Genomic DNA, 72,089 nt, shown 5'->3' with positions numbered 1-72,089 from the left:
AGATTATCAACACTCAACCATAAGTTACTTGTAATATCTTAAATTCTGTATAGCTATATGAGTGCATTTTGTTGTTATCAAAATGAATCGGGTGAGGTTTTACATTTAGTATATCCCAGTTATGTTTTGCTCTGGCTATAAAATGAGTATGTGACATGTACGTGTTTGGGTTATTAAAATTTTTTTGGTAAACATTTCATTTACTCAAGTGAAGGGACCAAGGGTAGAGAACAAATCTCTCTCAACCAAAGAGTGGAATTTGGCCATACAGTTGTATCCACCATCAACCGGGAGTTGAAAACCCGCAATGTAAGTTGTGTTTCTAGTAACAAATTGAAAGGTACATTGGGAGAAGTAAGTAGAGATGTGAAGGATGATACTGCACTGAATTTACAATTTTTTTTTTTTTTGGGGGGGGGGGGGGGCGCGTCAACCTCTCCACAAAAAATGTCTGATCTTAGGTAAGACTAGGGGTGCAAGTTTGGCCCTGGCGGCCCTGACCCGCCCTAAGCCCGCCCTGAGCCCGAATAGGGCGTGGGCTAAAGATTTTGGCCCTAAGGGCGGGTTATGGCCAAAATATTCTGGCCCTGAACTAGGGCCAAGGGCGGGCCTGGGATTACTCTCTGGCCCGCCCAGCCTATCCCGACCGGTCCATGATTTTTGGTCCTGACCCAGGCCCTGATTTTGACCCTGATTTTGGCCCTGATCTTGGCCCTGATTTTGGCCTTGATCCTAGCCCTGATTTTGGCCCTGATTCTGGCCCTGATCTTGGCCCTGATCCTGGCCCTGATCTTGGCCCTGATATTAGCCATGATCCTGACCCTGATTCTGACCTTGATTTGAGTCTAAAGACTCTGGACCCTCCACCCACATGGAGAGGAATTAATTGTAATACATATAGGTGGATACTTGACACGTGTCAAATTTTAGAAACATGATCATGTTTTGTAGAAAATTAATAAAAATAAATTATAACCTCGTTACCAATGTAATAAGCATCTATTTGATTTTGGCCCTGATCCTGACCCTAATTTTGGCTCTAATCTTAATATTAATTTGACGATGATCATGTACTACAGTACTAGAACTTTACCCTGATCTTCATACTAACATTGATATGAGTCTTGATTTTGACATTTAGTCACTTTGATCATACTAGACTATAAATTCACTTTTTATATTATTTTTAAGGTGATTTTTATTTTTCCAACAACGTCATTTTTAGTTCAATAAAATATGGATTTTGTTTTTTGACTAAGGCGAGATAATATATTATAAATAATAAAAGCTATTACATAAAGAATTAATATCTAACAAATCTATACCCCAACTTCTCATCATGAATATCTAACAAATCTACTGTGATATTTCAAAAAAAATTATTAAAAACATATAGCTATGTTTGTAACTAAAACATCATTTTCTTTAACTATGAAAAAAATACTTTTTTTTTTTGTTGAATACTAAATTATCGTCGATTTACTTGTTAATAAGGTTTTGAATATGATTTTTTTTGAATTGAATAAACATATCAATTTATTGAACAGTTGTGAATGAAAATATACTTACCTAAGGTTTAAGTTCTTGACTTTGAAGATAAAATTTTCATTTATCAGATTCCTTTTGAATTCTGAATCTCTGATGTTTCTAAGTTTACAAAAAGAGTTTGTATGACATTCTCTATAATTGACTTGACTTTCAAATATGCCTAAATTTAATTACAATTCTTCTCTCTACTTATTCTATTTCATGAATAATTTTAACTCTTTGCTGCCGGAGAAAAACCAAAGGAAAAAACAGAATAAAAGAGAGAGAGAGAGAGAGAGAGAGAGAGAGAGAGAGAGAGAGAGAGAGAGAGAGAGAGAGAGAGAGAGAGAAACTTAGGGGAAAGATAAATTGGAAATTTGGAATGAAGTTTGACCATTGTCTTAGAAGCTAGAAATTAATTGAGAATTGAGATAAATCTTTTTCTTTTTCCCTTCGAGTTTACATATGATAACCATAATTTTCATCGAATAGCAAATTAAAAAACCCTAGAAATTTGGATTTATCTATTTCTCTAAAATCTAAATGGGTATAAATAGTTAAATACATATTGAATATAAGTTTTGGATTATTTGTTGACATCTTTACTATTTTATTTTCTAGAACTGAGTTTGGAATTTAAGTATTTAATTATTTTAATATGTATTTTAATTACTACCTGTCTTACATTTGATATTTACGACCAAAGATATGGCCAATTAAAGCTAGGGACAAGGCCAATTAGGGCCAGGGCCAGGGATAGGGCCAATCAGGGTCAGGGCCAATCAGGGCTAATCAGGGCCAATCAGGGCCAACCCATCCCAATCCACTTGGCGCCTGTGGGGGCTTAGGGCCGGGAACAATAATCATTGGCCCTGAACTAGGGCCAGGGTGGGAATGGGCTCAAATTATACCATATAGGGCTGGGCTTGGGATTACAAAAGCCCGGCCCAGCCCGGCCCAATTGCAGCCGTAGGTAAGACTGGACTCTTTTAAATAAAAGACCATACTGCCGATGGTACCAATCTCCATTGATGCAGATAAGAGCTAGATGTCGCTCTTTCATTATACTCAATAGCTTCTTGTGGAATTGTAGGAATACCATTGCGAGCAACTCTCCATGGTATTCAATGCCCACCTAGCAAACAGTTTGAGTACTGTTATATATTCGGCAAATTGCCAAGGTGTCTTCCCATTGAAAGAGGTGGAAGATTAGATCCATGCACCTTCCAAGTTCGAGATTGTTGATCGATAAGTTCGCCAAACTTTAGTAATTGAAGTGCGAGAACTATGGGGTTTCATACCTTATGGTTAGGCCATGAAATTGCCCAGCTATATATCGCCAAGAAGATCGATGGATGTATCTAATTCAACCCTACACACTAGCTTTGGCTTTAGGGTATTCCTCCATTAAATTTGATTTCCAATCTGGGCATCCCAAAAAAGATGAAGTGGGAAAATAAATCGCGTTTAGGACTCGAGCTCATAAAGAGGTCAGTTCCTTGTATAGTCTAAATTCCATTTCACCAGCATAGCCCAAATTTGAGTTTCAGAATCTTTGAAGCTAAACCCACCCAAATGCTTTGGGTAACAAAGACTATTCCATGCAACCCAATGTGGCGTTGACCTTCCTTTAACCTCTCCCCAATAAAACCTGGCTTGCTTCTTTAATTGGGCATGGAAAGTCTGGCAATTTAAAATGACTAATGGTATATTGTGGCAAGGAGAAAGCAACCGATTTCAACATAACTTCTTTTCCTGCATGGGATAGAAATCACACTTTCCAACCCTCCAATCTTTGAATGACTTTGTGGAAATGTAATGGAAAGTGCCTATCTTGGAAGCACCAATTAGTAGGAAGCCCGAGACATTTAGTGTGGGTTTTGGTGTATGAGATCTTCAAGACCCTAGAAAATCATCTCCAAATTTTATTGGCATATTCGGGCTAAGATACAAACTAGACTTTTTATAATTCATAGTCTGCCTACTTGCTCTACAATATAACTCGAGGCATGATTTGAGATTACATACCTTATTGAGAGACAATTGCGAAGAGCAAGTGAGACATGGAGGGAGCTTGGAGCTTCACTTAAATCCCGCTGACTAGGTGTTGAGAATCAGCTAGATGAATAAGAGAAGTAAGACCTTGTGAGCACAAAATGAAGATCGCAAGGGATAATGGATCACCTTCGCGGATCCCCCTTGTAGGAGTGATAGCATTACCAATGGCCCCATTTATAAGCAATTTATAGGACACAATAGTGATACCTTGCTAAACTAAGCTGATGTAGCCCAAGCTAGGGTCCACTATTGAAAGACAACACAAATGATGATCTTCACTATTGATTTTGAATGATGACACAAGGAAATGATAAACTTGGAGACTCATTCAACCCAAGGTGGGGACTCTCTCAATTCAAAAGGATTAACTCAACTCTTCAACACAAGTGTGCACAAGTAGAAATAATCTTCCATTACCTCCTTCCAAAAAAGTAATTACATATATATAGAAGAAAGAATAGAAGTAGAAGTAGAAGTACAGAAGAAAGAGACATGAGAGAGAGAGAGAGAGAGAGAGAGAGAGAGAGAGAGAGATGTTAGAAAGAGGAGCGAGAAATAAGTTAGAAAGAGTAAAGAGGAGCGAGAAATAAGTTAGAAAGAGTTAATTGCTCTTGTTTCTTTTCACTTCATTTTTTTAATTATTTGTAGCCCAAAATGGGATGGTTGGTTTCAACTTGGGCTTCATGTTGGGCTTCATCATCCTCCCCTGCTTGAGAAAAACTTATCCTCAAGTTTGAATAGATCGACATTTCAAACTATTGCAGGCAAACTCCACTTGTGGTAGAATCAAGTTACAAACAAAGCAAATCACCAAGTGATTTATTCACAACCTTGGTTTGTAGATGATAATCACTTAAAAATTGTAGTTTAGTGCCCATGAGTTTTCACAAGGCAATCCAAAAGTGACTCACAGACCAAGTGTCATAATCGAGGTAATTGTCCTAAGAATACTATGTAGCCTAGGGCTTCAACATACCTGGGTTGGGTTAGGCTTTTTAAATCCCAACCCAACCCTCTATGTTTTTTGCTAAGCTCATTCCTGCCCTGACCCTAATTTAGGGTTTTGAATTCTTGTCCTTGAACCTAAGCCCTACATTGTCAAGCCAAGTCCATTCCCGCCCTAGTTGTCCCTAATTAGTCTAGGTTGGGATTAGTTGGCCCTATCCCTGTCCTTAATTGGCCCTAGTCCTGGTAAATTTTGAATATAATTATGTTGTTCAATTTGAACCATCTAATATATAAAAATATTGATATATCATAAACGTATTGTATAGTAAGTGACTAACAAATATAATTTGATTTTAACTTTAGAGTTTTAAGCTATTATTCTGATTTTAAGATAGGCCTAATCAATATATAATATATATATATTAAAAAAAATCTTAAAAGAGTGGAAAAAGAGAGTTTGCACTATTAGTAGTTCCAATCAACATAATACATTTTAAAAGAGAAAGACCAATCCAATGACGTAAAGTATCTATTATACCTTGTTAATTAAAATCCAACTGTAGAAATGTTTGTAGAAATGTAAATAACATTCACCTTAGAACATATGTTAGTATACTTTCATTCTTCTAAATTAATTTTTTTCAAATAATACCAATAATTTTGGTCAATTCCAGATTAAATAATAACATTCTTATAAAAGAAAACTATGAATTACGTTATCGCAATGATTTATTTGTCAATCTCTTTGCAGTTGATTTCATGTTCATTTGATTGATTCATGAATAGAAAAAGACATAATAGATATTAGATACTTTACATCATTAAAGGCCGAGGTGTCATCTTTTATCAACAATTAATATAGTTAAAAATATTTTTTAATACATTATGTCATATAAAAAAATTAATTCATAGATCATGTAATTCAAAATTTCTCTTAAGAACCTTAAATTTTGAAAATTTATTTAGGGCCTGTTTGGTTACATGAATCCAGAGATTTCAAATCTATGGATTCATGAATCTGAGAATTATACCCGTTTGGTTGTAAAAATCTCTAGATTCATGAAATCTAGATATTCACATTTTTACACTAAAAATGTGAATCTGTAGATTTATGGGTAAAAGATGAAATCCAGAGATTTTAAAAAAAGCTATACATTTGCACATTCACAAAAATCACGTCGATCAAATAGTTTTTTAGGATGAATCCACAGATTTCATTCTACAACCAAACATTTAATTTTATAAATTATGACTCCATAGATTTGAAATCTATAAATTTGAAATCTCTAGATATTTGAAATCTCCAGACTCATGTAACCAAACAGGCCCTGAGATAATCCAAATTAAGATTATCAATAAGAGTTACTCTTAGGTGCAAGAATGACTTGAATTGGTTTTCAATTATTATTTATAGTATGAGGCTAGTACATATATTTACACTCAGTTAAACTTGTTTGTATAATGATGAATAAAAAAACACTTAGAATAGTAATTGAAATTTTGATCATAAAATGCCCTAGGTTAATTGGAATTTTGATCAACTTGGATTTATGGCCTTTAAAATGTGCTCTATTTTAATTAGAATTTTGATTCTAAAACACTCTAATTAAATTGGTTTAGAATTTTGATTCTTAATAAGTCAACAATTACTTACAAAAATATATTTGATAAGAATGTAGGATGTAGTGAATGGCTTAGTCTGTTTTTATTGTAACATATTAAAGATGAAAAAAAAATCATTTACTTTTACCAAATGACAACAACAAGATAAATAAAAAATATTAGTCGACTATTTATATCGCAACATATTAAAATGAATATTATTTATTTTACTAAATGACAATAGCAAAAGAAATATTTATAAGTTGACTCATTGGATCATAATGACTTAAGATCAAACTTAGGGCTTGGATCAAAGTTAGTATGAAGCTTAATATTAGGATGAAAGTTAATAGCCAAAATCAGAGTCAGAATGGAGGACAAAATCAAGGCCAAAATTTGACTAATAGTAATCCCAGGCTTGCCCTCGGTCTTGATTTAGGGCCAGAATATTTTGGCTCTGACTCGGTCTCAAGGCCAAAATCTTGAGCCTGGTGGATCAGGGCCAAACTTGCAACCCTATTGTAGCCTCACAATTTCTTTGAATAAGAGTGTCATCGCATTTGAGGCATCAGTGATAATCTTGCAAGGAATAAAATTAGACATTTTTGAAAATCTAACTATTATCACAAAAATATAATCAAACCTCTTTGAATTATTGGGAGTCCTACAATAAAGTCCATGATCAAGTCCTCCCAAGAGTGATTTGGTATGGTTAATGGTTTATAAGTCCATGATTTTGAGCATTCCCTTTGGCAAACCGAATGTTACTTAACATATCTTTCCATATCATGTTTTAGTTTGAGCAAAAAATAATGGTCTCTAACCAATGCTATGGTTTTGTCTCTCCCAAAATGTCCTCCTAAACCACTAGCATATAGTTCGGAGATGACATAAAGTCTTAGAAACTCATTTAGTAGACAAAGTTGATTTTCCTTAAACAATCAATCATCAAGAATGTTAAAATTATTATTCATATTATTTTCACATTTTTGCCAATTTTTTTTCAAATATTGATCATTTTTGTAACTTTGCAGTAAAATATTAAATCCAATAATTTCATAAGACAATGTCTTGATTAGTCAATGCTTATAACTACGAGCCTCGACAACTTTATTATTTGTATCGCATTTATGATGAATTACAAAACCAAAATTCTTGAATGTAAGAAACTCATTTTGCATGTTTTGAATTTAATTTCTTTTGAAGTTTCTAGAATTTTAGAGCCTAATAGTCGGTATACAGAACAGAGTCTTTGTAAATCAAATAATAACGCCAAAATTGCAAACTTACACGACGGCATAAAATTCAAGATTATAAGTAGAGTAGCGTTTTTTTTTTTTTTTTTTTTGCATTACAAAGTTTTTCACCAAAGTAAGCTATGGGGTGACCCTTTGGCTTAAAACGGCTTCAATGCCTATATGTGAAGCATCACATTTAACATTAGTCGCTTCATCAAAGTTAGGCAAAGTAAAAATTGGAGCCTCGTTTAATTTTTATTTAATTTATTCAAAACTTTTATTGGAATCTTGGGTCCAAGTAAAAGATTTAGATTTAAGACAATCGATTACTAAAACAATAATAGTATCAAAAATTCTCACAAACCGTCAGTATAATGTAGTCAAACCATGGAAACTCCTTACTTTGATTAAAGATCAAGGGATGGGTCAATCCACAATTGCCTTGACCTTTGTTTCATTCACTTTAACCCCTTATAAAATGAAAATAAAACCTAAAAATAAAATACTTTCGGCTACAAAAGGACATTTCTTGAGATTTAAAAAAACCTAAAAAACTTGACAGACATGAGTAATATGTTCATTACAAGAAGAACTAAATATGAGAATATCATCCAAATAAACAACTAAAATTTTATAGTAAAATGTCTAAGCACTTGGGTCATCAATCTCATAAAAGTACTTGGACATTGGATAAGCCAAATGGCATCATAAGCCATTCATAAATACCTTCTTGTGTCTTGAAATTGTTTTTTATTTGTCACTCGATTGGATGCAAATTGATGATAATCATTTTTAAGATCAAGTTTATAAAATATTTTTGCACCATGTAACATATCAAGCATATCGTCTAATTGGGGGATGAAAAACCTATGCTTAATCCTAATTTTATTAATTGTTCTATTATCAACACACATTTTTCAAGATCCATCTTTATTTAGAGTAAGAAGACCCATAACGACACATGGGCTCAAACTTCTTGAATAAACCCAATTTTCAATAATTCTTCAACTTGTCATTATAGCTGGACATGCTTGGTTGGAATCATCCTATAATGTGGTAAATTTGGTAAGATAGCACCTGACACCAAATCAATTCGAAGTTAGATGTCACGCATTGGTGGCAAGCTCTCTTAAGTCCTTTCGGTGCTACATTGGAGAACTCATTCAAGAGCCTTTTTATACACTTAGGAATGTCTATTTTCTTCTCTATTTCACATATTTCATGTACAATAGGAACATATGAATAAAACTATTTTCTTTGCAAGCTTGTCCAAAAAGTTTCAAAGATAAAAAAGAAAATTTGTTTTTCATCTCTAGAGGTACCACAAGGAGGAACATTTTAATATGGAGTCGACAAATATTTCTTCCCATTCAAGATAATATGTATTCTTTTCTTTATTATAATTAACTTTCCTATTGTAAAACATGACAAACATTTATATATATTACACCAAATTTTCTCAAAATAAGAATCAATAGAGAATTTAATTAAACAGTATCAATAGAGAATTTAATCAAACACACTTCTCTAAGGGAAACTTTAACTCCCCTTTTAAACCAAAAGATGCGATAAGGGGCATTTGTCACTAGCCAAATTTAATCTCTCAATCATTTCTTTAGAAACTATACCTTTACAACTTTGGGAATTAATTAATATTAGTCATTCTTTTCATAAGTTGTGCAATAACTGTAGAAAATATTGTCTATTAACAGTTAGTCATCTTTTGAACACTTAGATGTGGTCAAAACTCTACCAATGACAAGGCTTTTGGCATTACTATCAGGTTCACAATATTACTGAGGTATAACATCTTCTTGATCACTTTCATAAGAAATTCCATTACCATCATTCTCAACCAAATTAATTAGATATTTTTTCTTTTTAGTAGGACAAGAGAATGACAAATGACCCACATCCCATCCCCACACTAATAACACACTAGACTTTTCTTTATCCTTATTTTGGTCTTTGGCTATGGATTTTGGCCTTTCATCACTTTTAGGCTTTGAATGGTACTTTGTAGCAATTTTATCCCTCTTAGGAATATTGGAAGCCCTCTCAAACCGCTTAGAAGAAATCATCTTCAATTTTTCTTTGGCTTTAATGGCTAATTGGTAGCTTGATCAAAGGTGTTTAAATGATGTAAAACAATCTCATTTTAAATAAAAAGTTTTAGAGAACTAATTAACATTGATGATCTCTTGTCATCACTTGGTTATCATTTTCTTGTAAATCAAGACGACATAAATATTTGAAATTTTCTTTGGTGTGATCATTTCCTTGTCAAATATGGTAAAAAAAAAAATTATATAAAGTTTGAGGGAAATCAAGAGGGAGAAATTTTTTATCTAATATTTCTTTCATATCCTCTCAATTGTTAATTGGATGAAGTCCTCTCCTATATCGACTTCGTTGAAATTGTCACCACCAAATCAAGGCATGACCATTAAGTTTTGTGGCTACAAAATCAACCTCTCTCTTCCAATAGGTCTTTTGATATAGATAAGTTCCATTCAAGCATGTGAATAAAGACCGACCAGGTTAAATTCAGTTTGATCAGGTCCTAATTGGATCTATAAGGGACCAATGCTTAACTTAGGCAAAGAATCCCAGTAGGGTTCGACTAAATCCCTAAATCTTCGGGGAGGTTCATGGACAAACATGGAATATTTAGGTCTCATGATCAAGCTATTAAGGAATCTAGCAAGATAAGGAATCTGAATTAAGTAGAGTCCAGCTCGGACTCAATGACCTAAAGGAGGGCAACAGTTACAGCGGATTGTACTCTACTGAGAAGCAAAGAGCACTCATAAAGTTCGAATTGAACTCCATCACCACACAGTCAAGGTAACCTCCTAAATTATAAATATCCATACCTTCACCATTATGAGGTAAGCATTCTGGAGTTACTAGCATTGAGATCTACAACTAGCTTTCTTATTTCAAAGCTCTGTGCTTCACTAACTTGATTATCGAAGGCATTACTCGACCAGCCCAATCGAGCATGTTTTTGCAAGTTAGTTCACTTGCACTGCCGAGTAGGATTTTGGAACAATAAATTGGTGCCAGCTGTGGGAAACTGATCAAAAAGCTGTCATGCACACTAGATCAAGAATGTTAGTTGGGGATGACTCAAACGAGGATGGATTGTAGGTCAATAAAGAAGAAGCACCACAAGGAAGGGTAAAAACCCTTCATAATGATGCCATAGCATGTTCATCCAACTAATTTGCAAGCGTCAATCAATTTAACGAATTACAACGACAGTTGTTGGAGATGAACGAGCTGATTAGGGCTAACATCCGTTAGCAAGTAATTTCGCTAGGAGTTGGCTAGTAGGCTAATCCTATAAACCTTGATGAAGGGCAGGGTAATAGAGCATCAAAACATCGAGATGGATGAGCACCTTCGCTCGATCAATCTCCACGGCCCTCTTAGAGAGATCGAGAAAAGGGAAAAGGAAAAGTCGGTGAAAAATCCCGACAAACACATGGGGCAACGTCCAAGGACCCTCCCCCTAGAGATGATGATTACTAAAATCAAGAAAGTAGCTCCCCTCCAATTGACCACCGCAAAGCAGGGGAAAACAATGAAGTTACAGCCAAAAGAGGAGATTATGTTAATAGACGATTCGAGGAACTTGATGAAATAATAAAAAAGCAGAAGGGTTCAGGTAAGGATGCTCTATGTTCTGTACTGTAAGAAGATCCCTTTGTTCATGCTATCTTAGAAGTAGATATGCTCAAGAACTTCAAGTGCTTGACCTTCACTATGTTCGACGGGACAAAATGCCAAGGCACCATATTTTCCATTTTAAGTTAGTAATGTCCTCGTATAGGCACAACTAAGTTGTCATGTGCCGAAACTTCCTACCTCACTGACCGGAGCAGCATCCGAATGGTTTCTAGGACTCAAGAATGAGTCAATTTTGGATTTCAACCAACTTAGTCGAGTCTTTCTATCGCACTTCCAAAGCTGTGTAAATACAAAGAAAAGAGAGGACACCCTGTTCTCGATCAGACAAGGTCATTCGGAATCAATCAAATACTTTCTCCGAAAATTCAATAATCTAACTATTTAGATAGAAAATGTGGACAAAAAAATAGCCTTCCATACCCTATATCAAGGACTTAACCATGATCGTTTGCTCGAGAATCTCATGTTAGACATAACAGAGAACTATGTAGACTTGCTACAAATGCCATAGGTAGGCCAAGGTATTAGAAACAATCAAGTCTAAAAAGAAGGATCCTACCACAGAGATGAAAGCAAACAAAGACAAGCTCCAACAAAAATAGGAGTTCGAACGTGGCTCCAAGTAGAGGCGGTCGGCCAAAGCCCAAGAAACAGTCAAAGGGAACATACACTCCTCTAAATACTAGGCAGTTAGAGATCCTAATGCAAATCCAAAGCCAAGGCTTGCTAAAGTGGTTGAACAAGCTTCAATCCTGACCACAAAAGCGTGACAAAAGTAAGCATTGTGAATTTCATAAAGATCATGGTCATTGGAGTAAAAATTGAAGGTAGTTAAAAGCAGAGATTTAAAAATTAATCTCCTAATGGCATTTGGAAAAATATCTTCAAACAAAACAAGAAGCTTCTCAATCACTTGTTAGACAAAAAAAGGGTAAGGTTGACTAGTGGAGAAAGGCGCAGAAGCCGAGTAGAGGTTGACCAAGGGATGGAGGCAATAATCAGAAGATAAGATGATCCCCAATCTCTATGGTGCTCAATGACCCAACTGAAGAGTCAGGCAAGCAGGCAAAGAGAAAATCACGGCATGTAGGCAATGCTGAATTGGAAAAGCCAAACACTAGGGTTACCTCGAACCCATTACTTTCTCTTCAAAAGACATGCAAGATATCAAGACTCCCCACGACGATGCTTTGGTGATTAAAGTAATTCTAGCTGGCATTGAAGTACACAGAGTTTTGGTCGATACTGGTTACTCTCCCTGGAAGCTTTCGAAAAACTTAAATTAGACGAAAAGATGCTCGTTCCATGTGGTTCTCAATTATATGGATTCACATGATCCTCTACTCGTGCAGAGGGAACCATCAGGATAAACCTAAGGGTTGGCAAACACCCACGAGACAAGATAGTCCAATCAACCTTCATGGTTGTTAGGGACTTGTTGGCCTATAAAGTCATCTTAGGTCGACCAACCCTTTGTGCTCTAGAAGCTGTAATGTCAACATTACACATGAAGATGAAGTTTTCAACCATGAATGGCATGGGGAATGTAGTGCCAACTAGAAATCAAGTTGGAAATGTTATGTCAACTACATGAAGAAAAGAGCAACAACAAGTAGCTTAACCATGACAGTGGAGGCAAGAGATGATTGGGATGAAGAAGCAATGCAAAGAGCCGAACCAGTTGAAAGCTAGAAAAGATTCGACTTAGTGCAAAAGAGTTAGTTCGGGGAACAATGATTGGGGTCAAGCAAGATGCATATTTTGATAGTAGATTAACCCATATTCTTGAAGAAAACTCGGATGCCTTTGCCTGGTCGGCAGACGATGTGCTCGACATTGACAGAAGAGTGGCCGAGCACAAATTGTGTATTGATCTTCAAGCAATTCCGGTTGTCCCTAAAGAAAAAGAAACTTCTCTGTTGAGAAACATGAGGCAATTTGAACAGAGATTCAAAAGTTGAAGCAATGAGGATTTATAAAACCAATCGACCATCCTACCTGGTTAGCTAATGTAGCGATGGTCAAGAAGGCAAACAACAAGTGGTGAATGTGTATAGACAAATACACTGACCTCAATAAAGCATGTCCAAAGATTGGTATCCACTCTTAAGGATCGACCTCCTTATAAATGCAACTGCTGGCTATGAGATGCTCAGTTTCATGGATGCCTATTTTGAGTATAACCAAATTCTGATGCACCCAAATGATGAAAAGTACACTTCCTTCATGACTGACAGGCAGGGGTGCAACCAAGATTCAACATTTGGGGGGCCGAATAAAAAGTTCAAACACTAATTTTTTTTTTTTTTTTGCCACACATTGTGTGGGCCCTTATAAGACCCATTGGGGGTCCCGCCTCTGTATTATTTTATTATATTAAGGCATATGCTCACATATATCTTATGGGACCCACACATATTTGAAAAATAAAGGTAAATTATTGATAATGATTTTTTTTTCTGACAAAATACAAGTAAATTAAAGCAACAATTCAAAAAAAATGACACATGACTTCAACCCTAAAGAGTTAGATGCAAACCAAAATTTCTTTGGTAGGAGATGCAAACCAATTTTCTTTTTCGTTTGGGTAGGAGATGCAAACCAATGGTAGTTAGTTACCTTATTAACTTAGACATTTTATTCACAAAATAATCAAATAACAAAAATTGTATAAGAAATAAATAAACAGAGAATATAAAATCAAATAAAAAGAATAACAAAAAAAATGAGAAAAAGATAAAAGATAAATAAATTGAGAAAGAGAAAGAGTACCTAATAGTGGAGAAGTTTTTTTTCCAAATTGTCCTGAACCCACGCTTATAGAAAGGGAAGAGAATAAATAGGAAGAAAATAGGAGAGAGGAGAGAATAAATAGGGACGGAGGAGTTAGTTTCTAATTAGGAATGACTTTTTGAATAACTAATAAGATTTTTTTTCAAAAATTTCCTTAACCCACATTTATAGAAAGAGAAGAGAATAAATAGGAAGAAAAGATGAGAGAGAAGAGAGGGGAGAATAAATAGGGGGGGGTAAATAGTGATATTTCACATGTGGGAAAAGAAAAAACTTACAAAATCAAAGAAATTAATCAAAATTTTCAAAAAATGGAGGGAGGGGCCATGGCTCCAGGCTCCTTCGGCCCCAATGTAGGTCTGCCTTTGCTGACAGGGAAAATTATTATTACAAGGTAATGCCTTTCATATTAAAGAAAGCTAGAGCAATCTACCAGTGGACAATGAACAAAATTTTTGCCTACCAGATTGGTCAAAATATGAAGGTTTATGTAGATGATATGTTGGTGAAAAGTACTTCGAAGACCGACCACATTGTCAACCTAGCTGAAATGTTCAATGTACTCCGAACATACATAATGAAACTCAATTCTAGAAAAGTGTGCATTTGGGGTCTCATCTGGAAATTCCTCGGATTCTTGGTGTTTCAAAGAGGAATTGAAGCCAATCCAAAAAAGATTAAGGAAATTCAAGATATGAGGCCTCCCAGGAACATCATAGAAAATCAATGTCTAACTGGTCGGGTAGCATCATTGAGCAAATTCATTGCTCAGTTAGAGGGAAATGTCTGCTACTCTTCAAAGCACTGAAAAGTATGTCCAACTAGATTACAACAGTTTGGAACAAGGAATGTCAAAAGGCCTTTAACGAGTTGAAGGCAACGCTATCACATCCTCCACTACTCGTCCGACCGACACATATAAAAGAATTGCTTCTCTACTTAGCAACATCATCCACTGCCGTCAATGTTGTGCTCGTCCAAGAGGAAGGTACCATCCAAAAACCAATACATTATGTAAGTCATATATTGATTGATGCTGAGACCAAGTATCCAGAAGTGGACAAACAAACTCTAGCTTGGTAACAGCTGTTTGAAAACTCCAACCATATTTTCAATCCCATCCCATGGCAGTTCTAGCAAAATTTTCCCTAAAGAAGATATAACATTAACCAAACTTGGTTGGTCGACTTGTCACTTGAGCTATTAAGCTCAGCAAGCATCAAATTGAGTTCCGACCCTAGCTGGCCATTAAAGGTCAAGCCCTGACGAACTTTATTAGTGAGACTCAACATCCACAAGACAAGATGGAGGAAGATGAATTGGTTCTTGAGCAAGTAAAAAGCTGGGTTCTATTTGTAGATGGATTCAACAATGCACAAGAAAGTGGAACAAGGTTACTTTTACAAAGCCCAAACATGCACTCCGATTCAAGTTTGGGGCTTCTATAATGAAGCCGAATATGAAGCATTACTAGTAAGCCTCAGATTAGCTACAACACTTGGAATCCAGAATTTAGAGATTAAAGGTGACTCACAGTTGATTGTGAACCAAGTGAATGGAGTATACGAGACGAAAGAAAAGAGAACGAGTAAGTACTGTAGTCTAGTTGACCAACATAGGCAACACTTTCACAGACTTGCTAATCAGGCAAGTGTCTAGAGCAGAGAACAACCAAGTAGACGCATTATCTTGCCTGGCCACAGACAAATTAGATATTATAAAGCCAGTGGTCTATCTAAAAGAGTTTTAAAGTTCGAGCATATATGTAGCCGACCAGCTGTATATTGTCACACCCCACCCAGCCGGATCTAGTCATACCCGAATACCCGTGGGGGTGATACACTGCAGGACCTAGGTTCACTGAGAATTCCATACAAATATATGATAAAGCATAATCAAAAGGACAGAATAAATCAAGTTCAACTATCCAATTCCAAAATTTGAAATATCTATTACAATCATCCAAGTTTCAAATCCAAAAGTTATAACATCAGAGTTCAAAGAAAGAAAGAGTGTTTGTAGTGGAAAAAAGTTCATGGATCTTGGTAAAAGATACTCTTGCCTCTCTCAAATGAAATCAAAGTATAGATATAGAAAAGTGCCATAAATGACACAAGATATTTCCTAAGTATGGCGAGGTCTCTACTACTAAAGGCAGACTCTGTAGGAGCCATCAAAGAACGAGCACGAAGCCTCATGCTCTTCCACTTCTTCTTCAATTACTCCTTCCAAATAGCCTCCTTGCAACAAATCCTTCATTTGAGAGGAGTCCTCATAACCTCTAGAGAAATCTAAAGAACACATACATATAAAGGAATGAGTTCCACAAAACTCAGTGAGGACAACTATACATTCATGTCATGCATCCAATCACAATTTCCACATCATATTCATAAATGACGATATAAGTAATGACATAAATATATAAATGCAAGATTATGATGAATGCCCCTAATTCTATCATGAAGTTTCTATGGTAGACATGCATTAAGTTTAGACATCAATCTCCTTTGGGTGGTCTCAATCACTCTCCTTCAACAAGAGACGTCTATTGGGTTCTCCGTAGTTATTGGGTAAAGTTCGTCAAACCATGGTTGGGGGTTATAAGTCAACACTCCCTCACATCACCGTTTGGTATGAGATTTGGCTCATGTCATGGATAATCCTAGGCTCAATGCGAAGTCATATAGTCTCGTACTACATATGGTCCGGATATCTCCCCTCATGCCTAGTGCTCTTTTGGTTCGATACCTTCCCACCTATGGAAGGTATCCTCAACTGAAGGCATCTTTTGGATCCCATTCCTTAACCCAGTGGTCATCCACATATAATGGACATGATGCTCTTCATGTCCTCTCACGGATTGTTTACCGATCTTGAGTGCCCAGGAGCCCTTATCTAATATATGTAACCCTACCAATCTATGATAACAGTGGGCCTGCTTGACACATAGGACCCAACCACTTACATCAGGGGTTAAACGGCTTCAATACCCCTATCAGAAGGGTAGTAGTACTCATGGTGTTATCTATCCCAACACTTATAGATACCTAGCATTTATGTACTTAGGTCTAGATGCATCCATATAAGGTCACTAGGGTAATGGGTGAACCCACAACCCTAGTCAGTAAAAATAGAATGGGAGGAATAATCTCATTCAATGTCATTCATTCTCATATCATTATCTTATCGATAATATAAGATTCAAAAGAGGTAGTCATATAAGAGAAACAATAGATGTCAATTAGAACTTAATTGGGTTTCAAAAGGTATCCCAAAATCATCCCCCAAAACCCAATGTGTCATAAGGTTTCAAACCTGTCATTCCCAACCTAGTTTTGGCGAAAAACCATTATTTCACTACCAACTCGGAGTCGAATCGAAATGAAACTTTAGGAATGTCTAATTGGCAGTAATAGGGTCATAAAGGTATCATCAATTTGACCCAATTTGATCTCAATCAAAAAGCCCCAAATTTTGGCTCTCGCGAGTGTCTGCAGGCGTCTCTGAGAGTAAAAACATGAAATTGTTTGCAACGATTTGCCAAACCACTCACAAACTAATGGTAAACATAAATAAAACTATTTACAAGAATTCATTACACCTATCATGCTTCAACTACCGAAATCCAACATTTAACGTGAAGAAACCCCACAAACCTATGTTTAAAGAAGAGGGTTTGAAGGATTCTCACCTTTCCCAATGATTCCTCTAGGATTCAGGTCTCGAGGCGCCTCTGTGTGGTTGAGAATCAAACTTCACCTTGGTTTCTCCTCCTCTCCAAGCTTCATCCTTGCACTAGCATTATAAAATGTATGTAAGAGTGAATATGAGTTTAAAATAGGGTTTTAAACACAAATTCTTGATTTTGCCCCGATACCCGGGGGGGTAGTCAACTGGTCTAGTCAACTGGCCCTTGGTTGACCCCTCAACTAAGGTCCCAATTCGGTGCTAAATGGCTTGAAAGAAAGGTCTTTCGATTATCTTCGTTTGGGTATATTTACCTCGTCGGTCTATAGACATGCCAAAATCACCTTTTAATGCCTTGTGATTGACCTCTCTCCTCTTAAATTCCAAGAGAGATGTTGAATCATCACTAGGGTCTACTTTCAAAACTTTAGTCTTGACTTGAATGTCCCACAGTTGTTGCCGACTCGAGGTCTAGGTTAGCTGTCCTGAAACCAAGAGTTAAAGGGTTAGAAATCTAGGGGATTTCACACATATCCAGGTCAGATGAAACCAATCATTCGCTACCTAAAGTATGATCAACTTCTAGATGATAAAAAAAAGCTAGGACGGTCCAGCAACGAGCTGCTCTGTATACTATCAAGGAAGGCCTATTGTACAGAAAGTTTGAGACTCAACCACTACTTCGATGTTTAGGTTCTCCAAAAGCCAGTAAGGTCTTAAGGGAGATACAAAAAGGAATATGTGGAGCACACATATGTGCTCGAGCATTAGCAGGTAAAGCTCTAAGATAAGGATATTCTTGGCTAACCATGCAAGAAGACGCTAAAAGCTATGTTCAAAGATGTGACAAGTGCCAAGCCCATGCCAATGTACCCCCACAACCTCATTGTGTCCTTACCATCAGTCTTATCACCCATTCCTTTTGCAAGATGGGGGATAAAGTTGGTAGGAAAATTACCAAAAGCTTCAAGAGGTAGATAATACCTAGTGGTGGCAATGGATTCTTTCACAAAATGGGTGGAAGCAAAACCTTTGGCATCAATAAACATTGACCAGATGAAGCACTTCATCACACACAACATCATATACAAGTATGGAGTCCCGAAGATAATTGTGTCCAACCATTGGAAGCAATTCGAGAATGGAGCTTTTGAAAAATTCTGCAAAGACTAGGGTATTGCACTGTTTGTCTTCAGTAGTTTACCCTCAGAGCAATAAACAAGTAGAAGTCACAAATCGAACTATGCTCGACGAATTAAAAAAGAAGCTCAACTAGCTAAAAAGAGGATGGATCGATGACCTTCCAAGTATTCTCTAGTCATACCAAACAACAAAAAGGACGACTACTAGAGAATCCTTGTTCAGGCTGGCCTAGGGAGTAGAGGCTCGAATAGCAGTCGAAGTACAGGTCATGTCTCTCAAAGAAGAAGAATTTGAGGAAGAAGCTAACATTGACGAAATGAAAGCAAACATCAACCTAATCGATGAAAACAAAGATAAAGTACAATATTGCCTAGAAAAGTACCAGAGGCGGATTGCCACTTATTACAATGTGAAAGAAAAAAAATAAGGCAATATCTTCCTAGAGACTTAGTCCTTCACCGAACAGCAACTTTAGATCCGAACAATCAAGGGAAGCTAGCTCCAAACTGGGAAGGACCGTACATTGTCATCCAAAAGGTTGCACCTGGACAAAATCACTTACGTGATCCAGAAACTAGACTAGAGATTCCTCAATCATGGAACTCGAACAATCTCAAAAAATATTATCAATAGTATGTCTCAATTTTTGTTCCTTCTTTAAGAGATATTGATTCATTAGTTGTAAGGGTTTTTAAAGCCCCCCCCCCCCCCATTTTGTTTCGTTGATTAACAAGATGAACAATAATAAGGATTTTTCACTTTTCGAGCAATAAAAACTTTCACTACTTAAGTAAGTTATACTTTCAGTTTCTAATCAAATTCTTTCAAGTAACCATGCTCAAGGAGAAGCAGATAGTAAAACTCTTCTTGACCATAGGAACATGGTAACTTCGAAGCGTGAAGCATAATAAGACTTCTCGACCAGATCCTTAGACTAATGACCAAGCAAACCATAAAAGGATAAAAGGACCATACAAACAACATATTCATTCAACCAAAGATAAATATTGATAAACAATGAAATTTCCAAAAAGTCAACCAAATAAAGATGAAAGAGTTTCATCATTACATCCAAGATAAACAAAATTAGGTACAAAAGAAAAAATTGGTTGCTCAGAGAATCATTCTTCACCTGCAGCCTGCTCATCCTCCCCAACATCAGTCGAACCCTCCTCCTCCAACATACTTTCCTTGGTTTCCTTGATCTCGCCCTGCTCAGAAGAAGCTTCCTTTTGAGCAACTTGGGAGCTACTCGACACATCGGCCTCAGGGATTGGCTCCTAGTCAGAGTCCAAAAAATCTTCTACATCTACAGATCTACTCCCTGAGGCTTGGGAAAACGTGGCTGACCTTCACACCATTTGGGACGAGGAACCTTCATATCATCGAAGATTCCTAGATCAATTAGACTCTTGAACTTCTCTAAGTTTAAGTCCCTTAACTCGCCGATGATGCTCGAGAAGGTATGCCTTCGAGCATATTGGTAGCTAGACACAACTACCTTCGTCATGAACTGTCTACATTTCTCCGTTCTAACCCACCTTTTAATAACTTCATGGCGCATCAGAGAGGTCTTCAAAAGAAGAGGGGACTTGAGACTCGACTAGTTATGTTAGTAGGGCAACCTCCTGGTCGGACATTTGAAGTTTCTCCAACAATTCGGAGATTTCCCTCTCTTTGTCGGAAAGCACCTGCTTATTTTTTACCAAAGAACCTCATACTTCCTCCAACTGCTTCTGAAGAGAGTTTTGGCTTGCTCGACAGCTTCATTCTAGCCTTTCAAGACTGCAATCTCCTCGAGCAGTTCAGCTTCCCAAGCAACCCACGTGTCTTTGTTCGAAAGCAAAATAGATACCTCCTTCTCCTGATCCTTTGTTCACTGCTCCAATTGTCGAATAGAGAAATGATCTTCCCGATAAGCATATATACTTTTGCCCAAGGATTGGATAAGGGCAAATGCCATCATGTGACAAAAAAAGGACCATTAGAAGATCAATAAAACACATGAAACCAAATCAAAGCACAAAAAATTACCTCATGGTGACATTATGAGCCGGAAGATGACCCATGCCACGCAAGTATGAAGATTGGGAGGGAGTAAAATTCCTTGTAGCTGATCATTAGCTACTGATGACCCTTCATGGCCAATTAAAACCAAAGATGCCGAATTAAGCGACCAATCTGGTCAAAGAATGTCCCCATCAGAAGGAAGACCGGAGCCACAAGTAGAAGGATCGGTCGGAATAGAGGATGTGGTCGGTATCACTACGCCCACACTAGTTGTGTTGCTAGGGGGCTCCCGAATCAATTATTCCTCCTCAGGATCCCTGCTCGCTGTTGCTTGTATCTCAAGATATTACGCAAGTGTACTTATCGCAATCAAGTAATAAATGATAAGTAAAGTATCGATCCCACGGAGAATTATATCCTTAACTTTCAATGTAAAAGTAAAATTGATTTAAATGAGATTAACAAGGTTGATTTGTGATTGACTAACTAAATGACCAAATGACAGTTAATTAAACTAACGAACTAAATTGGAGATTGAGCAATAGAAGAAACTTAGTGAGTGAAAAGTGTGTTAGGAATCAAGTTTCCCTTCCCCTGAATTTTATAATGCAAATACTAAAGCAATATTACAACCCCAAGATAAATCAATAACTTGGAATGAATGGCAATATGGTATTTTCCAATACACATAAGCTAGCATCCTAAATCAACATCTGCATATTCCTATGAAGAATTGAATTAAGAATGCAATTTAAACCCGATCCAATCAATGGTAATGTGAGGTAATTGGGTATTCCTACCCAACCTACTAATTAACATAACCTAATTAAAGATTATGCTAACTCACACAATTCAACAAACACCTAGACTCCATTAATTTTCCAATTAATGAAATCATAACATTCATTCAAGAAAGATCATTCAAGAACTGAAATTAGTCAATATAATATGCTGAATTCATTAACAATAAAGTGGATTGCAATAAAACTAAAGAACACATGATTAGTTACATATCAAAATTTAGGTTTAAGTACTACTATCATCCCAACACAGCAAAGATTTAGCCCATAACAGAATTCAAATGCATAAAACCAAGTATAGTTGACATGAGACTAGAAAGTAAGAAGATAGAGTTATAAAAACAAGAAGAAACTAAAGCTTCAATGCTTCCACATGAGCTCCAGTTTTCTTCTCCAGCAAATCAGCAACTCCAGCAGCTTCTTGCTTCCACAAGAGCTCCAGCATTCGTTCTCTCTTCTCTCCTTGCCTTAGCCGAGTACTCTCTTGCCTCCCTTAGCCCAATGTGTCTCATTCCTCTCTCCTTTGCCTCTCTTCTCTTTCTTCCATAATTGCCTTCAATCATTAGGTTAGATTCTAGCCATAGGATTAGAACATTCCTCCTAAGATCAAGGGCTAAGAACAATCATATATTTACAAGAATCATGTCCTCTTAAGTTAGCTCCTTCTGGTCATTTCCACCTGCATTGGATCTAAGAATATTCTGTTCCGTTTGCTTTTGCTGCAGCAACTTCACAGCAAAGTTAGAGGAAAACTTCTTCTCCTATTATGGCTATTTACCTACATTTTTCAAAAGAAAGAGAAACAGTCAAATTTATCCACAAATTTGAAGAGAAATTCATGTAAGGGTGACAATAATGAACTAAACAAGATGCAACATGTTAAGACTAAATAAGACAACATTTAATGAACACTATCACTAAAACAAAGACAAACTACTCTTAAATCAAGCCATCTCAAGTATAAAGTTACCAATCTTAACTCTATTTCATAGAGTTATCACTCGCAACTCAAGCTTCCTTGCCTTTTACTAGACCAAGGGGGGATATCAGACGAGGTTCTCCCTCTCTTCACCTATTGGGGGCCCTGTCTTCCCCTAGAAGAATTAGCATGAGGGCCTCGACCTTTTTTAGGTTTAGTAGGATGTTGTGCTTCGACCTACTAGAAATCGTGCTAAATGGTCGCAACCTCGATTTCTTCTTCTTTGAGCAACACTACATCACAACAATCGGACAAGAGAGGTTAGAAAAATTCACAGTAAAAAAAAAAAAAAAACCGCTCGCTATTATAAGAAAATGATAGGAGCTCACTAGTTAGAAGACTCCAAAAATGAAAGATGCTTGGGTACTTTGAATAGTATCCATTTATTGCTCGAAAATTTCGATCTTTGGTGGGGATCTACAGGATTCGGTTCTTGGCTACCTACTCAGACTCACTCATATCTGGAAAGTTATTCGACCCCTTTAAATGACCTCTAGACCATGTGGTCAAGAATATAGGAAGGGAAGGAGGTCAAACAAAAACATACATATGCCTCCACCCTTTGGTGTTGGTTGGTAGGGTCCCTTTTCCAATGAAAGTACCATACCAACCTGGTTGGGAGGAGCCCCCAAACACCCACACACCACCCACCCCCTTCCCCTTCTCTAATCACAAACCAAATAAACAAGTAAGGGGTGTCGTCCCCCCCCCCCCCCCCCCCCCCCCCCCCCCCCCCCTCGCCTGCCCCCCCCCCCCCCCCCCCCCCCCCCCCCCCCCCCCCCCCCCCCCACCAGGTCCTCACTCATCCACAACCCCCCCCCACAAGTCCCTCCCCCCCCCACCCCCCCCCCCCACAACTCCCCCCACCCCAACTTCGTGGGGGGGCCCCCCCCCCCCCCCCTCACCCCCCCCCACACCACGAAACCAACCTAACCCCCCCCCCCCCCCCCCCCCCCCCCCCCCCACCCCCACCCAAAACCTCCATTTTCTCCCCGATATTTCGCCCCCATATAGAAATTTCGCCCCCAAATTTTTTTTGAATATTTTAACCAATAATTTTGGTAAATTTGATACTTATCCTAATCGATGTAAATATGTGGTAAATTTGAATTATTTCTAAAAATTATTCCATTTAAATTCTCTTACCTAGTCACATTTAATATATTACCTTATGAGGCCTACATCATTAGGACATAATTGGAACGATTATCAAATCACTCTGAAGATTCTTTTATAAGATTCATTAATAATTTAAATTGTTTCCATAAATTATTTCATGTATACACTCTTCCCTAATCACATTTGGCATGTTGACTTTGATAATTTAAATTATTTCTTAATAAATATTTCCATTTAAATCTCCTGCCTAGCCACATTTAATGTGTTACCTTCTCAGGCCTAAATCATTCAGACATTGTTGGAAAGATTAACTGACGATTCTATTACAAAATATCTTCATAATGTAAATTGTTTCCATAAATTATTTCATGTATATATTCTTCCCTAACCACATTTGGCATGTTGACTTTTGAGAACTAGATCACTAGAATATAGTTGGTAAGATTCCTCATTAATCTTGATGATTTTACTATAAAAAGTTTTTCTATTTATAAGTTATTCTATATAGATTTTCTTCCAAATTACATTTAATACATTAACTATTGAGTCTTGAATCATTGTGATAAAATTGGTAAGATTGTGATACAATCGCGAGAAAATTGCCTAAAAAGTGCAAGAAATAGTATAAAAATCACACACAAAAAATAAAAAAAATAAAATTTTCCGAAATATCGCGAAATATCGTCAGACTCGGCGATATCTGGTAAATATCGTTTCGCCCCTGGTTTCGTTTCGCCAATTTCGCCGAAATTTCTTTCCATGCCCCACAAAAAAAAAAAAAAAAAAAAAAAAAAAAAAAAAAAAAAAAAAAAAACAACCCCCTCACCCCCCCCACCAACACAAAAAAAACACCACCAGCACCAGAGAAAAAAAATATGGATGGGGGCACATGCTTGCCCCCTCCCCCCCCCCCGCCCCCCCCGCCCCCCCCACTAAACCCCTTTTCCCCCCCCCCCCCCCACCCCCCCGCGCCCCCCCGCGAATTTCTTTTCACCATCATTAACCACATGTGGTCAAGAACCTTGGGTTTGGACAGACTCTCCAAGAATATTGGCACTAGAATCTCAACCAGGAGTAAACGAGAAAGACTAGATATTTTGAGCACCCTCACTAAAATGAGTAGGGCATCACTCTGTTCGCTCACTCTATCACTGGCAGTAACCGAATTAGAGGGCTCTACATGTCTAGAGGACCTAGGAGGTTTCGAGTCTACAAATTTCACCCTCATTTCTTTATCTATTGAGGACATTTAAGGGTCGAGAATGTTTTCGAAGAAAATGAAGAACACCCAACACTACACGCAAAAAAAAAAAAAAAAAAAAAAAAAACAACATCGAAGTCCATCACAAAATGCATTTCGGAAGGACAGAAATAGAGAAAGGAGGAACTTACTGTTTTCTTTGTAGGATGGAGAGGAGAAAGTTTGAAGATGAGTTGCAATGGGAAAGGCAGAACTTCGAATCGTCACTGCTTCAAAGTTCGAAGAAATGAAAGAAGAAGAAAGAGGCAAAAAGGCATTTATATCAACTATTCAAATTCTAATCCAAGGGACTAGAAAGAAAGTAATCTGACGGCCCAGGTGACATCTTTTCAAATTCCAAATAGATCCCCATCTAACGACAACAGCAAGGGTACCATTTGAGGGTTCAGGAACCATGATAGTTGGACTTTAATAAGATTATGAATCCAAGTCAGAAACATTCCATCTGGACGGTGGAAATCCAAAGCCTTTTAGGATTCAAACTGTCTTAGGGCCTGTTTGGTTACTTGAATCCAAAGATTTCAAATCTCTGGATTCATGAATCTGAGAATTATACCCGTTTGGTTATAAAAATCTCCAGATTCATGAAATCTAGAGATTCATCTTTTTACACTAAAAACATGAATCTGTAGATTTATGGGTAAGGGGTGAAATCCAGAGATTTAAAAAAAGCTATACATTTGCACATTCACAAAAATCACGTCGATCAAATAGTTTTTTAGGATGAATCCACAAATTTCATTCCACAACCAAACATTTAATTTTAAAAATTATGACTCCATAGATTTGAAATCTATAGATTTCAAATCTCTAGATATTTGAAATCTCCAGACTCATGTAACCAAACAGACCCTTACGTCACCTCAAGAGGCATGTTGGAGAATGAAAGGCTTGAAGAACATGCGTAGCCTTTCCGTCTGTGCAACGGGTCATTCCTAATTAATGTTCCAGCAGGGTCATTTCGAGCATTGATTGAGAAACGTCTAAACCAAGTAGGGAATGAAATTTCGCTCGGTTCGCCAGGGCGAACTGGCGAAATATCGCGGACATCTCAGCAATATTTAGCCCCTCCATATAGAAAATTTCGCCCCCAACTTTTTTAGTATTTTTATTCAATAATTTTGGTATATTTGATTTTTATCCTAATCAGTATGTGGTAATTTTGAATTATTTCCTAAAAATTATTCCATTTAAATTCTCCTACATATCTACATTTAATATGTTACCTTGTGAGGCTTACATCATTCGGACATCATTGGAATGATTATCCATTCACTCTGAAGATTCTATTACAAAATTCATTAATAATTTAAATTGTTTTCATAAATTATTTCATGTATACATTCTTCCCTAATCACATGGCATGTTGACTTTCAGTAATTTTCGCCCACCAGTTTCAGGGGTATTTTTGGTCATTTTAAACCCAAATTTGATGCCTATCCTAATTTGATGCAAATATGTGGTAAATTTAAAATTATTTCCTATAAATATTTCCATTTAAATCTCCTGCCTAGCCACATTTAACGTGTTACTTTCTAAGGCCTAAATCATTCAAACATAGTTGGAATGATTAACCGACGATTCTATTACAAAATCCCTTCATAATTTAAATTGTTTCCATAAATTATTTAATGTATATACTCTTCCCTAATCACATTTGGCATGTTGACTTTTGAGAACTAGATCACTAGAATATAGTTGGTAAGATTGCTCATTAATCATGAAAATTTTGCTATAAAATGTCTTTCTATTTATAAATTATTATATGTAGATTTCCTCCTAATTACATTTAGCACACTAACTTTGAGTCTTGAATCATTGGGATAGAATTGGTAAGATTGTGATAGAATCGTGAGAGAAATTGCCTAAAAAGTGCAAGAAATAGCATAAAAATCACACCAAAAAATGAAAATTTTTTATTTTTCCGATATATCGCAATATATCACGAGATATCACCGATTTCTTGGCGATATCTGCGGAATATTGTTTCGTCCCCTGGTTTCGGTTCGCCAGGGGGCGAAATCACCGAAATTCGGCGAAAATAAGTTCCATGAAACCAAGACCTTGCTCGACTTAATCAATATTTTTTGAGAAAAAAGTTAGTTCCTAGGCCAAGCATCAAGATGCTTCGACCAAGTGACTAGGGGGCTTATAATAAGGATAGGTTCCATGGAACCGAGTGAATAAAGATTGACCATGTTCAATTCAGTTTGATCAATGTCCTAGTCATATCAATAATGAACCAAGGCTTAACTTAGGCAAGGAATCCCAGTAGCGTTTAACTAACTACCTAATTCTTCTAGGAGGTCCAAGGACAAACATGGAATATTTAGGTCTCATGATCAAGCTATTAAGCAATCTAGCAAGATAAGGAATCTGTATTAAGTAGAGTCATGCTCGGACTCAACAACCTAAACGAGGGCAACACTTGCAGCGGATTGTACTCTATTGAGGAGCAAAGAGCACTCAAAGAGTTTGAATTGAACTCCATCACCACACAAACAAGGTAACCTCCTAAATTACAAACACCCATACCTTCACCATTATGAGGTAAGCATTATGGAGTTACTCCCCCTAGCATTGAGATATGCAACTAGCTTTCTTATTTCAAAGCTTTGTTTTTCACTGACTTGATCGTCGAAGGTGTTACTTGACTAGCCCGGTCGAGCACGTTTTTGCAGGTTAGTTCATTTGCACTGCCAAACAGGATTTTGGAGCAACACTTTCCATTTAAAAAAGGTTTGAACTGAAATCATCCAATTAACATAAAGTTTGGGATCGAGTTTACCATCAAAGTCATTTACATCTATCTATATGCCTTTATTGGATTGCTCAAAAGCTCGTGCTAACCGTTCAATTGCCTAAGGTGTTTGTGGATGCCCTTGTTCAGATTGAATGGATGTAGAACTTGAAGAACCATCACGATCCTCACTTGGACGCCCCTCTGGGATGTGAAAGTCGGGTCCACATCTGTTGTAGAAATTGTTTGAGTGTAGAAGTCAATGCAAACCTCTTGCATAATTTGTTGGAGGTTTTGATTTGATTCCTTCAATTGATTCACATCATTTTATAATGCAATTTCTTGCATTGTTGGCATACGAACATTCATCCTTCTTGGCATGATGCTCTCAAATCGAATATTGCTCTGATGCCAATTGATGTAGCCAAATGGTCCACTATTGAAAGACAACACAAATGATGATCTTCACTATTGATATTGAATAATTATATGAAGGAAATGGTAAACTTGGGGACTCACTCGACTCTTCAACACAAGTGTGCACAAGTAGAAACAATCTTCCATGACCTCTTTCTGAAGAAATGATTACATATATATATATATATAGAAGGAAGAATAGAATAGAAGTAGAAGTAGAAGTAGGAGTAGAGAAGAAAGACACATTAGAAAGAGGGCAAGAGAGAGAGAGACTTTCGAAAGAGGGTGAGTGTTGTGAGTCTTGTGACAAGAGCTTTAATTGCACTTGTTTCTTTTAATTTCAATTTCCTTTTATTTGTGGCCCAAAATGGGATGGGCTTGGCTTTCATCTTGGGCTTTATGTTGGGCTTCATCATCACCCACCTCTATGAAAATCCCAAACCTCAACAGCATAGCTTCATTGAAGGGCCACTATAATCTGTCATACGCCTTCCGCATATCTAGCTTCAACACCACACAAAAAATTTCCCTGTTCTTCTTTTTCGTCACATAGTGGAAAATTTCATGCGCCATGTAAATGTTATAAGAAATCATACAGTTTGGATTACTAACATTTATAATGTAGTTAGACTTCCAAACTCTTGAACTTTGGAGATGGAACCAAAAAGAGACAGATGGTATGTTTATTGGAGACCTATTGAGGACTAGCTTTATGAATTTCATGTATGTTGTGCACAATACAGATTTGATGGACATACATACAATAATTTGGTCACCTACCTTGGCTTTGGTGTTGTGACGCTCTAAATTCGGATAAAGATATGGTATTGGCCTTCACAAACCACTATTAAAGAATAAAGAATAGTTCATACATACTTGGTTGTATTATCTAACTGTTACATCTTTCTTTTCATTCATAATTTATCAAAAAAAGTATATTGAAAACCTCAAAATGTCTCTGCATTTGCTCGTCTACACTGATATGCTTCTAACATATTGTTCAATTTGTCATACTACATCTGTATTGAGGTATTTGAGTTGCACTTAGTTTATCTTCTAATATAGGTTATCGAATTAGTTATAATCAAACGGTGTAACAGACCTTAAGAAAAATCCATTAACTGTTCAGAAATTTTAGAAGGTATCCTTGTACGGTCACTACGGATTATGTTCTTGGTTTAGCTGTCTTGGCCATACAACAAGCCAAAATCGAGGTTTTAATTCGAGTTAATTTTGAATCTAAAGCTTTTTCTTCTGCTTTCATAAAATTATTAAAAAAAAAAATCCCATAAACTTTGGAGTAGAACCAGCAATGAGAGCAAAACTGGAGGATTTGATGCTGGGCAAAGTCTAGTTCTAATGATAAGAATCGGTAGAACTGGTTGGTATGTACCTCAAGGAAATCTGATCCATATAAACAGCTACTCATTAATCTTCAGATAAGTCATAAATGACTTTCTTTTTCTTTTTCTTTTTTTTTTTTTTTTTTTTTTGGTAGGAAAGAAAAAACTTTATTTATGGAACTGAAATCCCCGCGGGATCTTACACATTAAAGAGTCAAAAAGTAAAATCCAAGCTAAGAAAGGGGGGGGGATAAGTGGTACAAGAAACATTCATGTGAGATGGCCGCGGATTTAGCAAGTGTGTCAGCTGCAAAATTGGCTTCACGTGGGATGTAGGTGAAGGAACAGTTGTAAAGGAAGCTGCTAGGCTGAGGATATCGGTGATGAGGTGTGAGATTTTCCAGCTGCCACATGATGAGGGCTGCATAAGAGAGAGAATCAGCGATTGGTTATCGCTCTCCACATGGATAAGGGGGATCCGGAGGTCGAGGGCAAGGCAAAGACCATGGCGAATGGCTTGTGCCTCGGCAGTGAAGGAGTCCTGACAGCCCGTGCATGCCCTGGCCAAAAGCAAACATGACCTAATGAGAAGAGTTGCGTGCGAGACCACCAATGCCCGAGTGTGTTGGATTTATAAAAGATGAGCCGTCCACGTTTAGTTTGATCCTGCCTGGAGGTGGAGGTTCCCATCTAATAAGTGGGGAAGTGTTCCTAGGGGAATGAGAAGCAGAGGGAGGGGTGAATGCATGGATCGCGTGATGTAAACACGTCATGAAATCCTGAAGCTTGGGACGTTCGGAAGAGTGAGTAACTGTGGTGTAATAGCCCCAAAGAGCCCATAGAGCGATAAGGGAATGAACAAACTGTTGTCGGTTAGGGGAAGGGCAAACGGAATGGGTGACAAGGGCTTGAAGTTGGAGGTCAAAAGGACGTGAATGGTCCCATTGGTGAAGGTTAAGGGTGTGCCAGAGATGGGATATGAAAGGGCACAAGATAAAGAGATGATGTGCTGAAAAGGGATGGTACCCACAGAGTCTACAGTGAAGCGGAACGTTACAGCCTCTCGCATGGAGTAGATCAGCCGTGGGTAATTTGCCTAAAAGAGATTTCTAGAGGAAAAAGAGGATTCTTGGGGGAAGGGGGAGATGCCAGAACTGAAGCCAATTAAGGTGGGGTATTGAGGAGGGGGGGAGAGAGATGAAGTTGCCAATCTGTATGCTGAACTGATAGTGAAGTTGCCTGAGGAAGTGGGTTTCCAGATGTAGCGATCCGCTTGAGAGAAGAGCAGGATAGGGATGCTGAGAATGTTGGCCGCGATATCAACAAGCCACTGTCCCCAATCTGAAGGAAAAGTCCTTGACATAAAAGTTCCCTCGCCTTAATCAGCGATTTCCATCCCCACGAAGCAAATGGGGGGAAGGCCGCTTCGAGGAAGGTACTATCCTTAAAATACTTGTGCTTCATCAAGCGGCCACATTGTGACTAGGAGGGGTTAAGTAATTTCCATGCCTTCCGAGACAGAAGAGCGAGGTTAAAAGTTGCGGTATTTTTAAGATTGAGGCCACCTTCTCTAGTCGAACGACAAATGAGCTCCCAAGAGATAGTGTGAACATGCCTTTGTGTGCCACTTGTCCAGAAGAAGTCCCAAGAGAGCTTGTCAAGAGTATTTGTGATTGAGACAAGAAGCTGAAAGCATGACATGAAGTGAGTGGGCATAGCAGCTAAAGTGGATTGAATAAGAACCTTTTTCCCTGCATAGGAGAGGAGGTTAGCTCTCCAGTGTTGAAGTCGGCCATTGACCCGAGAAAGCAAAGAGGCACAATGCTTCTTCTTGAGCTTACCCGAAATTAGTTGAATCCCGAGATAGATGTCCAACTCCGTCGAGGGAGTAATGTGGAAGTGGGAGGAGAGTGTGCGCTTCATGCTTGTGGATGTACTCGGACAATAGTGTGCACGTGTTTTTTGGATATTGAGTTGTTGACCTGAATAAAGACAATATTCCTCCAAAAGCTTATGGAAGCTACGAGCCTCTGTAGGGGTGGCATGTCCAAACAGAATTAAGTCATCAGCAAAGGCTAGGTGCGAGATACGCTCACCTCCACGCGAGAGCTGAATTCCATGGAGTTTTTTGCGTGATAGGGCTAATTCCAGATGGGATGTCAGAACTTCCGCACAAAGGACAAAAAGATAGGAGGATAATGGATCTCCTTGGCGAAGACCTCGTGATGGGGTAATCAGCGACAAGGGGGATCCATTAACCAGGACCGAGAGTTGTGTGGTAGTAATACACTTCATGGCCCATTCTATCCACTGCGGAGGGAAGCCAAAATGGTGCAAAGTGGAAGTGACAAAACTCCATTCTAAACGATCATATGCCTTGCTCATATCTAGCTTGACTGCCATGATACCTTTCTTCCGTTTCTTATGAGACTAGATTTTATGCATAAGCTCGTGGGCAATAAGAATATTGTCCTGAATATGCCGGCCCTTGACAAATCCATTCTGGTGGAAGGAAATGAGATGTGGCATTAGTTGTTTTAACCTATTCACCAAGATTTTGGAGATGATTTTGTAGGTCGTGTTACATAGTCTGATAGGCCAGAAATCTCCCACAATATCAAGGGTATCGATCTTTGGAATCAGGGCAATGAAAGTGTGATTGACATCGGCTTGGAGATGTGTGGAATTGAAGAAGTCATGCACCATTCTGCCTATGTCACCAGCAAGATGCTCCCAAGAGTGTTGAAAGAAGATACCGGGGAAACAATCCGGGCCGGGGACTTGAGGCCATTGGAACCAAAAACCGCCTCTTTAATCTCAGCAGCTGAAACAGGTTGAAGAAGAAAGAGCAATCCGCACTTGTGACCCGACCCTGAACTAGGGAAAAATAACTATCAGGACAAGCCATGTGTTGTGTGGAGAAAATTTGCTGATAATGCTGCTAGAAGGCTTGAGAGATGAGATGAGGATCAGTGAGGTGGAAACCCTAGTGCATTAGAGAACATATACGATTTCGCGAGCGGCGTTTCAGAGTCGACAGGTGAAAGAACCGAGTATTTCGATCGCCACATATGTGCCATTGGATACGTGATTTTTGTTCCCATTTAAGCTGAATTTGATGAAAAAATTTCCTATGTGAATCCAAAAGTATCGATTCAGTGGTGTACCATGCCATAGGCCGTGATGAGAAGGGGAGACTATAGTGGCATTGTAAGTCCTGTCGAAGTTGTTGTTCCTGAAGTTCAAGGTTTTTCACCACTCTTCTATTCCAGGAAATTAGAATAGGTGGTAAAGTATTTAGATTATCAATAACCGGCGAGACCGAAGTGGCCGGCTGGATATTGTCCCAATGTGCTTCCACAAGTCCTTGATAGGAGGGTTCATGAATCCAAAAGCGCTCGAATCGAAAAGGTTTTTACCCGTATAGCTCAGTATGTAGTACTAGTAAAGCATGATCAGAATGGAAAAAAAGGAGCTATTGAACATATGCGTCAGGAAATAGCGTCAACCAGGCATCATCATAGATGAATCGATCCAAAATCCCCTCCACACGGTGAAGTCCAGATTGTTTATTTGACCATGTAAAATGAAGACCGTTAATTGGGGCAGTGTGGAGATTGAAGGCTAACATGAATGTCGAGAATGGTTCGATATCTTCCCAAGAAAGAGGGTTGCCGCCATGTTTGTCATTGAATGACGCATATCGATTCCAATCACCAGTTAGAATCCAGGGTAAATTTACAAAGGCTCCCAACTGATGAAGAGTTTCTCATTGTTGACGCTGCTTAGAGTGAGAAGACTATAAATAGACAAAAGTTTGTTGCCAAGTCTTTGAAGCATAAGACAAAACGACATGCATACACCAAGAGGACTGCCACACTACATCAACAGTAACAGAGGAGTCCCAAAACAAAAGCAAACCACCAGCTCGACCTTGGGGGGGGGGGGAAGATAAGAAACTGGAAAAGCCCCGTTTTTTACACAAAAGGTGGGGATGGACACTAGATGACTTAACTTCACACGAAAATAACAAAGCTGGTCTGAATTTATAGATTAGACCTTGAAGATCAAAACATGTCAAAGGTTGACCAAGCCCTCGACAGTTGAGACTTAATTGAATCATGGCACCTGGGATGGCTGAAGCTGGCCAGCCATCTCAACCTCAGAAGGATTGTCCTCTACTCCTATAGTAGTGGTCTTCATCTTTTTGAAAGCAATAGTCTCCAAGGATTCCGTGCACCGCAAATCAATATGATCTAGCTCATTGAGTATCAGCTGCCTCTTACAGAGAAGGAGTGTGGGGAGTGAAGATAGCATGGATGGTGGCGGAAGGGGTCCTTATGTTGGATCGACAGTACATGTGAGTTGAATAGGAAAAGATAAATACAAAAGCTCCTGGAAATTGTCAATAGCTTGTGTGCCTAAGGGGGCCTAAAAATCTGAAGTGGAATGCTTGTCGGAGTCTGATTGATTAAGGCCCAAATCATTCGGCATATCCGTTCCTTCCCATCCCCACCACACTATGATTCTCAGTAGGGTCCTCCTCCCCCATACTAGAGCTTGGAAAATGCCAGTTGCCATCATGAGGAAGATACCGGTCCTCCAAATCACGAGGTATTTGGAGTTGAAAGATGTAAGACAACATGTAGAAACTACGAATGAGATCCAAGTCCCTGTGCTACGAAGAAGTGGAGGAGGAGGCGATATGATCAGGAGTGAGACCCCTGAAAAAGACATCTTTATACAAACAAGCCACGTCATTTATGGCCCCCTGCCATTTGAGAGGAGTTGCAAGCCTAGGTAGGTAGGCAGGGTTAGTGGCTTCGCGGGAAGCCATCATCCCGATCACTTGCGAAAATTGAGGGTGTTCGTCCCAATGGCCTATGCGAAAGCATTACGGGCATACTAAAGCCGGACGATACTCATATGCGAAGTGAAGGAGCACTAAGGGATTGGGTGCAGCATTAATTTGGATGGAAGTTGGGAGATCCAATCGAAGATCATTGATCACACGAGCGGCCGGAGAGTACCTAGTCAAAGAACCCGATGGGCATTTAATCTCAATCACTTGTCCAACCTGCGAGAAAACCGACTGCAAAACTTCCATATCGAAGTAAAGCCAATTCATGTTCAGAATTTGAACCCATATAGAAAAAGAACCGATGCTGCAGGAACTGTTGGATCCCATGGTTGCATAAATATTAAGAATTGACCCTTATATAACCAGGGCTGTGAGAAAATTAAACAGTGAACATCTCGGGCCGAATTGAGCTTAAGGATGAAACGATCAGGGGCTCCTTCAACAACATAATAGTCTGCCACTTTGATGGCTGCTGATTTCCAAGCTTTGTGGGCAAGCAATTGCAGATCAAAGTGTTAATATGTGAGACGTCCGGTATCCATCCGATCACAGAAAAGCAAAATCCATGATGAATATCAGCCAGCTTGCTAGGAGTAATGGAAATAGTAGAGGGTGATCGAACGGGAAGTTTGAGCTTCTGGGCAAAATCGGTGGAGAGCATATCAGCATTAGGAACCGAATTTACACTGCCTGAAGAGACCTCATTGGTAGCCATTCTGTGTATCTCACCGAACCACCAGAGGAAGACTATGGAACAGAACACTCTAGTAATTGATAGAGCTCCACTCTCAAATTCCACTGCAGACGATCCATAAATGACTTTTACCAAAACTAAATTGAGTCAGAAGGATAAAAGAACAAAACGATTGACCAAAAAGTAACCGTGAGGGTATCAACCGGAAAAAGGGTAACGACTTGCATTTCATTAGTCTCAGGTGGAAACCCAACACTCTCTACGTTGCCTTCCCTCCTTCCCGGCCACCGCCAGAACTCTTGCTGCAAGTACCCTCATCGTCTCCATTCTTATCCCTCCATGAGCTCTCCAAAATCAAAACCGTATCCCTGTTACCACTTTCAAGCCCTCATCGAAGGTTTTGAGAATTGAGAAAAGCAAAAGTCAGATGCAGCTTTTGAAAAGAAAAGCACAAAGCCTGGGATCTTCTTCATATACATATGGGTCTTTTGTGATGCCAATTAGGATTCCCCTCTAGATTGTTTCATGAAATGCAAATAGATATGATCCACAAAATAAAATTTCCAAATCTGAAATACCCCCCCCTTCTTTGATCTGGCCTGCCACTGCATCTTGCTTTCATGATCATCACCTTGATTTTTTGCTGGAGATCAAAAACAATTCCTTGTTCACAGAGTATATAAGTTGAGATGCTGATAGAAAGAGAAAGAGAGAAACAAAGGAGAGAGGGCCTTAGTAAATTTGATAAATATGAAGGATATTCTTCAAAAACCTCCGCAAGTGTAAACCCCTTGGATCCTTTATCCATGTGTCACGATCCTGTAGACTACTGCCACATGGCCAGAACTAACGTCATGTTAATAGCATCAGATGGAATATCGGGTGACCTGGAAAGAAAGAAAAAAACTCCCATGGATCTGAACTGTTAAGTAAATGGTACGAGTTGTGTAGCTCCAAACCTCTTAGTACATACAAAACACATCTTTAAAATTATAAAACTTGTAGACCACACAAGAGCTAGAAAAATGAAGGGCAACAACCAGAGTTTACATGAATACTATACAGAGAAAAATCAAATTCAAAGAATAGCCAATAACTGTCCAAGAAATTTACGGAAGACAGATCACTATGAATAATCAACAACAATTACACCTTCATTTGATGTAACCTGCACCCCCCCAACCCCTTTTCAGAAATATGAAAGCCCAAGACAAATTTTCATTTGATAGAAAATTATACACGTAAAGAACTTACAGCGGGTGAATGAGCGCTTTCCTACAAATTAAGAATCTCAACTCTTCGTCTGATACTACGTTACAGTCATCTATACCACCAACATTACACTCAGAATCCTCCTTTCTTATTCATCCATGCCGGTAGGTTAATCCAAACTATGCAAAGCCGACAATAAAAGAATATGCTAACTTCAGATGATACAAGGCTACCCAAAAAAGCAGTTTCCAATGGTTAGAAGTTACTCAAATCGTGTATATGATTCTAAGCATCTGTGACTCTCCTGTAGAAAAGAACATAAGCAGCTGGAGTCTTTATCTTGTCTTCACTAACAGGGAAAACATGGCTGTCATCAAACTCATACCACTGATTACCCCCACGCTACACAAAAAAAGATAATAAAGTTAGTATATCAAGAAAAGCACACTAAAGAGAACTTCAAAATATATCGCACCCATACCAAGGAAAAAGCTAAAGTTACGACGACTTAAATGTTAGCTATTCCTATTTCTGACATATCCTCACTTCAAGGATGAATATGACAAAGCAATAGGGATGAAATTTTTTATTTGATAGAACCAATATGATAAAACAAGAACAGGTAAACACTACTCACATGGACAAATGCGGTATAATGACCACCTCCCATGCCCCCATAATGATTACTAATTGCATATAGCATGTAGCGATTGGACAACTGGCTGTCATTGTGAGCAATGTACATAGACAAGTCAAGGTCATGGATGGGGAAGTCAACAAATGTCTCTAGTTTGTTCTTCATGAACCGGCTGTATGAGAACCTCTTTAAATGAATAACAAGAATCTCTGGCAGTCTCCAGAGGTCTAGTTTCTTGCTCGCTTGCTGATGATTCTTGCAGCCAGGGCAGAACCTAAGATTTAGAGCCAAGCATAATCAAATGAACCATACCAGTATATCAATATGTGAATAATAGAAAAGAAAAACTTGATAATGCAAGAAAACTAATTGCCTTATGTAAGATACAGTGCCAAAATTCATCCTTTGACTAAAAGATAGCAACAAGACCTGCTAGGATTCAAGGTACAGAGAGCTGGACGGTAAATGACAATCCTTTTATGTAAAACAAGTAGAATGTTTAAGGGTGAACCGAAACAAAACAGAAATTAAGTACAAATGAGAAGGAAATCAGTGTGAAACCCGGAGCTCTTCAATTGATGATAGGAGTGTTTAGTGTGTTCTCATCATGTGAAAAAGACAATATCTGCACTATCAAGAAGCTCATGTGCCTCTAAGAAGAAGAAAGCAAACAAAAAGAGCATCAATCAATTAAAAGAGATAATATTGCATTAAATTGCATTTGAAGCACTAAAGTAACATGACACAGGATTCTTGCAACAAAACATGATACTGAAATTAGTTAAACAAGAATAATGATCATGACATTCATGAGCAATCAAGCTTTCAAATGACTTGAACAAGTTGTGGTTGACAGAAAAAGCTACACACACTCACCACATATCTTCTGGTCCTAAAGGCTCCTCCTTCAGAAATGCCTCAAGACATGCATATAGAGAAATGGATTCCTGAGGCCTTCTCATAACAAAGTTGGACTTAAAGACCTCGGGTAAAGAGCTGAGAAGGCAGGTATCATAGAACTCAATCTTGTCATTAGGCCAAGTTACAAGCACAAAAAACCGCTTAGCAGACCCTGGAACCATTACCGGCTCATTCATTTCTATCTTAGAGTCCTTTGCTGTAACCTTCCCATCTGTCAGATAGAACTGGAATTCAGTATCAGAAAGTGATCCATTTCCACCTTCATCAGCTGTATTTCCACCACTACCAACGCTTGTCACGTCCTCCATCTCAGTAACTTCATCTTTTGAATTGTTTTCACTCTCACCATTGGCATCTAAGGAACCTTCATTGCATATTAGAAATGGGTTCAGCAATTTCAGGAAAAGTTTTCGGAGATCTGACCCATTAACGACATTACAGAGCCTTGCTACAAGAGGAATGCCAAATGACTTCATACAATGTGTCACCTTCCCATAGATGCACTGCCTGACCATATAAATGTTCTCCCATCAGAAAGTTCCAAAGTGAATAAAGAGATAACAGTATATGCAACGATTAACTGAACCACTCAAGAAGTCCACACAAAAAAAAATTTAGCAGGGAACTTAACATTGTTATGGTGCAGAAAAGTACATAGAAAGATGATCAAGCACCTAACAAATAAGGGTGTCTATTAGATTTCAAACCATAACCGAAATCAGCCATTTAAAAACAAATTGAATCAAACAAAAAACTAAATTGGTTTAAATTTGATCTTTGAATTGAAATTTCACACAGTTCAGTTTGGTCTAGAATTGTCCATTTGAACAAAACCAAACTGAAAGAATTGTGACTCAGAACAATATAAGACAACCCAAAAAAAATACTGTTTAATTACTAAAACAATGGATGTGTGGCTGGTGTAGGATAGTTGTGTGAGGCCTAGAAAATTAACTGAATTAAAAGATTGGATGGTTGTATCTCAGGATACATGCAGGATTTCTTATAATTTGGACATCAATAGGAACAAATAAATAATAGGGTAATTTTCATTTGGACCCCTTGAGGTTTGGTCCATGTCATTTTTAGTCCAAATAAATTGACACTTTGCATCTGCCTCCCCTGAGGTATTCAATAAGATCAATTAAGGACAATTTATGATTTTTATGATCAAAATACCCTCACATTTATTCTATCTAAGATTTACATATTTTCTTCACAATTAAATCCAACGATGAAAATCAAAAGAGTGGATCATTCCAATCAGATGAACATAAATCCATCTGAAAACATAAACATTTCTAAGTCCCCAATTCTCTCTCATCTCCTTCATCGTCTCCATCTTCAGTCGGGCGACAGTTGAATCGAGAACACCTTTTTCCTCTTCATCCTTTTTTGCCCTTTTAGTAACACTCCCCTGCTTTTCACTTCACCCCATCAACAAGAAGACCTTGATTCCCAACCCCAAAACCTCTTATCTTTCTCTTATTGTTCAATTCATCTGGGTTTTTTAAACATTTAGGAGCTGCAGAGATTGGCCAGCGTTGTTTGTTCTTTTTCCCGGATAAAGAATTGGTGGAATTGAATATTTCTGGCGTCTGCTAGCGCTAGAAACCACTCGTCGTCCTTAGATGGTCTGCTAATGAGGTTTCTGAATTGCTTTGGCATGTTGTGTTCTTTTTAATCCCGTTCTAACCTAGATCCAAAAACCCAATACTTGTTTCAGAAAGAAAATAGGAATTTGATACATTAGACCATTTGTCGTCTAATTGGAAATTAGGAAATAAGATGAGAGATTGTTTTCGTGCTTTTCTGACTAAATAGAACTGATTAAATTACGAACAAATTTAGATGTTGCAGGTGGGATCTGACTATTGTGAACTTGCTTGTCTGCTTTCAGATAGAAAAGGATAAGGTTTTGGGATCAATGGTCTCAAAATAAACAGCATAAAACAAGAAGAACTTGATTCAACTGTCGCTGGAGTTGAAGAGGAAAAAAGGCAGAGATGGCGGTGAGGCCGGACTGAAGATGGAGACGATAAAGGAGATGAGAGAGAATTCGGGACTTAGAAATGTGAATTTTTTTAGATGGATTTATGTTCATCCGATTGGAATGATCCACGTGTCTAAAATCTAATGGCCAACTAGAGATAATGGGGCCAACTGGAGGTAATGGGAGGGTGTCAAGACAGGAGTAGATCCAATAAACACCCCCACTTTTTTTATTTTTACCATTGGATTTAATTGTGAAGAAAATATGTAAATCTTTCGGTAAAATAGATGTGAGGGTATTTTGGTCATAAAAATCACAAATTGTCCTTAATTGGTCTTATTGAATACCTCAGGGGAAGCAGATGAAAAGTATCCATTTATTTGGACTAAAAATGACATGGACCAAACCTCAGGGGTCCAGATGAAAATTACCCTAAATAATATGCGCAGAATTCATACTAGATTTGCAGTAGAAAATTTAATGGAAGAAACATGATCTTCTGTGCATAACTCATGCTAGATATGTGCAGAGCACATGCAGAAACAATGCTTGAATGTCTGCTTAGTGTTGTCTTACTACTTAATAAGTCAGCAGTCACCTAATCTGCCTGGATCCCCAGGTGGCGCCATGAAAATCCCAGAACAACTATGGACCATAATCTACATTTTCTTCCTTTATATATATGCTAATTAAACACCAAATAAATGGTAGCATTTCAGTCATTAGCTAATTAAATAGATTCATAATCAGCAACAAAAGAAGGCTGCATCTTAACATCTTAAAATGATAGATAGTTGAAGAACAAATAGTAATACAACCAATACAAAACTACTAAGATAAAATGAAACACATACAAAATCAGAAGAATGAGAAAAACAACAGATCATAATGAAAACAATATATGGCTTACTCCTCCATCCGCTGATGCATGAACACAACCAAAGGAAAACTCTCAAGTTCTTTTGGTAATCGATAAGCAACAAGTCGATCATCATCTCTAATCAAGGATAATGAATCATATGGCTCCTCCAGATAACGAAGAATGCGATTAGTGTATATCTGCACATGACTTCATGTACTTAACAACTCAAACTAAAATGGAAACATCTCAAACTAAAAATAATATATTAAAGCACTTCAGCTACTCCCAATTTACCAAAAACATGCAACTCCAGACCTAACTAACTGTAGTTCATGCAAGACCAACTCATTTCAACAATTTATAAAAGCATACCTCTGATACCAAAAGGGTTTCATCACTCCTTAAAGAACAACCACTGCTCAAGGCCCGAATAAGATCCTTGCAATACCCAACTTTGGGCACAGTAACCGTTATTGGAGATGGCAGTGTCGTTCCATCAGTGCTCAAGATTGTTACAGTCATTGTCCTCATTGTTGTTGAAGGTAAAGGGAGCGATAGGTACATGAATGGATCAAATGTAACAGAGACTTTCTTGCAAACAGGGCAGACTAATGTGGACCTGTATTGACCCTGCAGCAGAGATGGAATGTTCAGTTAAGGAAGCAAAGGAACTAAATCCAAATGTTAAAAACCAAGTGCCAGCTAACTGCAACAATAGTTTGTGAAGAAAACCATGAGACCAGTCCTCTAAAATTATAGAAATCATTAAATCGTTAAAAAGAAAAAAAACCCATCATTGGTGCTAAAGTTCATTGAAGACTTCTCTTAAGTGATTGGTTCAAAGTCTAAAAATTTATAAATGACAACAAAATTGATTTGGTTTCAAAATTTTAAGGTTATAATAACAGTTCCAAACCAAATCTTCCATTAAAAAAATGAGTTGTATACAGCCAAACCCGAATAGGTGGGATAAGCTTAAGCTGAGATGAACCACCCAAGACCTAACTGTAATTTATGAAACATACTGAAGAAAAGATGCAGCAAAAACAAGAGGTTGAAAAAACCTATAAGAAATACTTACTTGGCATACATCAACTACAATGGAGTCATTACGAGCCCGATGATTCTGCCAATATTCATCAGCAACTTCTCCATCTGGACGACCGTCAGCATCTTTGGCTTCTATGTAAGGCTTTAGTTTCACACGATTTAGGTCTTCATGGAGTCCATCCAACAGAAAAGCAAGTAGCTCCTATGGAGCAACAACTGCAAACCATTATTATTTCCTTCTCACTAGCAGCATCAAAGAAACTAAATGGATCACTAAACTTTTCAAGATTGATACTGACTTGGGAATCATGCTGGTTAAAGCCACTAAACTGGGGGGAAAAATGAGAAAGCTTCGACTTGAACACTTTTGGTGACACTGGAGATGCCCCAGGAGCCCACAACTTCCGTAGCAAGTCTCCAAATGCTAAGGCAATTTCACCCTGACCAAGAAATGGCAATTTGGTGAGAAAGAGAATAATATATCCTGCAACAGGGAGGGGGGGCATTTTCCAAGAACAAAACCAACCCAAAAAATAAAAAATTACAAATAGAAGTACTATTACTTTGAGACCATAGTTAAATCAACCTAACTGGATATCAAGCTGTTTTAATGTCGGGTTCCAGTTCCCCCAACTTGACCATTAGCATTCACCAGAATGATGGTCAAAAAATAAAACTATACTTCAGGTACAAATTTTTCCTTTCCTAAGACATGAATAAATAGAAAAGACATACAAACATACTTCCATTCCCAATGGGTTGTCCTTGTTTATTTCACTAGTGTAATCTCCAAGGAAATAGTCAACAAGCTTTGGAGTATGTGCCAGACACTGGATTGCACTGTTCATAAAACACGTATTTCCAAGATTCTGTAACCCTGTCAAGCCCAAAGAACCACTCTCTCCAATGCTGTCATTAATGGAAAGTGAGCTACCACATGAAGAAATTGCCATCTTAGACTGTTGGATCATAATTTCATTTTTCCTCCCTTCCTTAGACTTCATTGAATCTGACAATCCATAAACTTGCAGTTCCAGAAAAATCTGCAGACAAGTACAGCAGAACAAGAATATGAAAAATGAGTGGCAAAACAAGTAATGCCAAAAATGACATAAAAAAACAATAATATTAAAATTTTTCTGTGTAAAAAAACCACTGTACTTGGACACAGTTTTAAATAAACGCTAATGGAACCTCCAGTATTCAATGTTTTATTTTAAACCTTGAAAACTGAAACTAAACTCTAGTATACAGATCCTTCTCTTCAGATACTTTATATAAGATAAAAATAATAATAATAATAATAAGTAAACCAAAAACACAAAAAGGTATCACTATGTTGATCATTCATCTAAAAGAAATAAGGTGAAACACAGCTAAATTGGTTTTCTTTCATAAAGAGCAAAATCAAATGATGAACAAGACTCAACCTAAAACATCCAAGACTTTCGTTGAACAGAGGTAAGAAAATGTCGATCATTCATGTACATGTTATCATGTGAAACACAGCTGAGCTGATCTCCTTTCATCACGAGAGAAACCAAATGAGCTTGAATGGGACTCGCCCTAGTACATCTAAGACTTTGGTTCAATAAGAACCCGAAAGCCTGCAATTTGACCCAGAGAATCATGTAGCTTAGAATGCCAAGCAGTGTTAGAAATGTGGAAATGGGTATCAATAAAGAAAACTAAGTCTAGTTATTTTCGTATGCTTTGTAAATGCATCACAAATTTCAACTGCTATGAAATCCACTGCATAGAAGAGGAGTATTGACCTTCCTTGTCTTCCACACCACCAATCTCCTTGTGGAAGTGCTTTACTTAATCATCATCAGCAATTTCAAATTTACTACAAAAGATGAATTTTCTCTCAGTTCAGACCCTCAAGTTATAATCTTGTGACCACTTCAACCACTAAAAACAGGGATTCGGGATAAAGGAAGTGGATACAAAGACACTTATAAAAATGATTAAGGGAAAACACGCAGCAGCGTGGTGGTATAACTCAATAAGGTATACTCACAAGAGAGAACTTGATAGAAATAGATCTGTACTAAGGACAAAAAAAACTTCACACACAACAAAGGTGTTGCAACACCTTCTTTCTAAAATGGCTCTCTCTTGTTCCTCCACTCTTTTGTCTCTTTTTCTTCAAGAAATACACTGTGAATGGGGGGATTCATCTCTATTTATAAGGAACGTAAACCGACTATAACATAAAAATAACAATTTTTTCTTCGTTCTTCAGATTTCTTCAAGCTTCAACTCCTTTCTTCCAAATTCTTCTACTTTCTGCTCTGTCAAACTTCTATTACTTTCTTCAAACTTCTTCTTCTTTCTTCAAACTTCTATTACTTTCTTCAAACAGAGCTCAGGCATGATCTATTTATAATAAAAAGAAACAAATAAATTACAAGTATACCCTCCAAAGATACAGGAATACCCGACATGCCTGTAAACTCGTATTACAACATCCTCATCAAGTTGTTGCATAGATATCACGCATGCCCAACTTGCTAAAATAGAATGGAAAAATCTTATTACTTCAGCCCTTTAGTGAAAACATCAGCCAACAGATAAGTGGGCTGAACCAATAGGGTACAAGCAACCCCTTAGTCAAGAATTTCTTTGATGAGATGATTGACATGTTTCATCTTGTGATGCTGCACTTGGTTTTAGATAGACTTGGACCAAGATTACTAGATTAGAGACTTGGGCCAGTAGTGATACTTCCTTAGAATTGTAATTCTTCAATTTTCTAAGGGAAACTTCCTCTCTCAAAGAAAGTGTATTTTAGGACCCTGGGAGGAAGCCACATGGTGGGGGGAGAGTGGTCATCATAACCAACTACCAGTTGGTTGGTTATAAAAGAGGGGAACAAGATGCGGGGGAAGGTTATGAAATGTCTATATGAGCGTTAAGGCAGCGCATGCTGTAGGGGATGACTAGCACCTTTTTTTCTCTAAACCAGAGTTATCTTTATTTTGTGCTTGTTCTTTATTTCAGTAATTAAATATTATTAATTTTTGTATTCGATTTGCGGGTTCCCAACAAATTGTCAATGGATTGCATTTCAATCCGAGGGAAGGAAGAGACCAGATTGTCCATGTTTTCCGGTGAAGGGGATGCGCAAGGATGGCTTACAGAGGTCACACTCTTCTGTTTAGCACACACAATCAAGTACGAGGATCGATTGGTGTGGTTCTCCAACATCTCAAAGGGAAAGCATTAGGGTCTCCCAGAGAAAATGATCAAAGTTCGATTGGGCAAGCGTCAAGGAAGCACTGAAACTAGACATCAATGAACAAGCCACTAAAGTGCCGAGAGAGACAGTTGAGGGCACTTTTTGCACCGTGGTTCATGAAACATCTAAATTCAAATCCACTGAAGCGGAGAAGGCTGAAGTCGTAGAAGATGCTCTAAAAAGTTTCAAAGCGATTTAGACTTCTGGTGAAGGTACGGCAAATAGAAACAATGGCGGTGAAGCATTGGTTGAGTTCTTCACAAAGGAGGAAGAAGAGGCCAAACAGAATGGAGGATGGGAAAAACAAGCTAGGACAGAGAGAATGAAGGTCGGGCAACACGGTCTTTGGAAAAACAACCATGCCAGAGCGCGATAGTGAGAGAGGAAAGCAATGTCAAGGCATTTATCGCGTGAAACCCAGGGGAGAAGAGAAGGAAAAAATGAGCATGGATCGAGAGGTGATTGCATCCCTGGTCCGGCGAAGCAATTGGCCTAGCAAACTAAACCAAGGGCGTGGGCTTGGCCAACACTAAATCAATTGAAGCATTTGGCCCAGCAAAATAAGTCAGAGACGTGGGCTTGCCCAACAATAAAAGGCTTGTCAATGGGCTTTTAGAAAAAGAAGATCTCGGTCCAGCCTATACCCTTGACCCAACACCCAGCCCAGCGGTGCACTTACCTTGGTCAAACTGAAGTAAATGAACCAAGGTCCCTTCCGAATCAAGGGATCAGTCTAACCACAGTCCAGTCAACCCAAAAACAGACCAGACCATTGTCTTCAACCTCACAGCCACGCGCAGGACCTTTACTTGGACAGAAGGCTTTCCCAAACTTGCAAACCAGAAGGCACAACAACGACGAAGCAAATCGATAGCCTAAATTTGGTGGCAAGGACTTTGCTTCTCCGTAAGAACTCCCGACTCGAAGGACCAACGGAGGAGATTCGACTGCAGAAACTAGCATCTCAAGCTACGGATCCTACATTGTTTTCGCATACGACACCTGGTACAATCGAGGACAGGTGGAATCTTCCAATTTACTACATAATGAGAAGGAATTGCCAGAAATGAAGCACCTAATGCTCCAAAACCATTGTTCAAGAGGCATCCAACATAGAGTACATAAGGTGGATGGGACGAGCATCTTACAAACTTGTATTTGAGTACTATGGTAGAGATCAGCGGTATATTTGCTTCAGGCTCATCGTTGCAACCTCAGTCCTTGGTTGTATTCAATACACTTGTGATGTATGTAACTCTTTTCATCCTTGGCGTTGATGGAAATCATATTCCACTAGGCAAGCCAGGAACCAGTTAGCTAGCCCTTGGCCTGTCATGTTTAGAACAACGTATGTGCTTGATATTGCAAAACAATTGGGGTGCCCCCTTTAGGAGATGGGCATGTGCAGTTAGTGTTTGTTGTTGTTTTCAAGGTCCCAGATAATGCAACACTAAAGTTGGATTAGTTCCTTCAATTGGGACTTGGGTGAAGAATGGAAAGAGTTAATTGATGCAAACCATTAAACTGGGGACTGGAGTTGGACACCAGATGCATCTTTGGAAATGGGCCTGCTATTGGGTCTTTGCGAACATGGCGGAAATGACTTGGTTGTGTGGCAAGTATGTGTAGACCAAGTTTCTCATCTTACTTCACCTTGAGGACAAGGTGAAATTCTAGTGGCCAGGAAAGTTAGGACCCTAAGAGGACAACTCATGGAAGGGGCAAAGAGGGTTTTTTTTCCTCCCCCCCCCCCCTAGGAGTTGTGTTACATATTGGAGGGGGGGAATATTACTTGTATATGCCGCCGGCAAGCTTTGAACCCCTGACCTCCCACTTGGGAGGTGAGATTCTTAACCATTCCACTAACCGTCCATTGGCAGACAGAGAGGGGTTATCGTAACCAACTACTAGTTGGTGAATTATAAAAGGGGGAAAGATGTAAGGAAAGGTTATGGAATGTTTATCTGAGTGTTAGGGTAGCCTGTAGTAGGCAGCATATGTGGTAGGGGGTGACTTGCACCATCAAAACCAGTATTATCTTTATTTTGTGTTTGTTCTTCTTTATTTCAGTAATTAATATTATTAGTTTTCTATTCGTTTTACAGGTTCCTAACAGTGTACCACAGATCTTCTATTTAAGACTAGGATGCTTGGTTGTTGCCTTGTTGATACTCTACTTAAGGCGAACACACATCTAAATGGCGAAAATGGGCACCGATGGATAAAGGAAGCAAACTTCTTAGGGGACAGATGCAGTTAAGAACATCCAAAAGGGTCAATTAGAATTTGAAATACTTAACTTTGGCCCATAGCCCTCTGTCAACACTAGGTCTTATTTTGGGTTTATTAATGTAATGAGCCTAATTGCTGTAAGACAGAATCAACTATTAGTAGATTTGGATTTGACTTGATTATTGGTAGATTTAGTTTCTTTCTTTTTTTTTTTTTTTTTTGGCTAGGATCTTCAAGATCTTTTATGTTTTCTTGTAAGATCCCCACACTTGGGAAGATTTGATTTGTTCTCAGATTACGTAAGTTAGGACTTTAAATAAAGCTCATGTTATGTCCCTTCGACACAAGTCGGAGTCATTCAATTCTTTCAGCATGGTATCAGAGCCACCTCTGATATAAGAGCAAGCACCATCCATCGCAGGACAAGCACCACCCATCGCTGCCACCATCTAAAGCCACCACCACTTGCCGCCACCTTCACCACCCTTTTATCAAACCTAGCACAACCACCGTCAGCCACCAAAAACTCTAGTGACACCTCCTAGGTGTGTCATCCTCCACCTGCAATAACCTAGGAGTGTCGATCTCCCTTTCCTTGGCCTTCTTTCACCCTATGGTAGCCCCTAGAACCATCGACTCTCACATGCGATTGTTCCAAGGCTATCGCCCTTGCCTTCTACCTCCTTTTCACCTTGCAATCTCCCACCTAGGAGTATTACCTAGCCTTTGCGATCCTCCAAGGGGTGTTATAGGACTTTCCTAAACCCCACTTTCCTATCACCTGTCCTACTAGGAACTTCCACAACAAGCGGTAGAAGTGTAGAACATAGAGCGATTGCAAGCCTTTTTGTGATCTATCTAGGCCTATCGCCTAGCCCTTCTAACCTTGTGATTGGTCCGAGATCCATTGCCCCACTGCTAGAGAGCACCTAGGGCCATCGCCCTTCGATGTTCTGAATTTTTTTTTCTCCCAAAAAGTTCCTTTTATGCTTTGTTTGTGGTAGTAAGCACTTTTCTCCTACCAAAGCTATTTTTCCTTAGTTCATGCCCTTTCTTCATTCTTACGATAGTCGATCCAATTACCCCTTCCTTTTTTGATACATGTAGTGTTGAGGATCCTCCCATTTCTTCTATTTCTCAAGACCGTGATTTTTCTCCCTTTCAAATGACCAATGAAACTTAATAGGACCAATTATATCCGCTGGTCTCAACCTATTTCTTCATATATCATTACCTAAGCTCCATCCAAGTTATCCCCATTCAATCACTATAAATATCATTAGTTCTCCTCAAATTTCAAATTTTCAAACTCAGATCGACACCTGGACGCCTAGGTGACGCCTCGACAGCTACACTTGATACCATAAATATCATCTAAGGATGCATTACTTGTAACCATAGAGCCCTAACCTAACCTTTTTCCCTAAAACCAAGCTTGTCCACCCCATACGAGTTGGTTCTCCTAAAAAGTTATTGGAATAACTAGCCCTCACTTAACTGAGGCTACATCATAGGGGGGTTTTAGGGAGGCAAAAAATGTAGACAACATTACCCCTACTTTCACAAAGGCTGTTTCCACCTCGAAATCCATGACCAGTAAATGGTGTAGAATTCATAAAATTAGCTGAATGCTAAGTGAAACAGAGAGACACCAACAAAGCTTCCGTCAAATACATCAGCTTTTTACCTCTTCTGACTGACGTTGACCATCTTTAGGAAATTTATTTCTGTCATTTATTAAAAGAAAGTTTATCCGCCCAGAGAAGTCCCAAATGCGTACCTGTCATTAGCAAATATATACAATTACTTCAGCCAAAAAAACCATCGGTTTCAAGTAACAGGTTAATCATTCAGAAAATTACCAGCTCCGAATCAACACTGAAAATTTTGCAGGCCCTTTTGTAGAGTTCAACTGCATTATCCTGTAGGATACACATTAAATTTTTCAGATATAAATATACAGCACCATGCAAATGAACAAGAAGAACTACAGTAATCCTATCATCTATGATTCTAAAGCATTGAGACAGAAAATTATCAAGAACTATATATAAATGTGGCATGAAGAACACATTGGAAGGACAAACACTTCAAAGCAATAATAGCAATGTTTATGTAGTCCATTTGGAGAAACCCATCATGCAGACCTAAATATCTGCTGATCTAGTTTAATTGGACTCAGATATCCCGGATATATTTCCAAGCTATCTCATTTGCAAAGTTTTATCCCATAAGCAACACACTGTGCAGCACAGCTAATATGTCAATTTCAGTCAAGAATCAAGCTTTGGATGATCAGGAAAAAGTTTAAACTTTTTTGACAAATGGCCAAATGGTCCCCTGGAAAACCACTGGTTTAGAATTGTGAAATACTGAAATCAGTCATCATGGCCTTGACAACAGGAACTACATCAGGAGACGCCATAACAGATGTGCATATATGGTGGGGAGCATCCACGATGTATGACATGCAAACAAACAAGGAGTGATTTATCTGTCAAACAGTCAGATCAACTAGTACCAACTGTAAGGCACTGTTTCACGAGATGCAATGATCCAAGATCCCGAAGAAGGACAATTTTCCAATATTGAGTTCCCAGCTCTCCCTCTCTATTTTAAGAAATATATAGAAACAGTAGGCACTGGGAGTGAGCGAACAAGCCAGGGAGAAAGGGGCAACTACTTCTCTATAGAAGGGAGAGGAAAGGTTTATCCGCTCATAATGATGGTAGAGCCTCTCCGGGTTGGAGGTATAATCGTAGTCATAGAACCTAGTGCCGAAGGCTTCCACACAAGCAGAGTCCAGGGGGCATTTTTCTTACGCAGCCTTACCCCAACAATTTATACTCTGAGGCTATTTCGGTACTGTTAGGAACCCACAAGTTCCTAACAAGTACCTCAACCTCAGGCTACAACTGTGGTCCACTGACAATTTGATCTAAGATCATCAGATATACAAAAATTACTTGCACATAAACCATGTTGAATGGGAAGAAACTACAGTCCCACTTGGAGTTTCCTCAAACGTGTTTATGGAAACCATGAAGATGGGGCAGGTCTAGACGGTTTTGGCCAGTTAGCTGAAGGATCATGTAACAGCATCAAAGGCTGAATTCTGTCAGCAGGACAAACTACACAAGGAGGCCCATTTTGACCTGCTGACACCCACTAGCAATCGAGGGATTTGAATAGTGGCCAAAAGAATGAAACTTTGACTTCTAACTTTATTTTGCCAGCAGGGCCTAGCCAAAAGAATTGCCTAAAAGACGAGCACATGTTACTTGAACCCATTAAAATTAACCATATACATGCTCTGAAAAATGCCAATCCTTCCATTGCAATGAAAAAGATAGAGAATCAAACATCACAGATAAAACTAGAGGCAGAAACACGTATCAGAACTCCATTTAAAACAATACATAAGAGGATATGGCTGGACATACTCAGAACCTTTGTTCTCCCCACTGTATGTTTTCCATCAGGAAAGGTATATGTCAATCACTGGATGCCCTGGAACGAGATTTTCCTTCAAGAACCATGTGCCCTAGCATGCCAGACCACAAAATAACAATTCGATGGATATAATTTCTTCATTCATCCAAAGAACCACTTTTCTCAAGTCTCACAACATGTAAGCACTGATCATCCAACTGTAGATCAAGAGCCAACAGTAGCTTTAGATCCATCAACACAGAAACAGCATCACCAAGGGTTCTAAATCAACCAAGATGATGTTATCTTCAAAGTCCTTGGGCAACCCTCCCACAGCTACTACTGGTTCTGGAACTTCGATAAAAGTTGAGTTTCAACATTCCCATTAAGTGGCGTCCACTCATGCTGAACAAGAATGTCCAGGGGAGACCATTATGTATCCCCATTCCGAATAATGGATTCAAAGCATAGACTGGAAAAATTCAAGAGTGAAAAAAATCTTGATTTTGAATTATCTAACACAGATACAGCAACTGACCGCCTTTAAATGTCTATTGTTTCTGTATTCCAAATGGATGATTTCCGGATTCCCAACAATTGTGACACACCTAATTCATGCATAAGGTTTGATTGATGCACCAAAGTTATAGTAACTGACCACCTTTGGATATCATTGTTTCTATTGAATCTATTCCAAAATGATCACTTCCAAATACACAACAATTACGAGACACTTCCCCTGCTTCACCAAAAGCTCCTTCTGCAAATAGATATGAACTCTCAAAAACACCTCCCCCCTTTTACCCAAAAAAACTCCCCCTGCTACACAATATCCATAGATAGGGGTGTATACAGGTTGAAGGATCCGATAGGGACATCATCACATCTGCATTCTATTATATTTGAATGAGTTTGGATAATATCTAACAGTCTTGAACAATATTGAGATAGTTATTCTTTTAATATAGAATATCCTAAACGGGTACGAACATAGTTTGAATACGAACTCTCAACCGCGTGTTCACATCTGTATCTTTTATTTGATGAATTTTTTAAGGTAGAGATTTTAAAAATTTAGCAATTTTCCAAATTCTACTCTTCTTAGTCTTTGGTCTTCTGACATCTTTTTTACAATTGATTTTCTTTTGTATTTACTTTAATAGAAAATCTAGAAGAAAAAAAACACAGTATCTTAAGTTAAATATTTGCTAAAATAAGAAATAAAATTAAACGTTAAAACTTAATCAGATGATTAATTGGTCAAAAAAGGGTATTTCCATATTTGAACCTCACTTGTTTTTAGATGGATTTAGATTCCCTAAACTGAAACGAATGCAGATTTGTAAGCGGATTCTGATAATCCATTTAAACATCTACCCATAGGGTAAACCAATTTATACTCACAACAACAGAACCTTATCGCCGTAGTTTGAGAACTTGGTTCTGGAGCCAACTTGGTCAGCCAAATAGCCAAGTTGGACCAATGTATCCCTGAGTTAGTGCACCATTTTTTAGGTTGTAATTGAAACCAGGTTTGGACAAGAAGCATATAGTTATAGTATAATTATGAGACTTGGATGTTGGTTCGTCTTGGAATGCAAAAGAATAAAATAAAATAAATAAATAAAAGAAAAAAGAAAAAGAAAAAAGAAGAGAGAGATTACTGATATCATAGTGAGTTCTCAATGTATGCTATCCCAACTAAATGGGGCTGGCAACATGGCTCCTTGCCCTCCAAACTGTTCTAATCAACACCATACTTGATAAGATGTTAAGCTAAACATTTCTTTCCTCACTATTTATCCGTGGTTGGTTAGGACTGCCCCTAGCTCTTTTAGCTTCCTCAATCTGGAATTCTGGATGAATCCACTTCTCTAAATTGGGCTGCTGACAGCCTCTTTTGAACATGGTTATCTCACCCTAATCGACTTTCACACAGCTCATCCTGAATCAAAGGCTGCTCCCAAGTTAATTCTGATATGACCATTCCTTACATTTATCCTTCAAGGTTACATATTCATCTTAACTCCTCATCTCCACAACACTTAATTCAGTATCCATGCCTGTGGCTGATTTATACTTGGTTTCTAATTTTAATCCTAGGAAGCTTCTATTTTGATGGGTAGTGTCGTCTTCGGAGGCCATATTACCAGAAAAATTATCACTTAATAGGCTGTGGGGATATTCTAACCATCTCTCATGAATGTCCTTTGTCACTTATTAGTACTATCATTGTCAATTTTAATTCATCAAAAATGATGAGGATCTCTACTCTTTGATGCAGCCCTAATTAATAAGGGCCACTTCTTGAAATTTTGGTTATGGGATATGAGGGGCTCCGTGTGATATGGGCTGTGTGATGGGATGACCTTTTAAGCAAAAAGATTAAGGGGTTTCGTGGTTGATGACCACAAGCTCTTTAATGATATTTAGGAACTCAAGGGTTTGTAGCCCATCCCATTGGAAATTGATAAATTCAAAAACTAGGGTCAATAGGTGCCAAATTGGTTGAAACTTGGAGGCATGGTATAAATTTTGGTCAAAACCACTGAAATTTACCCCGGATTTGATTTTTGAAAAGAAAGAGACGAAACCTGGGAGGAAACGAAAAAGTACCAAGTTTCAACCAAAACAGTCAAAATTTTGACCAAGATGGGTCGAAACCTCAAAATCTACAAGATTTTACAGGTTTCAATAGCTTTTGTCTGATTTTGCCCCCTGAGTTTCGAACCCCAAACCATCTTTTTGCTGGTTTTTTGTGATTTCACCATATTTTTCACCCTAAATCAATAACTCTTTTGCCTTCAATCACACCATTTGCTCCTCCTCTGGGGATTTTAGAAGATTCTTGCAAGGTTTGGTCCAAACTTCTCATTTTTTTTACTTTTGCTGGCTTGATGAGTGTCATACGGAGTATTTTCCCATATGACACATTTTCTAGGATGGGATATCTACATTAAGCTGAAGATCCTACCTATAGAAACACAGTGCATCAATTCTTAGACACTTTAGGTATATCATGTCACGGGAAGCTTTCATCTAGTATTCATTATTCAAAGTACTACAATTCACAAGGGATGGATCCACCAATTCCAGTCATGCACTCAACTTGGAATTGAAGCCTAGGACTATGTTTTTGGTTATTGCATTTTGTTGTATATGTAATTTTTTGTCAAACAATTCACGTGTACAATAAAGTTTGTCCAAATTTACAAAGTTGGTATTTCTTGGAATCTCTCATCTGTTAGTATACTTGAATAATAACTTTTCATTGTTTTTTAAGCAAAATATCAGTTCCATTGTGTTCATTATGCTTTAAAAAGGCAGTAGGCAAGAGATCAAATTAAAAACACATCATATAAGGGTTGGACATGCTTTCGAAACTTGGGTCGAAATGTTCCAAGGCAAAACTAGCATTCTTGGTTTCTAGCTTGGTCGAAGCCCGCCTCAAAACTGAGATTCCGATCCTTGCTTGGAAAGAATGTATGTAATAGTATAAATGCATGATCCCACAAGTTTGATGGGGTTTGGACGGCTAAATTGAGAGATATAGGTTTCTTTTTTTAGGAGTCTGAGGGAGCACGAAAATTCAAGAAAATTTTCTATCTTGAGATTAGACGGTTAGATAAGGTCAACCTAGGATATTAGGTCATTGGGGTTGGGAGGATGATATACCTAAAGTTTGGAACAAATCTAACAGTTAAATTGACGTAGATCTAACCTTGAATTTTGCATCCCTTGAAAAGTCCAAATTTTCAAACAAAATAAAAAATCAAGAAAAATAAGAAAGAGGGTGGTATGAGAAGGGGAATGCAGTGTCGGCTGCCAAATACTTGGATGGAGCCTTGAGGATGGAATTCACTTGAACATGGAGGTTGAAGGATGTCTCCTATCCAGCCAATATCAGAAGTCTAAGCTTGATTTCACTTAGAACCTTCCTAGGGTTTGGATCTTCAAACTAATTGATAGAACCAGATCTGAAGTCCTAACGCTTGGATCATCAAACTAATTGACAGAACCAAAATAGAAACACATACAAAGTGCTCAAAGGGAAGCTCTCATTCAATGTTGAACTCTACTCCTTAATCTAATCAATGAAGGGGCTTATTCCTTGCCTTATATAGGAAGTGCTACTGAAATTAGGACTTAGAAATTGATTTGAACCAGGAAAATAGAAACTAACTAACCTAGACTGAGGTAGCCTCTTAAAATTGAAATAAAACATAAGAAAGAGACTATTCTACCCTTATAACTTAAGTTGCGGAATATAATTAGACTGATAAACTTACTTATTTTCGTACTTGACCAAATTGATGAACTTTTGGGCCCATAGTATAGGCTCATGACCACAAAAATATATTACACATAGGCCCAACACCTATATCTGTCACCCTAGGTTGATTTCAAAGGAAAATGGACCAATTAGGACTTGGATATGCATCACCCTTTAAAAAGGGCAAACCCAAAGCCAAAGGTTTCCGCACAAGCAGAGTCTAGGAGGCAATTTTCCTACCCAGCCTTAACCCAACAAATTTTTGCTGAGAGGCTGTTTCGATGCCTTGACCTCAAGCTACAACCAAGGTCCACCAACCATTGATGCCAAGGCCCACCCCTAAATTTAGCTATTGTATGGATAGCTTTTCCCTTGCCTTTGTGTTCAAGTTGCTAAAAAGAACTTAAATCCTTCTTCTACTTGATGAACCCACCATCTTACAAGCTTCATCATGGCCAACTTGTGATTTTTTTTTTTTTTTTTTTACATAAGCCCCCTCTGTTTCAATTGGAAACTCGGCTCAACCCCCTCAAAATTGAAACCTTACAAAGCCCCCCTCCACATTTAACTTCATCAGGTTTCCGTTAGTTTCAAATTTACTTTTACAATTCTACCCTCACTTGATAAATTTATATGAAATCTTATACAATATTTGTGAGAAATTTTTTTTTGCATGAGCCCCCTTTGTTTTTATCAGAAACATAATGCAACCCCTCCAAAATCAAAACCTTACAAAGGCACCCGTCACACTTCACACCTTTAGTGAAGGTACGTTGTTAACTGATTAAAGTCAAATTAATTTGTTGATATGACCATATTGACCATAGAGTGATAAAATGATAATGCAAGAGTTTATTTTAATAGGAGGAAATTTCGCTCATTTAATTTAGGGTAATATGGTGACATTAAAAATATTATTTGGGATTTTAAAATGAAAACTAAAAATATTACTAAACACTTTTTTATGAATTTATTAAAAAAATAAAAATATTACTTAAGATTTTTTTTATGAATTTATTAAGCATGGTAAAAAAATAAATCCATATTTACGTTAAAAGAAAATTGACCGCCTAAAGTGTGGACGGGCCTTTGTAAGATTTTAATTTTGGGGGAGGTGTGGAGTGTTTACAATAGAAACAAAGGAGGTTCATGTAAAAACTCTTTAGGATTTCAAATAAATTTATCAAATGAGGATAAAATTGTAAAATCAAAGTTAAAACTACAGGAAACCTAACGGTGTTAAATGTGGAGGGGCACTTTGTAAGGTTTCAATTTTGAGGGGGGTGCACCGAGTTTCCAATAGAAACGAAAGGGGCTCACATAAAAAAATTCTTTTTTTTATCCTCTCACTATCCCAAGTTTTAAAACTACATTTAGCCTTAATGATCACTTTAACTTCCTCATCTTCCACAAAATCTCCCAAAGGGGTAACATTTTCCTTTTGTTCAAGAGTTCTTTAAGCTCCAGCATCATTATCTTAGAGCCAATAAGCTACCCCATGGTACAATTCTACATAATTTGTCACAAACTCATGATTATCAATCAATATAAGATGGTTAGGATTTGCACATTGTAACCTTATTGTCCTTATCATAGTTGTTAAAGCATCACTTAGGCTCGCATAGGCAACAGAGCAGGCTTTTTAGGGCAAAACACTAGTACTCTTCTTTCAAAATTCAGGTATATCTCCTTATCCTTGCTGCTCTTCATCCTTTTCCTTCTCTTTTCTAATTTTACCTCACTGTCTCTTGACTTCCTGTAACTTGGCTTTGTAGTGCTCTGGAAGGTACCTTTCTATGAGCTCGTAGTAGAGGTCTCTCCCCATCGTACCTCACCAATCTCTGGCGACTCCAACAAGCTTGGTTCTGGCTAGCCGCATTTTCCTATCCTCAAAGAGATCGTACCAATCAAAGTAATCCTCTAGGGCTTCCCTCCAATCATGGAAAACCTATGGATCAAGAGATCTATCGAACTCCTTAAATTATAACTTTACCTTGTGGTGGTCCGCACCTTTGTTTGTTCTTGGCCTCAAGTATTCTTCCAGTGAGGGTTGTGCCTTTGTTGCCCATCATCATTCTCATAACAATCAACAATACAGTTTTCATACCTTGACTCTCTAGTGTGGTTTTTTTTCTCTGGAGTGATTGGGGTGATAGAGATTTGGATCATCATCCCTATGCCTTCTTGCACCACTTCCTCCTTCTCCATGGGGCACATAGACTTGTGAGTTGAGTCTAGGTGGTAGTGGAGGTGGAGTTGGTGGTGTCTGCATGGGGTCTCCAATTCTAGCCTATTCTCGATTGGTCACCCTTGTATTCATCTCTGTCATCTATGTAAGTATCTCTTCTTGGGCCTTCGGAATTTGCTCCAACTGTCTATTAATGCCTAGTTCATCCATAGTGACTTAAGACTTCTAGAAGTTGCTGGCAACTATAGCTCTAATACCAATTGATGTAAACCAAGTTTTAGGGTTAGGGTTTTAGGGAATCCCACTAAAACTAAAGGCTGCCCAGAATCTTCCAGCAAAGAAAACTAAGTTTATAGGGTATGTAGGCTGTAGGGTGAGTTCTAGAACTTTAAAACTTGCTGTAACACAAATTCCAGATCTGATTGTTAACAAAAAGGTATTCAAAAATAGGGTTTAAGGGTTTCGGCTTGGTGGGTGAAGGGAATAATTACTGCTGTTTTGTAATTTCAGAACTTTCCCTAATGAGTTAAGAGAGTAGGAGAGGGTCAAATTAAATTAGGGTTTAGGTTTTAGAAGCTAAAGATGATCTGCAGAAAATTTTGATGGAGAAGATGAAGTGCAGGAAGTTTCCAGACCTAGGGAAACAATGCTTACTTAGGAAAGTAACAGTAGGACTGTTGCCCCGGGGATGATCTGATCCTATGGGGAGAAGAAGCGGGGGTTAAAGGGCTGGGGCAAAGGGAATTGCAGAGGGTGGGGTTTGGTGCTGCCACAGGGAAGAAGAAGAGGGGATGGAAGGGGAGTTTGCTGGTGCTAGGGGAGCGGTGGGAGAGGAGCTGGGGAATGTCGCAGGGATTAGGGGAGAGGAATTACGCTGCTGTCGGTGGTGGGGAAGAAGCTGGGAGGGCATGTGATGTGGTGGGGGGGCTCCTAGGACTTACACAAGGAAGAGAAGAGGTGGGGGAAGGCTGTGGGTGAGAGAGGAGGATGGGGATGGGGGCTGCTGGACTTACTTGTTTACTGCTGGAACTCTTGAAGAAGATGGCCTGAATGCTTGTAAGTGCTGGAATATGGAAGAAGAAATTGGAATTGATGATAGAGGTGCTGATCCTTGAACAACCATGATCCCTAAACTCATATTTTATTCAATAATACAGACTTGAAGAATTACAAAGAAACAATACGCTATTTACAGCTACTAAAAGTGAGATTCCTTCATAGATTAGGATCCCACCACATAATCTCGACACTTGAAATAGAATCCATATATCTAAAAGACACATGCTGAAAATAAAAGATTAGATAACCTACAACTTTAAGTTCACTAGAAAAAGAACTCCTTAGGACACTCAACTACTAACTCAACAACTACCTCAAGTTAAGAAGCATTAACGAAATTGGACTCCAGGACTAAATCTGGAATTAATTCTAATAAAATATGGCTGAAAATGCCCAAAATACCCTCCTAGGGGGTTCGGCCACCCTATGGAGGTTTCTTGGAGCTATCAAGTGGACCCCACTTAGGGTTTCAGCCAGGGGTAAGACTCGTCATCACATCTATTCTGTTTTAATAGAATTCTAATTTGCAAAATTATCCATAAGTTAGGGTTAGGGAATTAGAGGGATTTTGCAATTCCAGGGTTTCTAGGGTTAGGGTTGAATGTAAAGTAAGGGAAGGGGATGGGGACCCTAAGGCAATATGTAAATGAGGATCTATGGATGGTAATACTAAACTAGGGTTTAGGGTTTTACAGAATTTTAAGAATTGGATGGGGACCCTAAGGCAATATGTCAATGAGGGTCTATGGATGGTAATACTAAACTAGGGTTTAGGCTTTTACAGAATTTCCAGAATATGTCACAAGTGAAAAAGAAGAGAATGAGAGGATGAGCCTGGGGAATGGAAGGAAGGGTCTAAGGTGGGGACGGGTAGTAATTCTAGACGGAGGGGAGAAAGCCTGCAGTGGGATAGGGGCTGGGAGTAGAGGAAAACAGATGAGGGAGGGTTGCGTGGGATGCAGGAGTGGGAAATAGACTAAGGGATTCAACTTGCTTAATGGGAAAGTGGACTGGTCACTCAATGGTTGCTGTAGTTGCTATATCCAAACTGCTGCAGGCTAAGAAGAAGAATGAAGAAAATTGCAGAAATTCAAAGCACACAGCTGCGGGGATCCTTCTTGGAACCCATGACTCCAATTCTCCTTCAAATCAGTTTGGAATTTTGTTAATAAAGTATTCCAGTCTAACTTGTTACAACTGAGTGGGGCTTTATTTATAGCCTCCTAAGGAATTTCAAATTAGGACTACAAAACAAAAGAAGACAACTTAGGACTCAATTAGGAATACAATTTTCTTCCCTTCATAGTCAAACTTACAAATACTGTCCCTCTCATATACTCATTATCAAATAACCCAGGTCTAACCAGAATAATATCAGTCCCTTCATTGGGAACCACATCACACCAAATCTCTTCTAAATAGCATAGTTGTCAAAGCGTCCACCTAGGTGGCAAAGCGGTTTTTCAACCGCTTTTTTTTTAACCGCTTAATTGACGACCAATTTGCAAAGGAACTCCAAGGCCCAAAGTGACATAGAACCTATTTTTTGCTTCGGGGGCGCTGCCCCCACACCCCCGCCGGCAACAGAATGTGAAGCATAAGCCATACTCAACATCAAAAATCAATGAATCAACAAATGTCTAGGCAAACGCTTTGACAACCATGGTTTGATGAGATGAACTTATGTTTGTGTTACTTTTTTTAATTATTTTTCATAATTATGATTCTTGAATGCTTTTTTTGGGGATGAATGTGACTATTGAATATTTGTTTAGCTTATTATAGAAAGTAGTTGTATTGAAAAGTAATTTAAAAGCAGTTATACTGAAAAATTTTGACCCAACCGCTTTGGTCGCCTAGGCACCGCTTTGTCGCCTATTTGACTAGGCGGGGCCCCAATCACTTTGGTCGCCTTACCACTTTGACAACTATGCTAAATAGGAATGGAGACTAATGCATATGAGACATCTGAACTTTACCTCAATAACTTCATCGTTGAGAAGTCCCACTTGATACAGGTTGGGATGTTCTTCTATTGGAAGTTTACACTTTTCAATAGAGAGCTTAAAAACTCATTAGAACTACACCTGCTATCAATAGTAGCTCTTACTGTGGATTTACCTGCCTAAATCGAGAGTGGAACAAACTACTTTGCCTCCAATCCTCCTCGTCAATCTCACTCACAAAAAACTTGGAAAGGATGTTTGTGGAAGGACCATATTCAAAATAACCTTCAGTAGGGGAACTTTTTGCTAATCCATACGTGACTCTAGCTATAGTAGATTCATCTATCTCTGGCTGTTACTGGTTACTCTAGCTCTAATACCAAATTGATACAACCCAAATTCTAGGGCTAAGGCACTTGATGAATTTGCCCTAAAATAAGGGATACTCTAGGGTCCCCTCCTTGTGAACCAGCAATCAATGACTAACAATTGCAGTTGAGGATTATGTGGGATGGTTTTTGTGAACAAAATGAGAAACTTTAAGTTAACAAACTTGTATGAACTGGGGAAAATTGTATCTTGGTTATGGGAGGATTAGGGAAAGCTAGGGTTTCAACAAAATCTAGTTGGGAAAGCCGGAAAGCATTTTGGGAACTTTGGGTCTTAACCAAATAGGATGGGAACAATAGGGGAGATTAGAGTTTTCAATCAACTAACATGGGATAGTTTTGGGGAGGTTAGGGTGTTAACAATATCGGTATGGGATGGCTTTGGAATATAGACAGACCCTAGGTAGGATGGGTGACATGTGAAGCCTGCAGTTGGGTCCTGGGAAGGTTTAGGGATGAATGGGTGAATATTTGGAGCTGTCTTTAAGGTTCTTGGGTAATCTTCAATGGGTTCTCAAGTTCTTCAATGGATCTTGGAATTCCCTTTCTTCTTTTTTTATCTTTCTTTCTTCTTTCTTTCGTTCTTTTCTTTCTTTCCTTTTTTCTTCTTTACTGCCACAAGGGGCAGAAGAAGGGGGAGGGGTCTGCGATGGGCAGGGAAGGGGATTGGGTAGGGGTGTAACTTACTTGGGAGGCTGGGAGCTGGATGAGCTGCTGCTGATCTTGATGAGGCTTCATGGCTACCGCAAGATTGAAGAGGATGAAGAAGCAAGAGAATGCTTGTAGAATTTTACCAAAACTCTCTCAATTCTCAATACCTCAATCCAGGTTGTGGGGTAGGTTCCCACGACTCCAAGTCTTATTAATTCTCAAGTGGTCTTGTTTACAAGGAGGTGGGGGCTCTATATAGCCTTACAATTGGAAAATAGACCTGGACTTAAATAAGGAAACTAACTTGGACTCAAGTAGGAATCCACTTTGGACTCGAAATCCCTTTGCAACTCAATAACTAATACCAAACCTAAAAGAATCTTCTAGAAAGAAAAACGACGTGCAAAAATTAAATAAATAACAGATGGGAATCTTGCTTTAAAATTTATTTCACTGGGATTCCTATTCTGACCAGGACTTCCAAAATTGACTCAATTGAAAAACTAAAGCTAGATATAGACTCATAAAAATATCAGGGAAATTACTGGGCCCCTCTTGGGTGCAAAGGAGGTGGGGGAAAGACCAGAATACCCTTCTGAAGGTTTGGCCAGCCCTTCGTGCGGCATTGGGCGCCCATCACCAATCAGGCGATGGTGGATATCATGGAATGGAGTGCGCCTGGTGACCCTATTTTCATATGAGAACGTGCGGGGGATGCCGCTGATATCTTGGCGGATCTTCGCGGCTTGGTTCTTGGGCCAGTTGCTGCTGGTTCTTGGGAGGGGTGGGCCTGCTTACATCATGGTGAACATGAGTTTGACTATTAAAATTGCTTACTGCCAGCTTGGCTGCTGCTTTCCTCCTCAGTGAGAGAGTGCATTATTGTACTAAACGCCCATATTACTCAGCTGCAGGTGCTTAAAATCAAGGAAGCTGATTGCACTTTGTGTTTAAAGTCCAAGTATAGCTTCCTGATGTTTCACGTTCAAGTACAAGAATGCTGGTTCCTTGGTGTTTAAAGTCCAAGAAAGCTGTTGGCATTTAGTGTTTGAGGTCCAAGCTCCTGTTTTTCCTGTGAATCAGCTTCTGTTTGAACATATAAAATACTGCAACAACAGTGAGTTAAATTTGAATTTTGCACTTACTCCTAATCTTCAAGAAGAACATATAAGGTTTTTTTCACAGTGCTTCTGCCAAGTCCCTGCTAAATGGGGGAAGCCTTGTGCACTTAGTACAATCCCTTTTTCTCCCTTCCCAGTTCTATCTAACCATTTGATGTTCACCCCCTTTGGACCATACCATCCCCAAACCGCCTTATAAAACCATTCATGTATGGTTTGAATCTGACCAGTGGATTTCTGAAAATTAGCCTTTTACATTTCAGTCCTTTTCCTTCTAGGAATCATCTATGAATGCAGATTTAAACCCCTGATTTAGTTGCAACTTTCAGCATATCTTCTCCTACATATTAACTTAAACTAACCCCCACCCCACCCCCACCCAAAAAATAAATAAATAAATAAAAATAACTTAACCTAACCTCAAGGGAGGACCACCCCTAATTTTACCATACCTGAAGGGCTATTTCTTTAAAATCTTGGTTTATCTGGTCCACATTCAATTGAGGCTACATCACCCTAAGTTTACTCTAGAACCCTAACTTTTAGAACCGCAATCCTAGCCATCAGATCCTGTCCCAGCCTTAATTCTTATCATAAACTTAACATCCCCTAATTTCCCCAAATCTACTCTAAGTTTATTCTAGAACCCTAACTTTTAGGACCGCAATCCTAGCCATCAAATCCTGTCTCCAGCCTTAATTCTTATCATAAGCTTAACATCCCCAAATCTACCCTAAAGTAACTCTGCCGTAATCAAATTTCATGACAAGGCTCCACTATTGGCCTTTAATCCATCTAAGGCTACATTACTACCAGTCTCAATAGTCCAATTCGATCATCGCTCCTACATCATGCAAATAGGATAGCCCCCCTCCTTCCCCAGGGGGAGGAGGGGGAAAAAAAAAAAAAAAACCAAAAAAAAAAAACATTTCTAATTCGTTGTTAGAGTTTGAATGCCTTGATAGCCCAACAAAACCAATACATGACTTCCTTAACTCCTACGCCTATGAACTAGTTTTCTACATTATGACTCACAGCTCACCATTTGTCATTTACTTCCAAGAATAGCACTTAAACATACAATCCAGATATCTTTTGGGCACAAAAAGCCCAGAAGTAAGAAGAGATTTATTTGGCCCAGGAGTAAAGAAGAGATCTATTTGGATGCACCTCATGCATCAAAGTATCAAACATTATAACCAAAGCGCCTTTACACCATGAGCCTACTTCAGAGAGATCATGAAGGGAAACGAAAAAGCAACATGAAGTAATATGGGCTGACCTTTTTACTGATCTTTACAGACAATGAGTTTGCTTCTTGTATAACAGAAACTCTAAGTTGTAAGGGATAGACATCTGCGATATCCTCTACTGGAGACAAAGAGCTCCTACTGTCCTTCATTGTTGCATTATAATCACTGTGCCTACAAGTGCAAGAGAACCAAAATCAATATAAAGGATATACCGCTAACTTCAGAAAATAATAATTATTATATATTAAAAGGATGATGGAAAAAACCAAAAAGTAGCAAACTTTTAAGCTTTAAATCATCGGCAGTGTACAATGCCTACAACCCAGATACCTCTCCTTTCCATTATAACTCTGCAGTGCCTTTGTCTTGGCACTTCAAAATAAAATGGGCATTATAATGAAATTCCCTCAGAATTGATCTGCATTTTTTATACATGCGATACTCAATGAACTGATTAACAGAGAAGCAAATATAATTTCATTAGAAACTTCTCAGAATAAGCCACATACAGAAAACAGCATAAGTTAAGAATGCAGTAAGCCATTCAATAGAATACCACATTTTTTTCAGGGGACCATATTTCCCCTTCTTCTTCTTCTTCTTCTTCTCCTTTAAATGCCCGTGAACAAAATAATGAGAAGAAAGAAAAATAAAAACATTGAAATCTAGGCATACCCGGACAGATACCAAAAAAAAAGAGAACGAATGGCAGGTATTATAATGAAAATCAAAGAAAATACAAATAGAAACGAAAAAACAAATTAAGATAACACAAAGATTTAACATGATTCATAAACCAATACGAGTTGCTAAGCCCACGAACAAGACTGCAGATGCTTCACTATGTAATGGACAAAAGTTATAATGAGGATCACTCAAAAACGCCCATAACAGCACTGCAAGCTCTCACCTAATACCCTAAGTCAAAATATATATATATATGTAAATACTCCTCCATCAGGTTGGTAGTACCATACAACTAAAGCGAATCTCATTCAGGTGGGTAACCAAATATGTCAAACCTTTGGTAGTGCCACCAGCAAAGATGCCCAAATCCCACTACTTGGATGAAACAAAATCTGGGCCTATTAGAAGTATCTGATTGAAACCCTTCTTCAATGCAATAGGGAAGATCTATTTTATCTACTGAAGAACCACACTCTTATCACTTCCTTGCAAGGAAATCACCAACTGGATTTGCCTTAGAGCAATGAGACAACTCCAATCAAAAAAATTTCACCAATAACAAAAGATTCAGACAAATAACTATACTTATTTTTCCCTAAAATTGACCAACAAACAGCACAGGATTTTAAGTTGCCCATCAATAATTTGATGCTTTTAGATTTTCCCCCATCTGTCTTAAGTGATTGATCCCTAAGAATATGTAACATAACTTTTGGGAAGGAGCATAAGAATAAAGTAGGGAGCATCTACAGAAAATAAATGAAAGCAACTACAAATGCTGACAATAACCTAATAGGCAACAGCGCTCTGACAGTATATTGAGTTGGTTATGGTTAGAGTAGAAAAGTACTGCAGTGGGAAGAGTGGGCGAGGAATGAAAATACAGCCCCCCCAACCCAACCATCCATTTATGATCTAGATGAATGGAAAAAAAATCAAAATTCGATGAAAGAAGATAAGCATTTAAAGCAAAATCAATAAGAAATATAAAAGTAATTAAAATAATGAATATCATCTCAATTTCATCCTCACCATTTTAGCGCTTGTAGCCACATTTCCCCTGAAACCAAAGCATAATCCCGACCTGAGACTCCCTCGTCGGCAAGGCCATTTGGTCCATAATCCTCTTCTCTTCTGAGGTTAAAGTCGATATCAGAATAGAATATGCTGTTAATGATCTTCATCGGGCCTCCATAAGAAGTAGACGTCGCTGTATACGAAATCCCTCTGTCCTTGTCCGCATCTTCAGGAGATGACTCTTGAGCTTCTTTCCACCACCTGAATTCCACTCCATTCATCAGACATCAAATCAATGTTTCTAACAAAAGAACAACGAATCTACTCCATTCTCTAACTCACAAACAACATAGAAGGAACAAACTTCCTCCAAGTACAGGATAAACACATTCCATCTTAAAATAGAAGGAAAGAAAAGTAAAGGAAGAAAACAAAATCCCTAATTAATGAGTTAAATTGAACAACTAATTTCAGATTTAGAAATCAAACTCTTAGTAAGATCTATCAAGAAGGTGAAGTAAAAAAAATAATGATTGATAAAACAAAACAAGAAGAATAAATGCCTGTAAGGAACGAAGTAGACTCTTTCATCTTCTGAGAAAGAATGCTGAGCCCCATTTGAGAAATCGTCAAAAGCGCAGCCGTTCATTTCTTGGGATTTAGTCTCGGCGGAAGAGATTTACTGAATTGAAGCTCATAACAGCGAGAAGAACGAAGAGGAAGACGAAAGAAAATGGCCGATTTGCTTATAAAGGACAAGCTTTATTTTTTGTGAAGAGGATTCGTCCATTCGGGGAGGGAAATTTTTATAAAACTTTTGAGAGAAAATCGGAAAAAGGGGATTTTTTTTTTTTTTTTTCTTTCGGAAGAAAAAAAAAATGCTCACTACAGGAGAGAAGCGTGCAAGCCTGCAAGGGGGATGATTTATGATCTAAATTACCGGAAACTGATTCGGTATCGGTTGTATCAGTTTTGACCGGTTTCTAGATCGGTTTGGATAAGCCTGCAGTCAACCGTTTTCCTTTTTACCTCATTTTATGTAAAAATGATTTTTACCAAAAAAAAAAAAAAAACAAATTTTGGTAGGTTCATAGAACAAAATTCCATTGAAACTTGTGAAATTTCCACCGAACTTTTCCATTTTGGAAAATACGAAACGAAACTCATGAAAACTGAAAAAAAGTCCTCAGTTTCGATCGAAACTATTGAAATTTCGTCGAAACTTGTCGAAACCTTGAAACCTATCAAAACTTGGTTCAACCCAGTTTGACCAGTTGGTTCATGAGGAAAAAAAATTCCCAAATTTCATGGGAAACTTGGAAAATTTCGTGGAACCTAGGAAATTTTGTGGAAACTTGGGAAATGTCATGGAAACCTGGGAAATTTTGTGGAAATTTAGGACTTTTTCCTGTAAATTTTGTAGCTTTCCTAAATTTTCAATTTTTTTGTTTATTTCATGTTTCCCCAAATACCCACGACAAATACCTTCTCCATTAGGACTTCCCTATCCAAAGTGCGTATTCCCTTAAGTTGGTTATCTTAAGCATATTGATGACCAAACTCATAAAGTTACAGTTGTCGATTAACTTGACAATCATACTCAGCTCACAGGATGAATCCACTATTGGCACTCCTCTTAACACTAAGTTGTATTTTCCTTTTATTGTCAATTATTTTGAAGTTATAAATTATATATTGAATGTTATGTGCTTAAGTAATTAAGTTTATAATGTACTTTTTGGACAACTCTACATTGATGTTATGTATATTGAATGACATATCTACATTGATTTTTTAGCAACATACAACAAATGCATTATTTATACTCTAATTAGCTTAAATACAGGATCCCACCCCAAAATACTCTCTAAAACCTGTCGAAAATTGTATGAAAAAATCCTCAGTTTTCTCGAAATTTCTCAAGTTTCCACCTAAGTTTCCCATTTTCATCCGGTCGAAACTTGAGTTTCCCTCAAATTTTTTACCATGGGTAGGTTAACGGTTCTAACACTCTTAAAAATCTTACCATTAAATTTGAATCATCCATCATAAACCGTTCTAATATAATGGTATGATTTATCTATATTTATGCCAAAAAAAATTATGGGGAACAATTGAACACTGGTTAGACAATATTTTTACACATACACCCTAAGATCGGATTTGGATAAGCCCCTAGTCAACCGTTTTACTTCTATCTCATTTTATGTATTTATTATTATTATTTATGTAAAAATAATTGGACACAAACACCCCAAGATCAAGTCATTACCAAAAAAACAATACTATAAACATTAATATGGATATTGGTCTCTATCCCCCAAAAAGAAACAAATTATGGATCTTGGTGCGTAAGAGGCCGTAAGTGGATGATCGAAATCGACTTTTAAATTCATATTTTTTATAAATAATATTGATTACCGATGTCCGTCACCCCCAAAAATATAATATTAATAAATATAACTTCTAACTAAAAATCTAAGCTACATTAGAATGCAAATTGGCAATTCACATTTTTATTCTATGCACCTTCTATTGTAGGCATAAATCTATCATTCCATTTTAAAGGCATTCTATTACGAGCAAAAATCAATTTTAGTATCATATATTGTATTTCTTGGTGACTAATATTTTCGTATCATAAAAGATGCTACTTATACTACATAAATATATAATGCACACAACTTAATGAAAACGTTTGTGTTTCTAGAATATTCATCAAAGGTCTTAGACCACTGCCTCTAAGATTAGAAATTACTCCTTTCAGATTTTCTAGCATCAGAGTGTTCCAAATTCTGTTGGTTAGGTGCATGGTTCGAAAATTGAAGTTTCACAATTTTTTGGTATTCTCTTTTCCTTGGCCAAATTGAGAAAGAAGAGAATTTTGGATTCAAAACCTCAAAAAATAACAAAAAAGAAAAACTAAGTTCTGTTTTATATGACCAGAATTTGACATTTTATTTTCTTTCATAAAAAGGATGAGATCTAGACATTGAATTTGTTTAGATTCTAGAGCTAAATTTATAATTTTTGAAAGCTTCTATTTGGTTTAAGGATGAAATTTCAGACTTCCATTTATTCCAGAACTTCCGTTTGATGACTGGAAACTTTTCTTATTGGTATATTACTGTTGGGATGCCATACTTAGTTCTCTTGTACAGATTCTAGTTGAATTGAACAGGGTTCTTTAATTAGTTTGAAGTTATACAGATGCAACTGCTTATTATTTCCTGGATGAGATGTGTATTTGTGTTGTATTAATCTTTGGGCTCTGTTTTCTGGATCAGTTCCAAGCTCTTAAATTCTTGTAGGATCTGCAATCAGCTGTTGAGAAAATGAACTCAACCTTGATTAAACAGGAGAATTCCAATGAAGGCAACCTGTTTTCCCAAGACATGCTTACATCCTTGGGAGTTCAGTAAGTTTCTCATGCATTTGCACTGAAACTGCTTGTTTGCACTTCGCTATAAGGGTCAATGTGGAACGTATGACATTTGATTGGGAGTTCAATCATATTGATCATATTGAGTTAGACAAACATTTCCAAGCTTGCGTGCATATGGAAACTATTAAAATCTTTGTGATCGGCGATGAGAAATATATTCTGTGGCCTTGAAGTGCATCTGGGCCCAAAGGTAGATCATATTTGCTGATGCTTTGAAGGATGAATTGCATACTGTTGCAGAATTCTTTGTCTCTGTCTCTCTCTCTCTTCCCCCCCCCCCCCTCCATAATACATGTTTAAAAGTGTCAATTGTAATTGCCAGAACTGAAATCATGACTCCTGAGGCAAACTACAACATGAATGGTTGTTTTCAGATGATATGTTTTCTGAAATTATTTTTGATATCTATAGTTGGACACCACCCATCTATTTTGTGGTTCAAAACAGTTAAGGAAGCATATTGTTCAACCCTGACGGGAAGATATCAGACTCGGTGACAAGGGTTCCCGGATGGGATGGGGCCAAGAGGGGTTGGTGGGGGGTTTTTTGAGTTTGGAAGGAGAAAAAGAGAAAGTAATGTGGGCCCTCTTAAATTTTATTAGAGGAAATTTTGGAAAGGAAACCACTTTAAAGTGATTCAAATAATTATAATTCAGTTTAGGTATTCCGAGATATATGAAATGTTGAGTTCTAAATTGCAATTTGTTAAAACGTTTTTTATCTTCGACAATACAGTAGGGTGATTTTCATCTAGATCTACCAAAGTTTGATCCAAGGATTTTTTTTTTTAATGACATTTAGTGTTTGTCTTCTTTATGGTATTTAAAATAGACCAATTAAGAAAATGATACAAAACATCGCTAAAAAAATTGGATCAAACTTTTGTAGGTCTAGATGAAAATTATCATGGTTTATTGTCCAAATTGTGATACAATATGTACGATATGATCTAATTGATACGTATTCATATTAGATACGATCTGGGTGTCGTCGAATGGGTGCAAACTCAGGATCTTCTTGTGAGAGGTTAGGCTTTTAACTGCTCTACTAACCCACCATTGGCATAAAAGGATATGTATTGAATTGGGTGTCGCCGAATGGGTGCAAACTCAGGATCTTCCTGTGAGAGGTTAGGCTTTTAACTGCTCTACTAACCCACCATTGGCATAAAAAAATATGTATTGAATTGTACAAAAGCATATTTGTTAGTTTGGAACAATACTTAATACAAGATGGTGTGCCTCTTAATATAAATCTCAACGTTTTCTTAATTAAACCTAAAACTAAATTAAAAAAAAGCTGAATCACTTAGAAGGCTAGGACATGATAACCATAGATACATCATATTTATTCATTGCCTCTGACCAACCCTAAATGTATGTTATAGGTGGCATGGTTAGGTGACCGGAACGGCACAGGCTTTCTCTGGTGTAGGAGCGAAGCGACAGCAGGGTCAGGTGTTGTTCCGTTCTAGCCAGTTGAAAAAGCATTCTGGATGGAAGACGTGTGAACAAGGCTTTAACTGTACGATCTCTACTCCTATCACGTACTCATCCATGCAAATTATACATGAAGTAGTAGTAGAAGAAGAAGGCAGCAACCAACGGGGGTTGGTCCAAGTGGTAAGCAGCTTGGTCCGCTTAAGCAAGGTTTTGGTATCGAAACCTTGTGGATACAAAAAATCTCCGCTGGGAGACTCATCCACCACAGCCAGGTGTGGGTCGAACACCGGATTAGTCATGGAACCGGGGTTGGCAACCAAAAAAAAAAAGAAGAAGAAGAAGGCAGTTCTTCTTTTGTCTCGTCAGATATCTTAAACTCCACTGTTGCTTGTGTTTGCTTGTGTTGGAGATCTTGAAGGTGGTGGAACCGGGAATGTATCAAGTCTTAGAAGCACATCGAAATGTGGCCGAACATCAATCTCTATGACCAAATCCAAGGATCGAGCATTTCTCTGTGGGCAGACAGAGGCCCAAAAGCTAGCAAACCTGGAAATCTCTAATTTCAGACTATGATCAGGGAAGGGATGCTTAGCACTTGGTCGAGCATAGGGCCGATAGAAGGCATAGAAGATTTAGTGCTAAGCAGGATACCAACCTCAATAGGAAATATTTTTTCTTCCAACGAATGATGATGAGCACATTTATGTGTGAAATCTTAGGGCATAAATCATGCATTTTTAACACTTTGAGTGGAGCTACCTTGGGTTTTATGTTGTTTTTGCAGATTTTATGAATTTCTAGGACTTTAGCGAATATCTGGAGTTTTGGGTATTAAACATGCGGTTTTACACATCAAGAGGTCCGTTCAAATTCTCAAGTGTGAAAGTGGGCCTGATTTGGAGCATGATGGGCTAGAGATGTAATTATGGGCCAACTCTGAATATCTTGTAAAGTTAGATTAGGATTTTTATTTTATTTTTGTTTATTGTAATTGAGAATTGTATGGGGCCCACAAGTAGTCAAAAACTAGGATTTTCTATTTTTTCAGAATATTTTATTTTGTTAGATTTTATTTATTTCTCTTATTAGTTTTTTCTCTTTCTTCCCACTTTCTATTTTATTTACTTTCTTATTTCCTTAATAACCAACCCACCTACATTTTTGTTAACAAAATATATATATATATATATATATATATATATATATATATATATATATATATATATATATATATATATATATATATATATATATATATATATATATATATATGTATATATATATTGTTTTATTTTATTTTCTTTCTCTTTCCTTCTTCCACTTTTCTTTCTTTCTTCCACCTTGTCTCCACGTGAACTTCAAAAGCAAGTTTTTATTTTATTTTATTTTATTTCTCCACTTATTCTCTCTCTCTCTCTCTCTTTCTTTCTCTCTTTCTTTCTCTCTTTCTTTCTAACGAATTTTTTTTGCTCCTTCTTTATTTGTTTTTTTTTCTTTTTCTATTTTACTCTTATTATTATTATTATCATTATTTTTCCTTGTTTGTAAATTATTCTCATTCTTCTATAAATATTACCTCCCTCTTAGGTCTAGGATACACTTTACTTTCTCTTTAGTTTTACTTTAGTCTTGCACTTTCTATTCTCTTTAGTTTGCTCTAGTTTTCTCTAGTTCTTTGATTAATTTGTGGGCTCTAGTTCTAGTTTTTAGATTGAATGTTTAGGAAGATTGAAGTTGTGTAATTTTTCTTTTATGCAAGTGTAATTCCTTTAGTTTTATCAATGCAATTTCAAGTTCAAGTTCAAGTTCATGTTCAAGTTTCAAGAGGATTCGCTTTTTCTCTGGGTCTAGCAATTGCAGATCTAGTTTATTCTAGATCTGGTTGTTAGGGTTGGTTGAGATTCGAATTGTTTATTCAAGTTTTGTTTAGAAGATGCAAGTAAGTAAGATTCTTCAATAGTCTTCTCTCCCCCCTCCATTCCCGCTTCTATCTACCCCTCCATATTCTAAATTTAGGATTTACTTTCAGCATTATTTACTGTTCTCCCTTCCCCTGGATCCTTGATCAGAGATGCCTACAGTCGTGCCTCTCTTTGGTTAAGGCTTCATTTTCCTT

At 38.0% G+C, this 72,089-nt stretch overlaps 1 protein-coding gene across 1 annotated transcript; it reads right to left on the bottom strand.

Annotated features, from left to right (window-relative positions):
• Positions 1-34,620: 34,620 nt before the first annotated feature.
• On the bottom strand, positions 34,621-65,943 carry UBP8 (ubiquitin-specific protease 8). The gene is made up of 13 exons (XM_089144719.1): positions 65,650-65,943; positions 65,102-65,347; positions 63,412-63,553; positions 48,933-48,992; positions 48,758-48,850; positions 42,338-42,637; positions 41,894-42,034; positions 41,626-41,796; positions 40,917-41,174; positions 40,593-40,741; positions 37,645-38,196; positions 36,769-37,042; positions 34,621-36,533 (listed from the first exon to the last, which is right to left on the bottom strand). The coding sequence occupies exons 1-13, from the start codon at positions 65,733-65,735 to the stop codon at positions 36,417-36,419; spliced, it is 2,589 nt and encodes an 862-aa protein (XP_089000845.1). The 5' UTR covers positions 65,736-65,943; the 3' UTR covers positions 34,621-36,416.
• Positions 65,944-72,089: the final 6,146 nt, after the last annotated feature.

The sequence above is a fragment of the Hakea prostrata genome, chromosome 2 (assembly GCF_041222555.1).
Source record: "Hakea prostrata isolate BN-2017 chromosome 2, UWA_Hpros_2, whole genome shotgun sequence".
NCBI classification, from domain to species: domain Eukaryota; kingdom Viridiplantae; phylum Streptophyta; class Magnoliopsida; order Proteales; family Proteaceae; genus Hakea; species Hakea prostrata.
The sequence above is the reverse complement of the archived record's forward strand: the minus strand, read 5'-3'. Positions and strand labels throughout refer to the sequence as shown.

Bases quoted from the DNA above. Each gene is read 5' to 3' on its own strand.
- UBP8 (XM_089144719.1), bottom strand. From the start codon at position 65,735: ATGAACGGCTGCGCTTTTGACGATTTCTCAAATGGGGCTCAGCATTCT. The intron at 48,993-63,411 runs GTCAGCCCATAT...TGTATCCTACAG, and splicing joins CTGTAAAGATCAGTAAAAAG to GATAATGCAGTTGAACTCTA. The intron at 37,043-37,644 runs GTGAGTGTGTGT...TCTAAATCTTAG, and splicing joins TTAGGACCAGAAGATATGTG to GTTCTGCCCTGGCTGCAAGA.